The 72,089-nt window shown below is 46.3% G+C and overlaps 2 protein-coding genes across 2 annotated transcripts; both read left to right on the forward strand.

Moving 5' to 3' along the window:
- The first annotated feature begins 2,536 nt into the window (after window positions 1–2,536).
- On the forward strand, window positions 2,537–4,702 carry LOC144121747 (uncharacterized). Its single transcript, XM_077655119.1, has 3 exons — window positions 2,537–2,677; window positions 3,767–3,892; window positions 4,504–4,702. Exons 1-3 carry the CDS (start codon window positions 2,537–2,539, stop codon window positions 4,561–4,563), a joined length of 327 nt encoding a protein of 108 aa, XP_077511245.1. The 3' UTR covers window positions 4,564–4,702.
- A 15,865-nt stretch (window positions 4,703–20,567) lies between these two features.
- LOC144121745 (sulfotransferase 1B1-like) lies at window positions 20,568–43,066 on the forward strand. The gene is made up of 2 exons (XM_077655117.1): window positions 20,568–20,815; window positions 40,440–43,066. Exon 2 carries the CDS (start codon window positions 40,453–40,455, stop codon window positions 41,410–41,412), a length of 960 nt encoding a protein of 319 aa, XP_077511243.1. The 5' UTR covers window positions 20,568–20,815; window positions 40,440–40,452; the 3' UTR covers window positions 41,413–43,066.
- The last annotated feature ends 29,023 nt before the right edge of the window (window positions 43,067–72,089 follow it).

The following is a 72,089-nucleotide window of genomic DNA, read 5'->3' on the forward strand; positions in this document are numbered from 1 at the left end:
GACGCCCGAAGCGGCGCCTAAATCCGATCAGGCCAGCAGTCCCTACCCGAGGACAACGCTCGCATTCTTCTTAACATTGTAAACTCTGGGGAAACCCACTGTTTCCTAGGCGCCGCGTCAGCTACCGTCCGGTCAGCAAGAGTGCTAAAGGTTTTAATCGCTACGTATTGACTTTAACAGCGAGCGCGTTGCAGCGGAGTTGTATTTGCGTGCGCTCAGAAAGCCGCCACGATCTGTTTAGTGCTGAAATGCATGCTTAAAAAGGCAAGCCGGTGTGTACAATTTAGGCAACGCGTTGCACTAGACTGTTTTTGGTCAAGTTTTCATGCACCCGCGCAAGAAAGGAAACTGCAAAACGCGGAATATAGGAGTAAATCTCGTTAAGGAGAACGCACCGAGTGCGCATTCCTTATTTTGAACTTAAAGGTGCAAAACAGAGCAAAAAAAATCCTTTTCTTGCATTAATAAAAAACAACATTAAGCAAAACGAACACTCCCCCCACCCTCACACAACATAATTGGAATAGAGCGTACCCTCACAACATTCAGTGATGCACTCATATTTCGCTTCGTAAGCCTGCATGCACGCATGCACTTTTGCGGTGTGCGTGGCATATATATTACTTCATAAAAATGACAAACGTTGTCAGCATTTTTGCTTGCTTTTGCCTTCCTTGAAAGGCTTTATTTTTCGACTTGTTCTATTGAATGCGTAACACATACCATAACCACACAGATGCAGCTATACTATATATGCGATGCAAGTGCGCACAACATTCTGTAAGGTGGAGCAGAATTGTTTTCTTGAGCACTCACAGGCCGCCTCACCTCCCTTGCTGTCCACACAAGCAACATGAGTCAGGCAGCGTCTTGAAGTTTCTTCGTTGTAGAATAAGAGTTATGCACCTACCATAAAATCAAGGAGCTCCTTTTGATGCCTGATCAAGTACAGAACAGCAAGCTTCCGTCTAAGAGAGAAAGATATATGCCATAAAAGGTGGAGAGGTCGGACACAGAAAACTTCTTTCACCTGTTATTCCACAAAGAGGCAGGTGTATCGGGAATGACGCACGTGCCATGCCTGGTGCGGCGATTCATCGTGCTCGCCTAGATTAGATATGCGCCCTGGTTGCCACACCCCTTGCGGCTATCAAAGCACTGTACGTTCAGCAATAAAGAGCATTTGGTCGCTGGCCCCCTCGACAGATACATGGTGTCAGAAGTGGGACAGCTCACGTCGATGGAAACACGATGGAGCAACTGCTGAAGCTTCCTGAACCACTACTGTTGTCTGGGAATATCGCCAAGAACTGGGAATTGTTCCAGCAGAAATTGGAGCTTTTTCTGGAAGCAACGGAATTCTCAAAAGAGCCCCGAACCACGGCCGCCAAAACAGCACTGCTGCTCAGCACTGCCGGAGACGACGCATTGGAGGTATTCAACAACTTCCTTTTTCTCGGGGGCGAGAACAAGCAAGATTATGCTACCGTTGTTAAGAAATTCAAGGAGTACTGCCAAGAACAACAGAATGAAGTCTATGAGCGGTACATATTCCGATCCAGAGTGCAAGGCGAAGGGGAGTCATTCGAGCATTTCTTGCGGGACCTCAGAAAACAAGCAAGAAGCTGCAATTTTTTGGGAATAGCTGATTCCTTAATCCGCGACCAAATAGTGTTTGGCACCAGTAGCCCACGACTGCGTGAAAAGCTCCTCAAAGAAAAAGACTTGACACTTGCCAAGGCTGAGCAGATTTGCAAAGCGGAGGACGCAGCATCGCTGCAAAACAATGCCTGGGCGCAGCCCGATAAGCACGTGGCGCTAGTCATGAAGCGGTCTGGGCAGGTTCGCAAAGCGGAGCATGCGGTGCAAAAAGAACCGTCGGCACAGCCCGATAAGCAAATGATGCAAGACAAGCAGCAATCTCGGAAATGCGCCAGATGCAATCGTTTACACGCCATACCCGGCAGATGCCCTGCGTTCGGCAAAACTTGTTTCATATGCCGATGTGTTAACCATTCCGCAGCTTGCTGCAAGAAGGGCCCACAAATCCGAGAAGTTGGTGAGGAGCAAGGCAGCTTCGACATTCTCGATGTGACTGTCTCGAGCATCGACGCGAGAGCGGACTGGGTAGTACATGTGAAAGTAGCTGACCAGATGGTTAACTTCAAAGTGGACACGGGATCGCAGGCCAACTTGCTGCCCTACTCTATCTACCGACGATGCAAGACGGCAGCAGGTTTGAAACCGAGCTCTTCGGTGCTTCGATCATACAGCGGTGGTGTCATTCGACATTTCGGTATGGCAAGGCTACCAGTGACCGTGAACGGCAGGTCGAAGGACGTTGATCAACTTCTATGTCGTCAAAAAGGGCAACCAAGCTATACTGGGACTACTAGCATGCGAGTCGCTTGGTCTGGTGTCACGTGCAGTGGATGCTGTAAAAGAAGGAAGCACCACAGCGGGCGGCAGTGAGGACGTTATAACCGAATTCCGCCAGCTTTTTCAGGGAACAGCCTGCGTGAGTCGCCAGTATAAAATGGTCCTACGCAAGGATGCGACGCCAGTTGTCCAGCCAACTCGGCGGGTGCCCTTGGCGCTGAGGGAACCTCTGAGGGAAGAGCTGGAGCGCATACAGCGAAGTGGCATAATTGAGAGGGTCCAAAAACCGACAGACTGGGTGAGCCCTTTGGTTATCGTGCGGAAGAAAGACGGAAAAATACGGGTTTGCATGAACCCTAGAAGTATCAACGAGTGGATACAGCGAGAGCACTATCAGATGCCAAGACGCGAGGACATAGAAGCTGAGCTCGCCGCCGCTAAGTACTTCACGCTCCTCGATGCAAGGGCGGGTTTTCATCAGGTACCTTTGGATGACTCCACAGCAACTATATGCACGTTCGGTGCTCCGTTCGGGCGTTACCGGTTTTTGAGGCTCCCGTTCGGAATCTCATCAGCCCCGGAAGATTTCCAGAAAATCCTGAGCGAAATATTTGACGGCTGTCAAGGTGTGAGAGTGTACATTGATGATATTCTAATATGGGGCTCGTCTAAGGAAGAACACGATGCGCGCCTGCGGAAAGTGCTGCAAGTGGCAGAAAAAGCAGGCTTAACTTTCAACACTGAAAAGTGCAAGGTTGGAGTGACTGAAATTAAATTCTTGGGTGACGTCATTAGCCACGAGGGAATAAAGCCTAACCCAGCGTTGACGCAGTCGTTTAGGGAGACTCCATGCCCAACGGATAAAGCCGCTGTCCACAGAATGCTAGGAGTAGCAAATTATTTCAGCAAGTACTTGCCTAATCTCGCAGAACTTACTACGCTTCTTCGCAGCCTCATCAAAAAGAACTCTGTCTTCGAGTTGACCGAAAACCATGGTAGTGAGTGGAGGATGATCTGCGACATGCTTAGCAGTGCGTCTCTCCTAGCTATTTTCAACCCAGCCAGAGAAACTAAAATCGTGGCAGATGCATCAAAGAATGCTTTGGGGGCTGCACTTTTACAGCGCCACGGTGAAAACTGGCGGCCAGTCGCTTATGCCTCGCGTGTAATGGCCAACTCGGAGCAGAGGTACTCGCAGACTGAAAAGGAAGCATTGGGGATAACGTTCGGCTGTGAAAAATTTCATCACTTCGTGTACGGACGTAAAACTGTTATCGAGACTGACCACCGTCCACTGCTTGGTGTTGCAGCGAAAGGAATCAGTGATATGCCACCCAGGCTTAAACGTTTTTTCTTGAGGCTAATGGCTTATGATTTTGAACTGCAGTATGTACCAGGAAAGAAATTCTTTCTCGCAGACATGCTATCAAGGGCTCCAGGGACAGCGACTAAGGACTACTCCGACGACACGGAAGATGTGGAGGTCCACGCAGTTGCAGTCATGTCAACCTTGGTAAGCGCTAGAACACTGGCCCGTCTGGCCAAAGCAACGGCGAATGATCAGGACTTGCAGTCAGTGATGCGCTACATTAATGGCCACGGTGACATTGTGGGAATAATGAAGCCATTCGCGTCCGAGCTCTCATTGATTAAAGGAATTGTATTTAAAGGCAGCAAAGTTGTAGTCCCGAAGTCAATGCGAAAGGAAGTTCTCGAACGTATTCATGAGGGACACATGGGCTTGAACAAGTGCCACGCAAGAGCCAGGGGCCTAGTGTTCTGGCCGGTGCTGAACTCTGCTATCAAAAACCTGTTGCAGAGTTGTGCAGTTTTCCGCAAATATACGTACAAACAGCAAAGTGAGCCTTTTATGATCAGACCTACACCGGCCCATGCATGGTACCGCGTGGGCGTTGACATTTTTCAGTACGGAGGCAGCTCGTACCTGTCGGTTTTTGATGCCCATTCGAACTTCCCGGAAGTGGAGAAGCTGACTCGTACAACATCCAGTGCCATAATTGAGAAGTTGAGCGCCATCGTTTCAAAATACGGCATTCCAATGGACGTCCACACGGACAATGGGCCGCAGTTTTCGTCTTATGAATTTGCTCTCTTTGCATCCAGGTACGACTTCAGCCACGTCACGTCGAGCCCCGAGTTCCCGCGATCGAATGGACTCGCTGAGAAGGGGGTTCAGATTGTGAAAAGAATCCTAAAGAAAACGGAAGAAACAAAAGAAGACTTCTGGCTCGGGTTGCTCAACTACAGATCCACTCCGCTCGAAGATGGCCGCTCCCCTGGTGAACTCTTGCAGGGCAGGAGGCTTCGCACTCTACTTCCAGACTGCAGGCAGCAGCCATGCATACCGGTATTCAAGCGAGCCCCGGCAGACACTCGAGGGAGAACGTTACCACCTCTCAATACGGGCGATGTCGTGAGAGTACAGGAAAAGACATGGAATCGCCGAGCTCAAGTTACCGAAGCAGTTGCACCGAGGTCTTATCGAGTAGTTACCGAGGACAACAGAGTGCTACGTCGCAACCGACAGCATCTGCTTCCAACTGGTGAGCTGTTCCAGCAAGAAGCCCTCGAATGTGACGACCGGGAGAGCGAACGAGCGTGTGAAGCACTGCAACCCACGGCACCTGCTGCAACTGGAGACTCGCCTGTGAGCTCCGAGAACATTCCGCAGGCGCCGCCACCCGTGACTACGACTGGACCGACTGTGAGCTCAACGGCTCCGCAGGCTCTTACATTGCGCCGATCTACCAGAGATAGAAGACCACCGCAGCGCCTGCGGTACGACCGCAATTTCAACCAAGTACTTGGCATCTATTCTCCCCAGGAGGGAAGATGTATCGGGAATGACGCACGTGCTATGCCTGGTGCGGCGATTCATCGTGCTCGCCTAGATTAGATATGCGCCTTGGTTGCCACACCCCTTGCGGCTATAAAAGCACTGTACGTTCAGCAATAAAGAGCATTTGGTCGCTGGCCACCTCGACTGATACAGCAGGGGAGGAACATAGAGGTATGGAGTGAAGGTCGGTGGTGACGCCATAATACAATGAGAAACATGCACTGTGCAAGAGTTATTTCCTTGATTTTATGGCGTTTATGATCCCAAAGCGACTCTGGCTATGAGATGCTGTAGCAGAGAGCTCTCGATAATTTCGACCCCCTCGAGTTCTTTGCCGGGAACTGGCATTGCACAGTACACGGGCCTCTACCGGTGCGGCCTGGATTGAACCTGCTTCTTTCGGGTCAGCAGTCAACCACAATAACCACTGAGCCACCACGGCAGCTTTATTTGTTTGGTGCAAGAAACTGTTAATTTAATGTTCATGTCTGCACACTCATTACCTAGTACACGTTACACAAGCCTGAACATGTGTTTTGGGTCGAAGCATTCCGGCTGGTCTTGCACGCATTGTTTAAAGAGACAACTAATTGGCACCATGAGCCGAAGAGCTGAAGGAGAACAAAAACATGACAGTAAACTTACGAGCACTGCACACAAGAGAGAAATTAATTTATTTCCATACTCTGAAGGCCTGGAGGCATACAAAGAAGAGAGGGGAAACATAAAATTTGTCCCTGCTTTTTCGAATTTAGTACAGCCAGATATTGCAGTAATGGAGGCAAAAACATGGCAGGAAAAGCACAAGCATAAGATTAGACAGAAAGTAGGCAAGACATTCAAGGTTGATGTGGCCCACAAGACAACATATGGGAGGCACCAATACAGACAGCGGTAGCGTTTTTTTAGAGTACTATTAAGATAAAAGTCTCCAGGATGCAAAAAATGCAATCTAGCCAGCGACGGTAGCCACTGCCTTTCAGTGCTTTCGGTAGGTTTTTTAAAGTGTGCAAGACGTAGGATATATTCATGATAATTAATAAACCACAAGAGATTGTTCAACACAAAATAAATTATCCTCACAGCACCATACAATACACAGCTAAAAGAAGAAATCAGCAGAAAAAAAGCAAAGTTACAGTGCTTGTACACCCCTATGTGATGAGTTCGCGCCACAGGGTTTACTTTTTAGCTGTGTAAAGGAGCATTCAAGGCACCCATCACGATGTAAACTTCTGCAAGGTGAGGAAAGCCCATTTATTAGCCTTGCAAGGCCCCTTTAAATTTCTAGGACACTGAGCTGCACTTCGGGGATTGAAAGCAGACCATGTGGCCTGAAGACTTTTGAATACAACTCTACAATTTATTATAACTGAGGACAGCTAGCACAGCATTAAAACCAAAAAAGAAATGCCAAATACGAAGCAGAACAAGCGTTCCAATTTTTGATCTAGGTATTGTTTACAAACATACGTACTGGAGTAGTTGCTATGCTGTTGTATTCTGCCAGAAAATTGTGTGCTGCAACCAAAAAAAGCATACTATTTAGAGGGCGATGGATGCTAAATTGGATTTAAATGAATAAATCAGTGAAAACAAAATCAAACCCTGATAAAAATGAGTTCGCAATGTACGCAGTTTTGTACAAAGTGCCCTAAAAGGTTGAATGCAATTTTCTCGTGCATTTAGTCATATGCATTTTTTTTGCCGCACATCAGCACAGCCACACATGCACAGACAATTTTACACAGAGGTGGGATTATACATTGGTGACACTGACACAGTTAATCGCAAGGGAAGGCTTGTGTACTGCGCAAAGTAGACAATAAACTGGTGATCAGGATAGATGTAAGTGAAATTAGTGCATTTTATTGACTAAACAAATCAGCTGTTATACAAAGGCAGAGAAAACTGCAATATGTCAGTGGAAATTGAGTGCACTGGAAGATATGTTGCTCAAAATTTGCGCCCTTTGAAATATTAGCTTGTTTTAAAAAAAAAATAATTGCTTTGCTCCCATTTTCTTTTGAAGCTGAAGCAAAACTTGGGAGCAAGTCAGCTGTAGAACAAACTTTCTTTCTGCAAAGCATCGTAATAAACAAATTTGTCTTTGATACACCAGACAATTTCATGACTGCTGCAGGACATGTGATGGCAATGACAGTAGTCAGCCAATTGCTGCTGCCACATATCAAAAGTGGTGAAAGTTCGCACACATCAAGGTCACAGAGGCAGATTTCTTCGGGAACAAGACAAGTTGCAACGTTTAAAAGAATTGTGATGCGGTATATATGCGCATTGATTCTGCCCATTTCACAAAGTGGAAAATTCAGTAGATTCCTGTGTTAAACCAAAAAATAGCAATGCATAACAAAGCACCATAGCGTGAAATGATTGTCCGGAATTTTTGTCGAATTCGCCTAACAGGACTAGCACTAGCCAAGAAGCAAAGTGCTAGCAACAAAGTTGGTAAAAACGGGGAGTTACACAGCAAAACTGGTCGAACCAGCAGAGAGTGGCCTTGTTTTTCATTCATACAAGCTTAGCAGATGGCAAACATGAGAGAGTTTCCTCAGTTCAGAGGAAAACTATTCTATTGCTGTATCACTACACATAGTATTTAAAAGCAATAGTAGAAAACAGGCACAGAGGCAAAGAAATGTCAGGAGACAAAATTTGCTCTGTGAGCACACACAAATGACACATTAGGGTCCTCCTATAGGGCCAACAGTTTCCTCCAAAATCAGACTGCTTCCTGAGCAAGATGTGATAAATGACTCCATACACATCCCTCTGGTTTCTGGATGTCAAGAAATTTCACTGAAGCAGTAATCACGTCATCGAGCACAAACTTTTAACAGAAATCAAAGAGAAGTACTGGTTCAAAGCTCTGGAGGCAGGAGAAAAACATTTTGGCGACTTCCTCTGTTTCCTTGCAGTAAAGAACCAACATGAACAAGAGAGAACACAGCAATGCAGTACGTCAAAAACTGGCAACTCTTCAGTAGCGTTAAAGCATGTGTTTAAGCACACATCCGGCCAATTTGCAGATGGTAGAAGAAAAGTTCCTTGGACGGTTCCTTTCACGTGAAGAACTGCAGCACAAGAGAAGAGCCTAGTCTACACATCAAACGCACCTGTCATTACACACTCTAGTGGCAAACTGAAAGCAAAATTTGGTCCTCTTTAAAGACCAGCACAAAAATCATAGACTTGAACAGCTTTCTTTCTGTGTGCAATGAAACTTGAAGGATAAAAAATGTTCACGTAAACTGATCATTGCATGACCACATTTGAAAATTATGGCAGGGAGCCCTGCAGCTAAGTGCTGATGCACGCAATGTGTCGCACAGTGCAAGTTGCGATCCCCTTTGAAAAGAATCCTGTTGCATATGTACAGCACTTGACACCTCTGAAGACATCCAATGCAGCCCTTCCAAAGAATGATTCTTTGCTTGAGAAGCACTCAAGCTCAGAGTTGAACGATGTTGAAACTTGCAGCAGCATTCCCCAGCACATGACTTCGTAGGATAGGAGTGATGCATCAAAGCGGCACAATATACACACTGTCACCTGGAAGGCAATTAACATTGTCTTTAGTGTGTAAGCTTGATTGAAATGCAAGTGTCATACACACAAGAGAAAATACTTTCAAATACGTGACATCACAGGGCTCTAATTATCAAACTTAAGTTTTGCGTATGACTGTAAAACTACTAACCAAATAAACTGCTTTTTAACAGTTATATTTTATTGGTCATCTCTGTCAAAATAATGGAGGAAGCAAAAGAGAACTGTGAAAACAGCTTGACTACGGCCAGACTGATTGCTACAAATAATTATTACATATTTATTTTTCTTGTGTTGCAGTGAAGGGAGCTGCTACAAGGCACATTGTAGGGGAAGGCCAAATGTTAACTTTATCTCAGAATATTTAACTGCATGAAAATCTCCCTACACGAATGCTTTTGCAACTGCATTTACCAAAATTCAGATGCCAAGCCATTGTGTTTGTGTGCAACGAAAGATAAGCATAGTCATGCTGACGCCCTACGAGTCACCCACATCCGCATATTGTAGTAATCTGAAAACTCGTTTTGTGTTTTGCTTTACAGACAAGCATATTTTTGAAATGCTGTTTTTATTTGCACAAGGCTTCCTCGCTTAATAGGCTACAAATAAACGAACCATGAGATTCATAGCTGTTCGCAAGTGATCAAAAAAGGGTAGGACATGAGGGACTTGTTATGACACACCCGAAGAAAGCCACCAGCCATCAATATGAATAATCTTGCATTCAGCCATCTGAAGAAAGGCAACAGCAATATTTCTTTGCTGTTTCTCTTACCTCATCGATGCTCGAGACGATGTACCCGGCACATGTACGCTGCCTTGCTGACACCGCTGTCTTCAGAAATTGCCCTTTTGCACACAGACACTGATGCACACAAATTATGCACACAGATGATGCACTGATGAGCACAGCACCGCCGACAAGCCGAACGCAATCTGGAAACATGTTGCTCAGCCGGCAGACAACCTTTTGTGCCACCCTCTCATCACTAAAGTAATTGCATAATTGAATATCAGGTCAGCGACAGCGTGTAAATAGAGGCTAACACTGAACTAATTGGTGTCCAGACGTTCACAGCTACCGATCTCACCTCGAAACACACAGGAGCAGAGTGACGGCCGGAGAACCTACAATCCCATGTTCAAGGCAGACCAAGGTGCTCGTGCTCACGCGCTGCCTCTTGCCGCAAAGCTACTTGCACAGCAGCCACACCATATATCACTGGCCAGGCCGTCACACTCACGAACCGTGCAGTCCTTCGAAAACACTGAGGCGCACTCACAAATGCCTCGCTTCTCGCAGCCCATGCTAACGAACGACAGCTACGAACGCCGCCATATCCGCGCTGAAGCAGCCGCGACCGCGCGGACCGATTGTTTCTTAGCATGAGAGAAGCGTTTGAAACGGGAGAGCAGCTAGAGTCCTCTCGCGAGTGTAAAATTACGATATGATAAATAATGTTCTGAAAGGTTGCTTATTGAAGAGGTACCGTTATGACGCCGTCTCATAGCTTCTAGATTAAAAACAAAGATGGTTTTGAACAGTTTATTACTTCAAATAAGGGCCTACCAAACTACGATGAGCTAAAAAGCGTATAAATCAGTGTGGTCATAATTCGACCTTCTTGTGGCCGTCTGAAATTACGGCGGCCAAATGCGATATTTTTAAGCGATGGCAGCATTTCTTTTCTGTCACTATACGTCATTTTGGCTTCACTGAACTATGCTTGAGCATCAGTTGATTCACGTGACGTTCCCCCAGCGAATCACATTCTTGGAAGCAACCCTTCACAGTACGAAGTTTTTTTCACAATTGCTAAAACGAGTCAAGTGCTTTCTTCCCTGCCAGCTGTAGCTTCGTTTTCCCTCCACCGACACTTAAATTTACCAACCCAGCACCAAGTGTAAATGTGCTAAAGATCAGTCTTCAAGGACACGTCATTTTGATGTCACAGCAGAAAAAGATCTCGAAGCTTTACGGTTTCGCGCCACAAATTTGAAACTTGTGACTTGCATGTGATCGCCTTATGAGCCAATCACAGAGACAATATGGCGCCGAACGGTAGCCATGCGTGTCGAGAATAGGCCTCCAGGTGCAAATACGACCGGCGCAGAACTACCACCCGCTTTATATTTCTTTGGGCTCAAGTGATAGCTTGATGACAGTGTACAGTACATGCGCAGTACTTGTGACACGTACGATATCACCAGACTGTTGTTCTGTTGCAATTCCGAGCCTTGAGCGATAAACCACTGCCACACTTTCGTTGCTCTTACCATATTAATGAGTTGATGCCTCAGTGATTCGTTCAACCAGCAAACACCTTAAATGCACACCATCCGATAGGGCCGGAAGCTTATGAATGCGGGTTACGATACGTTCTACGGCACCCATTTTGGGACATATTTTCCTATTTTGCAAGTTAGGGCATTTTTTGCGGGGACGTTTTTTCCGAGGCCGTATCTTTCTGGGACGTTTTTCTGCAGACGCTCTTTCTGGAACCCGTGCAGGAATCTGCATAAGCCATCAGCGCCTAAAAGTGATGTCAAGAATTCAACTTTCCGCAGACTTCTACCAGCAGTAGGCAATTACCACAATTGCAGAGTAAGCTTAAACAGTTAGAGCTTACACTCACGGAGTTATTAAACATTTTGCCATGTAAAACATCTCTCGTCGCAAAAACCAGTACTTAATATTTTCTTAGTTGGGCAAGACATGGAAACGTACCGATAGTAAATACGAGGAAATTGAAAAAGAAAGCTCACCGTTTTTCACGGACAAACGGTTAGTGACTACGGCACCGATTGCGGCAGTGAAGATCATCTGCGAGTTTCACATAAACACAATGCGCACATTCTCAACGGTCGGGTAGGTACATGGCTGGTAGTCAGTTCTTAGGGCACATGCTTTCCTTTCATGCAGTGCAATTGTAAATGTACAGCGCGAATCAAGCTAACAATGTCCTCAGTGCTCAGGAAAATTTTGTCTTCACGAGTGACAGATATTTGAGGTCCGGGAATATCGTATATGCCTAAATACCTGACTCGAACTTGAGAACCAGTGACCAACATTGTACGTGATTTGCCATTTAGTTATACAATGCATGCTTTGCCCAACGTTTTTTTTGCGAACAGCTGTGCGAGGTGCCTAAAATTCGGAATAGTTTCAAAACCTGGAGACATTCTAAAAGAGGGACTGAGGAAAAATTTATGTTGGCCAGCATCATAGATCTTTGTGCATAACTTTGTACCTAGCGGCAAAGAAAAAAAATGTTGTTTTAAACCTTGAATTGCGAATTTTCGGCTTGAGTTCCTAAAAGCTGTCTTCGTGATAGCAGGTTCAAACCATTTTTGAGCACACTTCTTTCTTTGTATTACTAGTAACACTTCCGCATAACTAGCGAATGACGGAGCAATTTCGAGGTTCAGAACGGCTTAGTGCAGAAGAACGCGCCAGCAGGCCTTGTGGGCCGACGTCGGCAGCTGAGAATTCTCAACTATCACTGAACTATTGATCACTGAAAAATCGTAGGGAAATTCCACAAAACCAACCAGGTTTAGTAACAAAATTACGAACGGAGTTCACTGAAAAATTTGGAAGATAAAGAAGATTGTATTGCTTGGGCGTTTACAACTTCACGTGTTCCAAGTATAATTTCTTGTGTGAATTGCATTGTGTGAATTTGTCATACATACCATGGCTTTCATGACCGATATGAAACAGTCCAAGCCAATGCCTAAGATCGGCCTTAAGCCTGGATTGCGCGATGCTCCTTCCAACGTTAACCCAATTCAGCGAACCACCACTGCCCAGGGTACGGACTGAATGCTGCCTGGCGTCACCCACGTATTGTCCGCTATTTTCCTTGGTGCTTAGCTCTGAAGAACTGTGCTCAGCCAGCCTGAGAGCCTCGGTGGGTCATCTGAAACAGACACGACAATATTTAAATTGCTGTATTGCAATTACAGTTATTTAGATACTTTCGCGGTGGTTTGGAATGCATTGCGTACGTATTTTCCAGGTAGGTTTTTAGCAATGTACTAAATAATTTCGCGACAGTATTTTCAGCGCAGGTTTGAAGACAGAAATAAGAGAAATTGACTTTTTTTTTGGTTTTTGGTGTAAAACGTCGGATGACAGACATGGGACATAAGGACGGCACCAATAGGGGTCTCCTGATTACTTTATAAATGCTGGTGATCTTTAACATTCAATATAATCGCGTAGCACACGGGCGTTTTCGCGTTTCTCCGGCATCGAAATGCTGCCAAATGCCAAAACCACTGAACCGCCCTAGCGAGTGTATGCTATTAACAGGAGCTATGTATAGTGGGTGCCAGACCGACTAAGAAGCAAGTAAATTATATAGGCAGTGGACAGGAAAGAGATAACATGGGGTTTTGTCACTTGTCTCCAATAAGTGTTCAGCAGGAAAAGGCGCAACACTGTAAATCCGCTTGTGTGGACGCCGAGAAGTAAGAGAGGCTGCAGGCGTCAAAACAAGCAAACAAGCAGAGAGAGGCCCTAGAACAAGCAGCATGTCCCAGACGACTCTTGTAGAGCTATCATTATGTTACAGAATGGAATGCTACATGTAGGAATCTACACTTTATTACTCTGCAAGAGTGCCAGGTACGCGCCGCAATAAATGCTGGACGGCAAAGAAAAACCAGACGGGCATGCAGGTGCATAGTTCAGCTCCGTGCTGCAAACAATACCCGCAGATGTTTTTCTGTTTTTAGCCACCATTGAAAAAGCAGAAAGTGAAAGATTGAAAAAACCAAGTATGATAAGGAAGCCGGCAAATCTGACGGGCTCTCCAATGCACCTGTGTAATACTGAATGAAATTTTAACAAAGTAAGGGCGAATGAAAGCTGAAGCCTGTGGCATACTGGCGCCCTATAACTGTTGCGGTGAAGAGCGTGTTCCGCCCGGGAAGGTTACTACTGAGCGAGCGGGAATTTGGCTCAGGATTGCCTGAACAAGGCCAAATTTTCGAGCGCCTCTAAAGGCAGTTGATGCCCCTGGTCTCGCAACATGAGTATACAGAAATTCTCTGTGAAGCAGTAGGTTGTGTTGATATGAGGAGGATGATGGCGTCGCAATAATAATATATGTCTTCAGGGAGCACAGTGGTGTTCCGCGTGATGTGCGATTACATCATAATCATTGTTACGAGTTGCCAGCTCGGAGCGCGTTTCATCGAAGCCAAAAATATACTGTGCTGTACATAAAAAAATTAGAAATCAAAGTTTTTGCCCGCGGAGTGAAATTTACGAGTTCACTTTTAGATGTGAGCATTCAATCTTCTGCGAAGTAACCACAAGTCTAACTCCTCTCAAGGCTAACAGAAAGAAGCGCACAGTGTGGCGAATTTCGAAGAAGCCGATTTGCCAGATTTCAGCGGCGCTAAGTATTTGTTGGAGCTATGTTTCTATTTCTGTGCACATCAGTCACATATAGCTGCTAATACTTTTTGTTTCCCTTTTATTCCTGCTGGAAGGAGATAACGACCCGGAGATTGCGGACAGCCGTCTTTTGCATTTGAGGAAAGCCAGGCAAACCATAGAGCATCGTCTCAAAAAGCAAAAAAGGAACTGCAACCTCAGAAGGAGGATTGCAAGACATAATAAGGAAATCGCTGATTATACATTCAAATTATGCGCACAAAATTGGGACAACAAATGTGATGAAATGTACAGGATCATGAACCTATCCAAGACGTGGAACTTCCTCCGGAACCCGCTGAACCCTGAAAACTCGAAGACGCAATCCAGCATCAGATTGGGCAAAGCGAGGCACGCGTCGAAGGGAGGGATGATGATTTCATGAAGAAATTAATTGAGACGTACGTGAAGGAAACTTCGCGAACTCCATTTCCTGACTATGGTGAAGCGCCTAACGAGGCGCTGGACGCCCCCATCGCAGAAGCGGAAGTAAGGGCAGAAATTGTATGACTTAAAACGAGGTCAGCTCCAGGCCCTGACGTGGTAACGAACAAAATGCGCAGGAACCTAGACTAAGACTTCATAAGGTATCTAACGGAGTACATCTAGGAATGCTGAGAAAAAGGCGAGCTCTCATAACAGCGGAAGAGGGCAAGCATTATTTTAATACCGAAACCAGGGAAGCCTCCTCAATTGGCAAATTTCTGACCAATTTCCTTAACTTCATGCGTTGGCAAATTGATGGAGCACGTCGTTCAGACCAGACTGATGAGCTTCATGGAGCAGAGCGATCTGTGGACACAAAAGGAGGTTGGGTTCAGATCTCACTTGTGTACGCAGGACGTCATGCTCAACATCAAACATGACATAATAGACTCAAGGTTTAAAGGTGCGAAATCCATTTTGGGGCTTGAACTCACTAAGGCTTTCGACAACGTTAAGCATGAGGCGGTCCTGTAAAAGCTGCACAAGGTTAATGTAGGTATCAGGACACATCGGTACATCAGGGGCTTCTTGACGGGGAAGAACTGCCAGCACGAAGTTCCAAACGCTGGAATCCCCCGTAATTGAGCTTGAGAGTAAGGGTACGCCCCAGGGATCAGGGCTGGCTCCCCTACTCTTCAACGTGGCTATGAGAGAGCTCCCCAAGCAATTGGCAAATCTGGAAGAACTAAACTTTTGTATATATGCGGATGATATCACTCTCTGGGTCAACCGAGGAAGTTATTCGGACGTCCAAAACCTGCTCCAGGCCGCCACCGACATCATAGTCGAGTACGCGGCCAAGAGACGCCTAGCCTGCTCGCCGCAGAAATGAGAATTAATTATATGTAATCCGAAGCACTTAAGGTGCAAGCCACCGTTTAAGATCAGAATTCTCTAGTCACACGCAAATAATGGCGAGACTATCAGAAGGCTGGAGAATCACGCCATGCAGACCCTGATCATAATTATGCGGTTGGCCAGCAGGGGCCGAGGATTAAAGGGAAAAAAATTGATTAAAATTGTACAGGCTTACAGCTTTAGTTACAGTTGAGCTATGCACCGTCGTATCTAGATTTGAAAGCGGTGAAAAAAACAAAAGGCTGAGTCTCCAAAGAGAAAATGCCTAAAAAGGGCACTGGGTCTGCCCATGTGCACATCCACAGAGAGACTGATGACTCTACGGGTACAGAAAACATGGGCAGAATTGGCGGACGCGGAGCGAACCTCTCAAATTAAGACACTTTGCACCAGGAAGACAGGAAGAACCATTCTGTCCGAAGTTGTAATAAAACCGGATAGGGGTCCCGCGCAAAAGGTGGAGGTGGATAGGGAATATGGTTAAAGAATGCACCGCGAAAAGACAACGACAAACGAAGAAGTGGAAGAAGTGTCTTTTCGCACTGCATTCTTTAACCATGATCACTGACCAACAAGCCATAACCGCCACTTTAGTACATTAGTAGATAGGGAAGTCAGGCAAATCTGATGATTCCCCTTTGCCAAAAACATGCACCCAGAATATATTAGGCACAGAAGGCAAAAACGAGCCGAGGCATTAGAAATTTTAGATTCGGCACAATTTTGGAACATGAGGTGGCCTATGTAGACGCAGCGGGAGGTGCTGGCGGTTTTACAGTGGCAACGGTCGTCAGCGGCCGGGGAAATCGTGTGAAAGCTGCCACTTTGTGCGGGCGGAGCATAGAAGTTGGCGAGGAAATTGCGATCGCCTTAGCTTGTGTTGGACCGGAAGCGAAGTTGGTCATCAGTGACAGCAAAACTGCCATACAAAATTTTAGCAAGGGAAGGATCTCGCCCTTGCTAAAATCCTAGGCCAGAAAATTTGGATAGGAAATTTCAAATAATTTAGACATCGGCACACGAAGCCGTCTCCGGCAACGAGGCGGCCCCCGAGCTGGTTTGAGATCTCTACCGCCGAGCCGCTACAGGGCCTCTCGATGACCGAGGGAGCGGAGAGCGCATGCTAAAATATGGGAAGATCACGCAGCCTTATAGATTGGAGCGTAGACTGGTACTCCCAAGACCCGAAATTAGACAACAGGCAAGCAGCCGCGTGAAGGCGACTGCAAACTTATACGTATCCGTACCAGTTATCGCGAAACACATGTTCCCCGAGGCCAGGAGCGATAAATGTAATCCTTGTGGCGCGAAAAGGACCCTCGACCACATAACATGGGAATGCCCGCACTCTCATGGGGGCACGCACGATAGAGACAGTAGAGATATCTGAGAGACCCTGCAGCGCAGTACGGACCCTGAGCTCCAGCTCCTGCTCGTCCAACTGGCTGAAGAGGCTGCTGGAACCCAAGACCTCCCAACCTGCATCTGAGGCGGCGGCACCCGCCCCCTTACCTGCGTGTCGAGGGGTGGTTAGATCACTGTATTCTTTGGACATTAAATTTTATTCCACCGATCTATTCATTTCGGTTTTATTCCTGCTTAAGTTCGATCGTCAAAGTTGAAAGCATTTCCCGAAGTTGGCGAAAGAATGCTGTCCTGAAAATATCGTTCATTATTAACACACAGCGCACTGAAACAAAAGAAACCTCCCTGTGTCGTCACCTCCCGTGCCATGTGTCTGCTGCTGTGTATAGCTTCCTTATAGAAAATAACACGGGAAAATTTTTTATGTCTTCTGTTTTATGCCACAGAAGCATTTCACGTTCCGCTGGTCGATTTACTAAATCCATTATTCAAGCGGCTACATATGCAGGGTGTTTCCCATATGACTATACAATTTCTAAAAATATTTTTTTTTAGTAAGAAGCCCTCTTTTTCAACTTTGCAATGTTAGCAGAGCAGTACATCAGAATCCAGCTATGACGTGCTAACTAGCAGGATGGTTAACTGATTTTCAATAATACATATAGTAGTGTGCTGTTTTACACCATTAACGATGCTCAAGTAGCCGATTTTTGAAAAATGTGTAAAGTCTTACGTAAATCACCAGGTATACAAAACCCTACGTTTACGGGAAAAACCAGATTTTATCCATTTTTCGCGCTGCGCCTCCAATCTATTCCTTAAAGAAAGGTTTACCGAGATTGTTCTCCTAAAATGCAACGTCTAGCAAACACACAAGAGTAAGGGAATGAGTTGCGCTGTTAAGATATAGAATAAATGAAAGGACATAGGGAACGTAGTACGTTTTCGTGAAGAAAACTGGATGCGCCGCACGAAAATTCGCGAACATCCTCTGCGTCTTGCAGAGGAGTGGCCGTTAAAATGGTGATCTCAAAGCATTTTTAACGCTTGTGGTTCATGACGTCGCTTAACTTGTGTATATCTATGGAAAGTAACCTTTAGAAGCTAAGGGCCAGAACACGGGAACTGGCCACGCATTTATTACGCATCATGTACCAAGCGCTATGCATGTTTTTAGGGTTCTTGCCTCTTTCAAAACAGCCTCATTTGATGTTAAATGTTTTCGCAGTGTACATGGCAGGCAGGTCTGCCATGCATGCGAAGTGTGCTGCATCGTGATTGTCAGTGTACGCGACGAAGTAATTCTTATAATTGAGAGAATAAATCTAGTTTTGTAACGTTTTCTGCGCAGCCTATCAATTACACGTTGGTTTGTGAAATAGCATAAAATAAGGCATGTTTGTGTTCCGCAAGAAAATGAGCGGTCAGAGTGAATTGTCTTTTGAGGCAAAAGAAAGACACCAAAAAACCTGATTTGTGAAAATTTTTGCCCAAGAACGCGATTTTACACGGATGTGGAATAAAAAATTATGGCTCGATTGCCATCGCCGGAAATCCCTAAAGAGGGAACCCGAAAAACCAAATTTACGCCCGACATATACACGACATAACGGCCGACACTCAAGCATCGACTTCAAAGAGCGCAGATTGCATTCACTCCAAGAAGCAGGCTTTCTTTTGTGCGATGCACTGCCGATTTGGCGGGTGCATCTCTCTCCTTTTTTTTTAAACGACAGCGATTTTGACCACAGAAAGAATGACCTGACCACAGAAAGAATGAAGGTGAGGATCCTAAAAAAGAAGCGTGCTCTTTGGGTCAAGCATCGAGCTATTGCTTTGCATGGTTCTTAAGTAGCAGCACTTCACCAAAGCAGATATATTTCTGCGTTTGTGCTTTTTACTTCGTTTTGTGCTATATCAAACGCACGCCGTACATCATGCAAAAGATTGCGACAACAGAGCCCGAGTTTCGCCCACAGTCTTACTCCTAACGAGCAGCGATTGGACAAACGTGTTCAAATCTCCGAAAGGCATCAGAAAGCTGCCCGTGTCGAAAGTGGATCTAGCCGGTTATCGGACTACGGCACTCTGAACAGGAATTGTCATATATGGGAGTAAAAAGGAAGAGATCTGTCTTCCTTTTATAAAAGAGAGTGCACTAGAAGACATCTCACTGCCTTTTAACTATTGAACAATTTTGTGAAGGTTATTGGCATAGTCTACCTGTCATGTACGACCTCAAGACAGCGTTTTTAATTTCTTAAGAGCGTTTGTACATGTTCTCTGCAGAGGATACATTTCTCAGGTTTCCCAAACATTCCTCATGTAACTAGGCCCTGTGGCGGCTACTCTTGCTGTTGGTTTCCTGTCGCGCCGAACTCCTTGTCAAGCAGCCTGAAATTTATTCCGTTTCTTTTTTCGCTCATGTCTCAACCTGATGAGCAAAGCCGTTTTTTGAGACAGTCATAGAACCTGTCATTAAGAGTCAGGAAGTCGCGTTTTATTTCTGTCTCCGAGAAACAAGTTTCTTTATCAAAATTGGACCAAAAAAGTAGCCATAGTGTCATTATTTGTGATGTCAGCAAATGCAGACTCTTTTGTTTTTATGTAGAGGAGTAACTTGTCCTGTAAGTACCAGTTGGGGAAGTGGAAGACGGTTCATTTCTCGCCGTTCAAATCTCCGAAAAGCATAAGAAAGCTGCCCGCGTCGAAAGTGGATCTAGCCGGTTATCGAACTACTGCACTCTGAACAGGAATTGCCATATATGGGAGCAAAAAGGAAGGGAGCTGCCTTGTTCCTTTTATAAAAGAGAGTGCACTAGAAGACATCTCACTGCCTTTTTACTGCTTTCTGTTTGGAGTGATGGCCCACTGGTTCCGTGTTATTATACGCTTACTTCAGTTTCAAAATGAAAAAAAAAAAACTGATTTAAAATTGTGATTCATAATTCCGCACTACGTGTTCTTTTATAGAATACACAATTTATCGATATACGCCGAAAAAGATTTATTTCATTTTCTTCCAGAAATTTCACTATGAACTTGAAACGTTTCGTCCTCAGGGGTCCAATGTTCTCAGTAATTGGGCACCTGTAGTTTTAGGCACGAAGTCGCAAGCGCCTTTTCTCCAGCACTATATTAAAATTTGACGGCACGACAACAAAACGGTTAAGAAAAAAAATGTGAGTTTTTATATTGTGTTATCCGCTATGTTCCCCAAATCACGCTAAAAGAGTTAATAAATAAAATGTCTTTATTAGAAGAAAAGTTCCAATCGACTATTCATGCGAACACAGCAGTGTTCATTTCCGTGCCCTATTGAAAGGTGCGCCCTACAGACGTGCTTCATTGCAAGTTGTTTTTTCGAGATTGACTAAGCGAAAGTGAGCAAACTCGACTCTCAACACTGTTAACAGAAAGGGTTGCCACAACAGCACTAAACGCTTTCAAAAGCCAGGAACGTCAAGGGCGTACATTGAATGAGCAGGCCCCGCTGAGCGAGAGAGAAAAGCGAGAGACTGAGCGAGAGAAAAAAAGCTCAGCGGAGAGAGAGCTCTACAGATTGCTTCGCACTGGGCGCCGACTGAAGAACGTGCCTCACTCGTGCGCTGATTGCTGGTTAGGAAACCTTGCCCAAGTCGAGCGCCGTATGCCAAGAGAAGCAAAATAATGTAGAGGTTGTTGCTTTCGTCCACGTCACGTAGAGTGTGCTTGAACGCTACGACGGACTATAAACGCGCCTGTCTCCCTGGCGCATACCTTTTTTGAAGCGTTGCGCTGCTCCCAGCTCCACGTGTCAAGACAAGTAACGAAAGGGCCCGGGAACCGCTGTCTTTAAGTTAACGGTGAGTTAAGCTTGACGATACAACTAACGGTTTTACACAGTACTTCAGACTCCCCTTAGTATTTACACCATCTGGCTAATTTACAGATTGTGCCAGCGCGCTTAGTGCAGTATTAGATCTGAGGGATTAGCTAGGTTGGTCATTGGGCTTCGTCAGATTAAGCTAAATAGTTTTTCACTTTTTAACTGTACACAACCAACAAACGGCAAACTTAACTTCAAAATCATTGTAATCTCTATGAGTGGGAATTCCTCTGGCTCTCCGGTGAGATAACCTCAATTTCATTGACATGAAAAGATATTTTTAAACCACTCGGAGTTGAATTGCTCGTTATTAGATCTGACAAGAAACATTTGATTACCATCCTTATTCATATTGTACGTATTGAATCTGAGACCAAATCTTTTAAGGTGGTTTAACGTCCCAAAGCGACTCACTATGACGGATGCTGCAGTGAAGGGCTCGGGAAATTTCAACCTCCATGAGTTCATTAACGTGCACTGATATTGAACAGTAGGCGGATCTCTAGAATTTCGCCTCAGTGATAATGCGACCGCCCATAACCGCTGGCCCACCACGGCGGCTGAACTGAAGTATAATTCTTTTTATTTCCGTTGAATCCATGAATGACTCCAAAATTATATTTAAAAATATTTTTTAATGCTTTGGTTCAAAAGAAGAGCAAGGTTCCGGGCTAGTTGGTAATGCATTTAAACGAAGAAACAGCCCGATAAAACACAGACATGCGAACAAACGGCACACACGAGCGAGTTCAAGCTGTCTATGGAGTTGTGGTTACCACTGATGTTTTGCAAAGAAGGCCACACGGAATGGGCAGAACATCACAGAAACCATTAAATGATTTAGGTGGTCATATTGCCGCGAATATTTGCAGTGTTTGTTCGTTTTTCAAATCTGCCGCCAGAACACTTTATCGCTTTGTTTGCGACGCAAGACGCGACTAGATTTATCTCGAATGATCGATGCCAGGCAGAGCTGATTCTACCTTGTTCCGGAATGTTCAAGTAAGTTTGCACGCTTTATCTCGAAAGTTCGCTATCAGCTTTAAATTGACCACGGCCGACAGCGGCGGGCATGCTGTTCGACGACCGCCGAGCACGCTTGTCGCTTCGCCGCCGCTGAGTGATTCAGTCCATTTTGGGTGCAATTCAGCGCAATAAAGAGTTTTCTCTTAGAAGACTTTGGCCGTATTCATCGCTGCTTCGACTGCCGTCACCACTACGTGACATCTGGTGTAGGTGCGGGGTAGGCTTCCATGTTCCGGACGCCCCCTTCAAGTCGTGAAGCCAGCCCTCAGCGCTTCGCACCCGAGAACGAGCCAGCAGCTCAGCGAGCCAGCCGACGTCTCCAGAAAGAGGACCTCAGTTCGGGACCCTGCCGGACCGCACCAGATAGCGAAAAGACGCTGCTACGAGCACCGCAACCTCTCCGAAGATGTCGACACCGATCATACTGCAGCAGCCGTGGGTGCCGCTAACTTTCAATGGATCCCTGGGCGAGGACCCTGAAGAATGGTTGGACCAATTTGAGCGCGTGGCGTCATTCAACAAGTGGGATGATGCGGCAAAAATTGGGCACGTTGTTTTCTCATTGGATGGCTCCGCACGCACGTGGTACGAACACTACGTGTCGTCTCTTACGACATGGGAGCTATTCAAGAGAGAACTATTGAAGGTATTCACCAGTGTCGTGAGGAAAGAAAGAACCGAACGACTCCTCGAGTCCAGGATACAGCTTCCGAATGAGCCTGTCTGCGGTTACGTCGAGGAGATGAAGCGCCTATTTCGCCGCGGCGACCCCGAGATGACCACGGAAAAGAATGTTCAGTTTTTAATGCGCGGAATAAAAGAGCAACTCTTTGGCAGCCTCGTCCGCCAGCCGGCAAAAACAGTCGAGGAATTCATGCAAGAAGCCTGCACGATTGAGAAGCCCTTCGACGTCCGAGCTCGGCAGTACAATCGCCCTACCTCTGCCTGCGCAATCCGTTCGGACACGACGGCCAGCACCAGCGACAGCTTGCGGAAAGTTATCCACGAAATCGTCCGAGAGAAGCTACGCCGATTACTGCCATTCACCTCACAACCTCAAGCAGGACTCTAATGGATGTGGTACGGGAAGAAGTGCAACAGATGGCACCCCGACGGCCACATAACCACATGCCATGACCTACGCCGCTGCAGTAAGGACTCCTCAGCCCCAACGACAACCCCTACGTCCTCCCCGAGATGAGCTATTTGTTCCACAACACCGCCTCCCAGCCCCCCCCCCCCCCCCCCCGCGGCCAGCCTATGACCGACGCTCAAGCCCCAGGAAATGCGACGCCTAGAGGAATTCCGACAACCGACCGTTGTGCTTCCATTGCGGTGAAGCCGGCCACATTCTTCATCACTGCCCGTACCGACGTATCGCTCATCGAGGATTTGCCGTTAACGCCCGATGACCACGCTTCAGCGAACGTCCTCAGGAACTCGACGAGTAGCTGCGTTGAGAGGAGTACACGCCGAACCGCTTTTCGCGCTCACCATTACCGTCAACCTCGCGCTTTGCGTCGCCACGCCGCAGCTACGCAGCCGCTGTACGAGGAAGGTCTCCCAGCCCAAGTAGGGGAAGCTAAAGGCAGCAACCTCTGGAGGTGAGGTTGCTTAAGAGCGAAACGCCGAAGATCCTCCACCGACCACGCCCGATGAAGACGCTGCACCCGAGACGCCACATTAAGAACCTACTCTCGCTGCGCCGATGCCGTAGAAAATGATAACCCCGACCACGACGCAAACTGCCTTCAAAAGGACGACACCACCCAGAAAAGTTTCGACCACACGTTCCACCCGCGACTCGCATACGCGACGAAGTCATGACCCGACGCCGAGAGCGACATGCAATGCTAGAGCCAGGACCTCCGACTTAGAAGTGAGTATCGACGGCCGGAAAGTTACAGCTCTAGTCGACACAGGAGCCGATTACTCGGTGATGAATGGAACATTCGCTGCGCAGCTGAGAAAAGTCACAACGGCTTGGGACGGCCCACAAATTCGCACCGCAGGGGGCCACCTCATTACGCCATCAGGACGATGCGCAGCGCGAGTGACTGTCATAGGACATACCTATCCTGCGACATTTGTTGTGCTACCGCAATGCTCCCGCGATGTGATCTTGGGTATGGGTTTCCTTAATGAGCATCAGGCGATCATCGACCTGCGTTCCAAGCTGATCACGTTTTCGACGGACGAAGCCATCGCTTCGATGAAAACTCGGGAAAATCACGCTGCCCTGAGTGTCCTGGAGGAAGAAGTGAGCGTCCCACCCAGTTCAAGCGTTATCGTGGCCGTAGACGCCACGGGAGCCATTAACGCTGAAGCCATATTTGAGGGGAACATGCAGTTGCTTGTAGACCGAGGGATCAGCATCGTAAGAGGCATCGCACCTTTCCGCAGCGGCAAGGCCAAAGTACTGCTGACTAACTTCAGCGAAGAATACGGGCACATTAATAGAGGAACGACGATTGCTTTCTTCGACGAAATATCCGACGTACGGGACTCCTTCGCCCTCTCTGACCCCTCCACAAAAGATTCGCCTGACCAAGAGAACTCGCCCACCTTCGACATCAACCCAGCCCTGCACCAGAACAGACAAGACCAGATCCACAATCTGCTTCAAAGCTACAGTGAGTGTTTTTCGACATCGCCGAAGGTGCGACAAACGCCAATTGCCAAGCATCGCATTATAACGGACCAACACGTCCGACCTCTCCGTCAAAGTCCTTACCGTGTGTCACCGCGGGACGACAAACCATTCGGGACCAAATCGAAGAAATGCTTCGCGACGACGTCATGCAGACCTAAACCAGCCCATGGGCGGCACCGGTTGTTCTAGTGAGAAAGAAAGACGGCGCTCTTCGATTCTGCGTGGATTACCGCCGCTTGAACCACATAAAAAAGGACGTCTACCCCCTCCCCCGCATCAACAACACACTGGACCGCGTCTGCAAAGCCAAATATTTCTCATCGATGGACCTCAAGAACGGCTACTGGCAAATTGAGGTCGATGAAATAGATCGCGAGAAGACAGCATTCATCACTCCGGATGGGCTGTTTGAGTTCAAGGTGATGCCATTTTGTCTCTATTCCGCAGCAGCGACGTTTCAGCGAGTAATGGATACAGTGCTGGCAGGCCTGGAGTTGCAAATTTGTCCGGTATATTTAGATGACGTCATTGTCTTCGCCTCGAACTTAGAAGAGCACCTCAAAAGACTTCGAACAGTACTGGACGCCATCAAGTCGCCTGGCCTAACCTTGAAAGCAGAGAAATGCCTTTTTTGCCTACGAAGAGCTACTGTTTCTAGGCCAGATTGTTAGCAAGGAGGGAGTACGCCCAGACCCGAAGAAAACAGCTGCTATTGAACAGTTTCCACCGCCGGCCGATAAGAAAGCAGTGCGCACATTACCGACGATTTGTGAAAAACTTTTCGCGCGTCGCCGAGCCCTTGACCCAACTGACCTAAGCAGGCATGCCGTTTAAATGGGAAGCGTCGCAAGCAGAAGCTTTCAAGGAACTTCAGCGTCGTTAAGAGTCCCCAACGATCCTCGCGCATTTTGATGAAAACGCCGATACTGAAGTTCATACCGACGCAAGCAGCGTGGGCCTAATCGCCGCCCTAGTTCAAAAAGCGACAGGCTAGAAAAAGTCATCGCATACGCTAGCCGTTCCCATTCCAAGACCGAGGCTAACTATTCGACAACTGAAAAGGAGTGCCTTGCCATCATCTGGGATACGTCGAAATTCCGCCCCTGCCTGTACGGACGACCGTTCAAGGTGGTCAGCGATCACCACGCGCTGTGCTGGCTTGCCAATTTGAAGGACCCCTCTGGCCGACTCGCTCGATGGAGTCTGCGTCTCCAGGAGTTTGACGTCACAGTCGTTTACAAGTCCGGACGCAAACACTCTGACGTCGATTACCTCTCACGCGCACCTGTAGATACACCGCCGCCGGACGACGATGAGGACGGATTCCTGGGACCCATCAGCCCCAACTCTTTTGTTCAGCAGCAACGCTCGGTCCCCGACATAAAACGCCTTATCGAGTACCTCGAAGGCAAGGTTTCTTCACCCCCCGCTGCATTCAAGCGAGGACTGTCTTCCTTCAGCGTGCAGAATGAAGTCCTTGTGAAGAAGAACTTTGCAGCGAGCAAAACAGCCTACCTTCTTGTTGTACCTGCTTGTCTCCGAGAAGTTCTACATTCTTCAAACGACCCGCCGACAGCTGGACATCTCGGGTTTACGCGCACCCTACACCGCATTCAAGACAAGTATTACTGGCCCCGACTGTCTGCGATGTCGCACACTATGTGAAAACCTGCCGAGATTGTCAGCGACGAAAGGCCCCTACCACATGACCAGGAGGACTTCTGGACCCCATTGAAGCTCCCTCAAGGCCCTTTCAGCAGATCGGCATGGACTGGCTTGGCTTTTTTCCAACGTCAACATCTGGAAATAAGTGGATCATCATAGCGACCGACTACCTGACCCGCTACGCCGAGGCGAAAGCCCTACCGAACAGAACAGCAGAAGAAGGCGCCAAATTTTTCGTCGAGTGTATTCTTCTTCGACACGGCGCCCCCGATGTGCTCATCACGGACAGAGGAACAGCATTCACGGCGGATCAAACGCAAGCCATCCTGCGTTACAGCCAAACCAGCCACCGGAGGACAACTGCATACCATCCGCAGACCAACGGACTGACCGTGCACCTGAACAAAACCATCTCCGATATGGTCGCTATGTATGTCAATGCTGAACACAAATCCCGGGATGTCATCCTGCCTTACGTCGTCTTCGCCTACAATACCGCAGTGCAGGAGACCACCCAGATGAGGCCTTTTATTCTCTTCCACGGCAGAGAGGCCACGACCACGCTAGACGCCATGCTGCGCAACGTTACAGAAGAAGAGAACATCGACGTTGCCGCCTACCTTCAACGCACAGAAGAAGCTCGAAGGCTTGCCCGATTACGGATCAAAGATCAGCAGCGGTCCGACGCCAAACGCTACCACCTAAGAAGACGCAACGGGGAATACAAGCCAGGAGACCAAGTCTGGGTGTGGACGCCCATTCGCCACCGTGGATTGAGTGAAAAGCTTTTGCGCCGCTATTTCGGCCCGTACAAGGTTCTTCGTCGGCTAGGTGAACTGGATTATGAAGTCATCCCTCACTCAATTACTGCATCCCAGCGACGCCGCGTACGACCAGAAGTTGTCTATGTAGTCCGTCTAAAGCCGTATTATGCGCGCTAAAGGCCGCTGCATTTCCAAGTTCTATTTTCGCAAGATCCGGTTTCTTCCCTTACTAGTCGCATTATTCGTTTTAATGCATCGGGTTGATGCTTCTTTGAGAGGGGAGTAATGCCGCGATTATTTGCAGTGTCTGTTCGTTTTTCAAATCTGCCGCGGCAACCCTTTATCGCTTTGTTTGCGACGCCATTCGCGACTAGAATTATCTCGATTGATCGCAGCCAGGCAGAGCTGATTCTACGTTGTTCCGGAATGTTCTAGTAACTTTGCGCTCTATATCTCGAAAGTTCGCTATCAGCTTTAAATTGAGCACGGCCGACAGCGGCGGGCATTCTGTTCGACGACCGCCGAGCACGCTTGTCGCTTCGCCACCGCCGAGTGATTCAGTCCATTTTGGGTGGAAGTCAGCCCAATAAACAGTTTTCTTTTAGAAGACCTTTCGTCTTCATCGCTGCTTGGAATGCAGTCACCACTACGTGACAATATTATAGTTACTGCAAGATTTGTAGAGAGGATCCTTGTGAGTACTCGAGTAAAATTTAAAAGCTCACTGAGCGAATATATATGTAAACATATTGGTTATTTTCATTTGTGAATGTAATCTGAAAACGTAATTTAAAGATATATAGTTTTCAATTGTTAGTGGCTGTAGTTCGCAACCGATTAGGCCGACACTTCACCGTGCGTTCGTAGCCGCTAGTGCCTCGACGACGTCAAGAAACGGTCAATCCCTGTCAGCCTTTTGATTGCGGTCATACTGCCGAGGTGTTGTGGGTGGGATGGGGCTAGATGAGGCGCGAAGGGGTAGAGTTCGGACCGGAATTCTTTAATTTTTTTTCTGGGGCTTTCATACATATTGGTTGAGCGGGGCGAGAGACCGCATATTTCTTAACATACCAATATTTTCGTGGTTTGAGCTGGCTTAAATGTTTTCTATGGGGTGGTGACGAGTGATGGAGCACCGATCGCTCGTGTGGTTTTCCTAACCCAAGAAAATATCATAATGTGGTCCCTTTAGCGACCGGAAAACAGAAGCTGTGAACTATAGCCGTACAATGCTCCTAAGAATAACAAACATTTTTTCACACTCGAGCTGTTATATGATATCTCATGTGTGCGGCATTCGTGTCGCAGTTAATTAGCCTTCGAACAGCTGTATTACTTGTTCTCCGCGCTTAAATATGACATTAGTTTTGCAATTATCATGGAAACAGCTATTTAGGCTTCAAGGCAGGCAGAGATATTTTTTTCTTGTTTTAGCGAGGACACATTTTGGTATGCTGGCCATAGACGCAAATATTTCAAGGGATACTAAATAAAAATCTTGAAATGTCCATAAAGCACAAGATTTCCACCCGTAGGATATGATTGCCCTAGGATAAAGTAACCACTGCGGTTATTTTTGAGCGGCTGACTGTATTTTCGATGTTCTGAGACCAGCTGCCGGGCAGCGCTCAGCGCGTGCCTGCCCACGAGCTGGCTGGCACGCCGTCAAGCCAACGCTAAGCAGCGTCGTAGGCAAGCTGGCTTTGCAGTGCGTACGGAGTTCAGAAATCCCCACGCGCTTGTTCCTCTGTAAGGCGCCAGATGGCGCTGCCGGTACTATTTCTCCAAAACATTGATTTTTACGTCCGCCATCGTTGACGGCGACGGATATTTCTATTTAATATAACAGAACCGGGCAAATAGTCAACCAAAGAATGCAACCACGAGATGCAGGCAGAGTATCTTGAAGCGTGCCGCACGAAATGGACTCTACGACAAAAGTAAAAACGCGTCAAACGTGTTGAGTTCCATGTGGCCCGTGCTGGTGATTATAGGCTGCTACGGGCCCGGTTGAGCAATGCGGGTCAGGTTCACGTCACTTGCCGTGCCACGGGAGCTTTCGCAATTTCCGCTATGTGCGGTGGTTTAAGGAGCAATCAATAAAATAATTAACTCGTGCTCATATATGTTTCAGAACAGTGCTGTTTTGGTCATTCCCAATGCCACAGATATAATATGGGCCAGAAATCTGCGCGGTAATTATTTGTTCACTATACGTCCAGGGAGGACCACACCTCAAAAACAAAATCTGCCTGAAGGGGGTTCATTCAGAGGAGAACTGGACAGTGCAGGCATTGTAGTATAAGTAAGGTTCTCGATTCTGCTAGCAGGTTCCCGCATCATTGTTCTCAGTGTGCGAGTACAGCACCGAAACGCATGTGTGTAATGTTTATTATGGATCGCGCAGGGCCAAAAACAAAAGAACACGTTTAAAATTTTTGCCTTTCAGATTTTTCCTTCTCCGATGGCAATACACTTCGAGGGTATATTTCGCCTTTTCAAACAACATTTCTTTGTCACGTTGCCTTCTAGGTTGCGTACTCATTTTTAAATGTGTCTCTTCTGTCAGTTCTTCTGCGTCACCAGCGTTTACAACGTTTACCTTCTACCTATCTCGATCGGTATTCGTTCGACCGTAAACAGACCTTCTTTGCTTATTTGTAGATTTTCGTCCAAGGAATAAGAGAACAGTCTCCCCGCTTAAAAGAAAACATGCTCCCATTTCTTGACGTCAATCCTTTTTTGACAAAGGAACCATCCAGATTGTTTTGTTTCCCTCCATCGTGAAAATGCACCTGTACTTGTTGGGCTCCAAACCGCGACATTGGCCCGCACTACGCAACCTCAGAAGCTCTGAAGTACCCCGCCTAGTCCACGATGAGACGTTTAGAGTTCACAGAGGGGGGGGGGGGGGGGGGGGGGGAGATATACGGAAAGTAAGCATTTTGCTCGATTAGTCGATGTTTTATCGTATACTAAGTAAATGGCGAAAAATAAAAGCAATAAAACATACAAAGTGAGTTCTCGGGAGCATTGAAACTTTTGTGTTCAGGTAGTTGCTTATCTTAAGAGCATCAAATCGCTTTTCAAATGCACCCTTACGGGCAGCATTAATGTAATCGGTGTTGTTCCATATCGCCCAGATTTGGTCCCCTTAAACCTTCAACGTCCTGCGCCTCCATTGCGGTGATAATGAGCCCGCTATTGGTTAGAGGCCACCTGCTTGCACGAGCTGTCCTGAGTGTCGTGCGCTCACGGAGGCGAGCTGCGAGGCCATCTTAGATTTTGTGCATCACTTAATATTCATCGCCAGTGAACTTCCTCGAATCTCCCGGGCAGGATTAATAGCCGAGTCAAACAAAACTATGGGGACACTTAATTAAGTAACGTGTGTGGAATGAGCTGCACTAAAACTGCGAAATTCATGACAGACCGCAACGGCAAATTTTTTTCCGCTTTGAGGGTTCTGTTTGCAGCGATGCAGGTGGATATAAGGGCGAGGAAGGCATGAGACTTGTGGCCGGTGGCACGTCTAAAGACTTCATGACATCTTAATTCTGTCGCCAATCATAAATATTTTTTGAGGACCAAATCCCGCCGGTTCCACATCTAATTTTATCACAGACAAAATTTTCCCACTTTTATGGAAAAAGCTGCTGCTACATTGTTGTCCAATGCTTTCCGTAAATCTAAAATTAAGGTTCTGTAAAAATGATTGTCTCCGTAAAAGGAATACGCAGAGGTGCTGTCCGAATAATCCAAGCTACGTAAATTGCAATACGCAAAGATTCCATAAAAATAATCATCACTCTGTAAGATAACTAGGCAACATTCATTTCTTTCAGCTGCTGATGTGACGTATTTTCTTGTTTTTTTTATTCCCAGGCTTCTGCAGAGGATGATGACGCGCTATGACGCAGACTCGCACTGCGCAATGCACGCAGAGAATTAAATTTATCCCCCAAATACTATAATGAACGTACGTTATTCATATGTATTCATATGTGGTTGCCAACACTTATATACTCTACTTATGCGCCTCTCATGCTGGGGTCAGGGGGGCTTGCCCATTGATCCCAGTTATTTCATTTCAATTTGACTGCAGCGATAGAGCAAACGTTGAATTCTATCTCGTAGGTTAAGCTACTTATAGTTCTTATTATTGAAACCATATTATTTCTGAAATGTTTGCCCATGACGAATATGGTTACACTGATATAAGAGCAGTTGGGCTCACCTGTTAGCAAAGACTGATATAATACCCTTGTCATACACTTGTCAGATAGACACGCTCAACCGCAGTTACAATAATCGTAGTATTCGGTAACCGTGGCTAGTGCAGTTCACTAGGCGGAACCGACCATGGTTATCACTATAGCGGCAACATCGGCGCCGGCGATGCCATGGAAAATGAGACCAGTTGCCGACCGTGTTTGCGCCGAGCGCACGCTGTGACCCAGATAGATATCTGAAGCTTTCACTCGAGGTTGATCTTGGGGACCTCGGTTTGCGGCGTTAACCGATAATATGGTGGTGTCTGGGGCTTAAGGGTGCCCGTTGGCGTCCGAGTGCGAAAAGCGCATGCGCTGGTCCGCTTAAATACCGCACATTGTTCGCATGGAATCAAGTTTCGAGAGCAGCGTCTTAAAATAGTAAGATAGGGGGAGCCGGGCCGCACTGACGGCATAGGCTATGCGACTCTGAGCAGAGACTTGCTGGTACCGCAGTTATCCCTCCTACCAGCCACTCGGAACAGTTCAGCGGTTTTCAAGAAGGATCCATTTTTGACATTCCTTTATCCTAGGGTTTATAACGCACGAGACCAACAATTCATAACGCGCTTTTATGACACTGGTGCCAAGGATCCGGCGAAGAAAAGAAGTTGGCTTGGCGCGAGCGGCTGGAGGAGCGGCGGTGGAGACAGCGCGCTTATGCCGCACCGTCGGAAGGATACTCTAGATAGCGACAGTGCGTTATAATAGCTGACATCTGCGAATGCAGGATCACTTTGCCGAAAACCGTGTTACTTGGTTTCTTGCACGCAAGGAGCCATTGGTTGCCGTAACTAAGAACAGTGGCGAGCTATTTGTAAACGCGAACCGTAATTCGCCATAACCGCTGTTGAGTTAGGGATATGAGTTTACATATAACTCCTGTAAAGTGTCCACAGGGAGGATAGAGCGAATACACTACTTGTACCAGCTTCGCCATACTACTGAATGCAAGACACGGAGAACATACGGACAAAACACGGAATACCTGAGATTTCTGAGCTTCAGGCTACACGTCGTAAGGTAATTATGAATGATTCTGCGAAAAATATCGAAGTTTTTTTAGTGAATGATGCCAGACTTTTTTAGTGGTGAGGCTTTTAATGCAACCATATCTCTTTACCGAATGTATCACTGAGTAAATGAAATATAAATAAATTTAACTTCGCATGTATTGCGCTCTGAGACTCGCCGGCGACATACTTTTAATTAAATCGGGTTGGTTGTACATCGGGTACTCTGCAGGCATATATGTGAATCGCCGCCCGCTATACGCTAGACGTAAACATAGGCGTATAGACTGTATATTCTAGTCTGTATCTTTCCGGTACTCACCTAGGGGGCAGAAACGTAGAGGCTAACGAAAAGGGTTCAGCTTAAGTTAAGGACATCACAGCGAGCCATGGAAACGAAAATTATATGTGCAACGCTAAGAGTACGGAAGCGGGCAGAGTGGGTAAGGCAGCAAGCGCGGGTTAATTAGATCATAGTCGAAACCAAGAGGACGAAATGGGCTTGGGCAGGACATGTGATGCGAAGGCGAGATAACCGCTGGTCCTTAAGGGTAATGGAGTGGGTTCAGAGAGAAGGCGAGCGTAGCAGAGGGCGGAAGGAGACTAGGTGGGCTGATGAGATTAAGAAGATTGCGGGGACACGGTGGCCGGAGCTGGCGAAGGAGAGGGTTAATTGGAGAGACATGGCAAAAGGCTTTGCCATGCAGTAGGCGTAACACAGGCGCAATCGGTAATTGAAAACATATTGGCAACCAGTCCGCGGAAAAGGAATCTTTCATGCAGTGCTGCATGCCTTATGCCAATAAAAAAATTAAACTTTGTCCGCCGTTCATTAAAACGGCATCCAGTTCTTTTGGGCAGCAGTCTTTTAGTGATATCACAAGTGCCTCCTTTCTTTTATCTACAAACGCCGGTCCTTGTTTGCTCGCTCTGCTTTTTTTCATTACTGCTTATCCATTAGAAAGCGCTCAACTTCGACCTGAGCGCCAGCGTTATTATGACAACCAAGGATAGGAGACTAGTCGGGGAAGTTGACAGGCAGGTTGTCACATGCCTGGTATAGTTTACTATTGCTCTCTTTGTTCCACGGCACATACCTCGGCAGAGCGCCTGTCAGTGTTCAAGTCAAGCCGGTAATCAGTTTTTTTTCGTTATTCTGACCGACTGTACATCACGATGGGGGTATGACGCGTTCTGTTCACTATATTTTCCACCGCACTAACATAAGGAAAAACTGTGGTCCAAACTTTTGTTGCAAAACGTGAATCTGACATCAGGGAGTTCCCGGGTTCAAACCCGACCGCGGCGGCTGCGTTTTTATGGAGGAAAAACGGTAAGGCACCCGTGTGCTGTGCGATGTCAGTGCACGTTAAAGATCCCTAGGTGGTCGAAATTATTCCGGAGCCCTCCACTACGGCACCTCTTCTTCCTTTCTTCTTTCACTCCCTCCTTTATCCCTTACCTTACGGCGCGGTTCAGGTGTCCAACGATATATGAGACAGATACTGCGCCATTTCCTTTCCCCAAAAACCAATTATTAATTATTAACGATGTAAGTTACACTAGTTGAGCACCGTCCACAGCAGCTGTGTTTCGAAGAGTCACAAATTGCCCTTTTCCAATTACACTCCGTGTCATACATGTGCAGCGGCGTCAAAGCTGGTGCTCTGTTCCTTCTTTTATTCTTAATTTACCCCCTCCCTTACGGAGCCCATTCCTATAACGTAGAGTGATCTCGCGATTTGTAACCCTACGGTAACCTAGCAGACCAGAGGTATGGGTCGGTCACGGCTTGGTTCACGAAACCTCGCGCGAAGTTGTGGACGGCCTCATAACCATGGTGCGCCCTCTGCGTGGAAGCCCATATAAACGATATTTGGCGGCAATTGAGAGTAAAGAGGCGGAAGAGGGAGTTGGCGATGGGGTAGACTCTGCAGATCGTGAAATTACGGAAGGCGCCTTTAGATCCGCTAAGGATGTGGGAGGCTGAGGTTGAGGTGATGGCTAACACAATGGCGGCTTTCTCGGATTCAGATGGGCTCCGCATGTGAATAATGACGGCCGTGAGGGGGAGACCGGCGTGATCGACCGTCGCTATTCGCAAGTCTCATGGCCTATAGGAGGCGCCACTGATAATCCAATACGGCTGCCCGCGAGCTGATCCTGCGGCCGCGCAAGCCTTGTGCTGTGCCACGCTTCCTGAGCACGCATTAAAACGTTCGTATGCGCTGCTAAGGCCAAAAAGCTCTCTTTGGAGGCTTTTTTTTGCAAAGTGGTTCAGAGATATGCACAATATTGTCAGTCATTGAACAAGCCTGCTGTGCGCAGGCACTGCGGGTGTGATTTAAACCACCTGAAACAGGTGTGGCTGGTAAGGAAGGCAAAACAATCGGCTGCTGACAGCGCGGAGCGCCAGCTGCGTCATGAACCACGGTGACTGTAATCGCCGGAAGAAAGGCGGCGGGTCACGCGCGCTGAGAGCAAACACGGATACAGAGAAAAATTGTGGTTCTTATCCTGTTCATAGTACCCGCGGACGCCACAGTTTCAAGATGACGTGCTCGTTCGCCTACTACTGGGGACAAAAGTTTGCGTGGCGCGAGTTCTAGGAAAAGCCTTTATTGTAGCTCTACCTCGCTATATAACCTGTCGCCCGGTATTGTATGAAGGCTGTAAAGGCCTAAATGTTCCTTCTTCTCTTCACAATATCAGGCGACTGGGCAGCGAGGTGGAGCTACAATAATCGTTTTTTCTTGAACTCGCGTCCAGGAAACCTTTGTCCTCAGTACTACGTATGCATGCACTATCAGCAAGAAACGAAATTCAAACATAGGAGCACAGATGCCAAAGCAAAAACACACATATTAGCTCGTGAAGAGGAAATGCAAGCGAGGATGATTAAAACGTCTTAAGGCCTATCTTTGCGCCTTCGAAGGGAAATTAACCTGAAGTAGAATTGAGGTTCCCCCTCCTCATTTTGTGTTTGCGTTTCAAATGTTTCATTCGCGTTTTATTTGTTGCTGATAGTACACAGAGTTCGCAGTCAGCGGCTCCGTATTTCGACCGATTTCAGCTAATACTGCGTGGCATCTGGCTGGCTGGACAAGAAAAATTTAAGAAAAAAAAAACGTCGCAGAGGCGAAAAAATACAGCCAGAATGCAAACTATAAATGATGGTCCGCAGTGTGCATTTCCACCCCGCTGATTTGCTTTCGAGCATTCCAAGTAGGCAACTGTTTTTATGGGCTCATGTTTTGAACATGACGCGACGGATATATTTTTCAAGATCGATTGCGTGAAAAGCGAGGAAGAATCGGCTTTAAAGAGAACCCGAGATACAACTTCCTCGGTGCCACAAATGCAACCAGGTGCTGGTGTCGCTTGCGGATGAGGCTCCGCGGGGATGTAAAGGTCCACATACTCCGAATTTAGTACGCATTCTGCGACTAATGTTTGGAAGCGTTGAACGCTCCGAATCATTCAAGAAACTTGTTTTTGCTTTATTTCTCAAGGAGTACCGATACGGCAAACTGGTCGCTCCCGAAAAATGTTGCCCTCGAGGGCGGTTCACAATTTATATCAGTCAAGTTCACTGCTCATCAGTCATACGATATCAGAAATAATTGGGGCAGAAATGCGTACTCAAAACTCTCACAGCTTTTGTCACTGATTTTAAAATGGGAACCTTGATTATGCTGCACATTTAAAGCAGCGCTCAAAAATTCCGAAGGCTGAAAGAACACGTTCAACAGAACCGCTAAAGCCTCCCCCCCCTTCCCCTAAGTCCTGTGTTTTGTATTTCTCTTTATCATGCCTTTCCTTTTGTCACATCCAACGGAGTGCTTCGACTGCGAATAATATTATTTGCTTCGTGCAAACGGACCCTACAATCAATCAATCAATCAATCAATCAATCAATCAATCAATCAATCAATCAATCAATCAATCAATCAATCAATCAATCAATCAATCAATGTTATAATAATATGCAATGTTATGTTATCGCTAAATACAAAATAATAGCCAGTGCGTTGTCTGCTTGCGCGCCACGATTGCAGTGCTCTCAAACGTTCCGCCCGACAAACAATCAGCTCTTTAAGCCGGGTGCGATGCTGCTTAAAAGGTGACAGGGCTGCGTGATTACGCGAGCACATGCAATAAAGACTGTGTCTGCTGGTCGCTATCAAGTGCTGCAAAGGAACCATAACACTGGCTTAAATCGCTGCCCTGTCATCTTTCAAGCGGCAACACACCGGGCTAAGCGATCTGTTCGTTCCTGCGCGGAATGTTTAAGAGCACTGCAATTGCGGCGTGAAAGTGGGCATGTTACTGATACTTTTCTATTGCGCGGGCAGGAGCAGTGGCCGAAAAAAATCTTATGCATAGTAGATGGAAAGTTAGAAACTGTTCAATCGAATGTTTTGCAGACCGTTTTATAACGTTTATATTGGCTTTTTTCGCTTATCTTCGTTGCTTGCGAATTTGGTTAATGAATCTATAATAATTATGCTAAGTACAAATAGTATGACCTGCTGCATACAACAGCCAGCAGCATGCATTTGGTAGCGTCAACTAGGAGTGCCTCGACTCTTTTCAAAACCTGGCTAAAGTTAGTAGCTGCTGCTGCTGCTGCTCACAGGCCTGCCTACTGGCTCAAGCCGAACCACGCTCGCTGCCGCGTGCTGGGACCCCGTATATATGTGCCAGTATTGCGGCCATCGAAGTAGGACTACTCGGGACCACTATTTGCATAGAATTTGGTAGCCGCCAGTCAGACGCAGAATATTCGAAATAGTGTCAAATGACACGGCATGCTCATGGGGATAGAATTACTAATTGAGATGAAGACCAAAATATGTGTGGGATCCGCAACGCCAACCTTCCCACCCCCAAGCCATGCATTCCGAGTACCTTCAGAAAGCTATACGGCCGAACTGTTCGTCGCGGGGAGTTCCGCATGGTGTCAAACGATTTGTGGTGTTGTGATGCACACGTTTATAAAATTTATTACCTAGTATAAAAATATTTACCGGATATAGTGAATGTGGCTGTAAATCGCAATAGAAGCGCGAAACCCATGAGATAGACGGCGCTGCTTAAGTCTTAGAAAGGACATTTCGGGAAACGAAACATCCGAGGAATTTTGGATTTGGTCTGCTCCACGTTTTCTGAGCACACCGATGTAAACACTTGAACCTCCCCTAGCTAACGCTCTTATGTCGGACTCTAAGGCATGATGATGATGGTGATGATCCTCAGGCTGAATGGCACATGCCCACGGCGGGGATTGGCCAGCGTGAATTGCTAGTAGTGCTGGCCTCGTTTTAGGTCGTCTTACATCTTAATACCACAGCCGGTCTTCTTTTTCTGTTCTGGTTTGTAGTATTTTAATATATCGTTTTGTTCATTTTTCGCGGCAAGGCACCTGCCACCTGGCTTTAAAATTTAATGAAATCAGGCTTCATGTTCGCCTCCTCCTGCCCTTGTTTGAATGTATACTCAGTGCGTATCATGCCTCTTTTTCTTTTCGCCATTGCTTTCATTTTAAAATTACACTTCAACGCAATAGAGTTACGGATATTGTGTCGCAGAAAATCCGCCGTTGGGGTCATCGCCGTCGTGAACCATGAGCGAAAAATCCACGAAATATCCCCAGATAAGCCACCTGGGAGGTAGGTCAGCCACCTAGGTCACGTGGCGTTGCTGCTTCACGTGGCTTAGGTGCCAACCTGCTACTGGATTGTGAGCAAAGTACCTACCGTGGCAGGTGGCAGTTAAATTTTTATTGGTGGGTCGGGAAGAGCATCCTGGGTCGTACAAGGCCCACCGGTGCCAGCACCTAACATCCCAGGGCAATGACTCATCTCTTGACCGCTGCACCGCGGCGCCAAGATTGGTGTGAGGACTCTGGAGGATCTATGAATTTGAAGGAGAAAATGACGAATTCAGCATATGTGCGAATTAACCCATTACGTTATCGCGTCATACTCTTAACGCGGAGAGTAACTGTCCCCTCCAATTTCGTTTTCCTCTTTCTTTTTGTACCTTTAGGTGATTTATTTTGATTGGTTTAAGACTGTTACAGGCGTGATGGGACAGGCATCACTTGATTTTTGCATTATTTTATTTTGTGAATATTGCAAATACGCACATGATGGTAATGGTTTATGGTTTATGATTTACGGTGTAATATCCGAAAGCGACTAAGCGTACGAGGGACGAATTGGTGGAGGGCTTCGGGATATTCTTGGCTACCTGAGGTTTTTAACCTGCTCAGAAATTCTACAGTAGACGACCCTCTTGCATTTCGCCTCCATCGAAATGTGACCCGTGCTGCCCGAATCGAACTCGCGTCGTAGGGAGGCAGGAGAGCACCATAACCGCTGAGCCACCCCGCCGGTGGACTGCAAGATAAGAAAAATCTGGGACCTTTGTCATCGACTTCTTGACAGTGTAACAGGTTCAATTAGGAGCGAAAACTGACCGCTTAGAATCATAAAATGGACCCCCTTAAGAAACGCAAGCAAACTCCTCATCCTAGCGCCCTTGAGGTGTCAAGTAAATGACACATCTCGTAGTGAATAAACTCGGTAACTTTATCTGGCAGCAGCCTGAGACAATTTGTCCTCACCTATTTATCATCTACGCTCCGCTATGCGGGGAGAAGCGCTCCATGTTGTGGGCGGACAATCGGAGACAATGCTAATTGGAGCTTAATTGAGCCCCCCCCCCCCCTTTTTCAGTGCCATTGGATGCTATGGGTACCAGGATATATACAAAATTTGGTAGGCTTTTAACTCACTCTTTGAGTCGTCGGCACGCCTGGCGGCGATATTACTCATTTTAAGCTTTGGTCTAAGTTAAGCTGATATATATGTTTGCGCCGGTGATGGAAGTTGATAAAGACGACGATGTGCAATGATCATCGCGAGAGTGGGTTGCAGTTTAAACAGGATTCGGCGATAGCATATTGGCTAGCAAATTGGCTTCGGTGATAGCATAGTGCTCTCGTGTAGTGATTAGCGAAGGTGAATTCTTCGCGCCAACGCGGGTTCGATATTCAGGCGTTGAACTATTGATTTCATTTCTCCAGGATCACCAAGATCGCCCTCAAGGTCACCCTCCCATTGGCTCAGCTGACGCGACGCTCAGTCGAACTTGCCCGAGCTTCCTCCCAGTGGCCTTAGCTTGCACGACGCTCCTCCAAATATAAGCTGCACAATCTAAGCTCAGCTGGCGTTAAGTTACAAACTGTCGTGTTCTTACCCCGTTTTTCCCTGAGTGCGAGAAATCGACAGTAGCAGCGACAAGAATGACACTTTTGGGCATACGGAGCACAGAGTTTCACAACTACTCACCGCTGAACGGCGTGGTTACAATTAAGATGGTTATATTCAGTTTCGTTAGGCGAGCCTGATCGATGGGACACGAACGCCGATTACAGCACAAGGCATATGTCTGTCGCTTGCGCCAACTAACGTAGATCGTGCCCAGCCTTTGAGCTCGCCTAAGCGGGTTACTGTCTCCAACGTGTGACGGCATATGCGGTACAGGTAGGAGCAGACTCTATGCATTTTGTCAATCCGGTGTTGACGTTTCTAAAAAACATAGAATAGAACCTTGACGTAAAAGCTTTATTTATGCAAGGGGTCCATTTCTATACTTCTTCCAGTGCCCTGCAAAGTTCAGTTCAATACTCTTCAGCTGTCAGCAGGGCACTAAATGTGTGTAAGCCAACTTGAACCTATACAACCGTTATAGGATATGAAAGCTGTAAAGTCTTACTTGACCATGGAAAGAGGCAAGAGTTCTGGTGCACAGTCATAGTTGGTCATTTACACGATATTATCAGCATACATAAGCCCTTTTAATACAGCCAGGAGTGATGATCAGCATTTGTTTTGACCCTCAGGTGCCGATTGAAACTGTTCTCCAAAACACACATTTGCCGTCATAGTTTAGGTGCAAGGAGATTAAGCTCTTTCTAGCTCATTATTTGAAATACAAGAGTGTTTTGCACGTCGTCGGTATGTCATTTTTTCCTGCTTTGCTGCTTTGTTGTGCTCTGAATCCGGAGTGCTAGAGCAGGTTACAGACGTCACCGTCATCAGCATTCACACACCATCGCGGAGGTGGCTGCTTTTATTCGTACTGACAAAGTCCAAATGTTCGACGATAACTTATTCTTGTGTTGTTCATATATTTTCAGACTCGGCCGGAAAATGCAGCGCAAGACGCCCAGGTACAAGATTATAGACGGAGTACCAAGGTGCTTGAGCATAGATCCCAACATCCTCAGAGAAAACTTGAAGTTCAGAGCTGGAGAGGGTGACGTCGTGCAGTCTGCATTTCCCAAGAGTGGAACACACTGGGTGCAGTTCATCATTCAGCTTATTCTGAGAGAGGGAGAAACCATCACGACGCACGAAGAACTTGGCAAAGAATGGCGCTTCTTAGAGTACGCTGATATTAAGGGGTGGAAATCCACTTTGCCACTGAGAAGCTTTTCGACACACTTGCCTTTAAATAAAGGCATATTGACTAAAAAAGGCAAGTACGTCTACGTTGCCCGCAATCCCTGGGATGTGTGCGTCTCCTTCTACAAGATGGCTAGCAACCTCAGCTTCTATGAGTTCCAAGACGGTACATTCGAAGAGTTTGTGGATGTATTCGTGAACGGAAATTTTGGTTACGGTGATTACTTTGAACACGTGGCCTCTGCATACGCACTGCGAGACCAACCTAATGTGTTCTTTATCACTTACGAGGAACTAAAAGAGCACACTAGCAACGTAATATTAAAGCTGGCGCACTTCTTGGGAGAACGATTTGGCAACGCCTTAGAAGAGGATAAAAAGCTACTCGAAGATCTGCTGTATCGCTCGAGCCCCGAATACATGCGAAGCGTGGTGGTCATTAACTTTTCTGATAATAATCTTCTCCAATGGCAACACTCGCTTTTGCTGGAGCAGCCAACCTGCAAGAAAGGTTACGAGGGGAATAGAAACCGATACGGCCTTGTAAGAACCGCCAAGGTAGGAGGCTGGAAAGATTTCTTCACACCGGAACTTCTGCGACGAATGGAGTCCAGGATTCGCGAATCCGAGAAATCGTCATCTTTCATGAACCTGTGGAAGGACATCAGAGCTGACACCATGCGAATGGCTTTCAGCGGGTGCTAAAAAAAACGAATCTCTATCACACACCTGTTCAAATTTCTTGGCGGAAAATGATGGGGATTGTCGATTAAATCAATGCTGTAACTCTACGGAGCACTGTTTTGGGGAATTTTGCGGAATAGTGCACCAGTGCTTTCCAGCACATGGAAGACGAATTTGCTTGCCCTGCAAGCTATACAAGGTCAGGCACTTCGCACATGCCTGGGTCTCCGTCGCAGCGCATCAACAGTTGCTACCATTGCAATCGCCCAGGATTACCCACTCTTGACGTATATAACCCTTGAAACCCTGCGGATCCACATACGGCATCTAACAAGGATTCCACAGCACCACCTTGTGTCAGTGGCGAGTCAAAGACCACACGCAGCGTTTTCAAAGGTTATAGCAGCCCACCAGTAGCCAAAGCATCGCAGTGCACCCAGGCATCACGGCCTTCCTCTTCGCGGTGGTGTCTGCGGGAGCCATGCGTGCGCCTTACAATTCCAAGCATAACGAAAAAATTGAACTTATCGACACCGGCCAATAAACAGTTGACAGTCTGCCTACTCCACGCCGCATATAGTGAACGCACTCGATTGTACACAGATCGTTCGGTTTCAGCTACAAGTTCAACCTACGCCGTGGTCATTCCTGCGAGACAGAACCGTATTATTCAGCAAACTTCGCATGGGACCACATCCACCGGGTCAGAATTGGCCGCTCTTCGTGTGGCTGTGCAGTAGATCGGTGCAAAAACACCTCACAAATGGGTTGTGTTCTGTAACTCAAAAGCAGCCTTACAGTGTCTTAATTCTGCTTTACGCCATTGCGATCACGATCAACTCGTAGCTGAATTAAGACATCTCCAACACCAGGCGCAGGAAGAGGGTCATGACATCGTCTTCCAGTGGATACCGGGACACTCTGGCATTGTTAGAAACGACGCAGCTGACGCTGCAGCTCGAGCGGCTCACGGCAGTGCCAACATTGTCCAGATACCGTTGACAAGAGCCGACGCAGCAAGACATCTGCGAATGCTTGGCCGAAGAGAGCTTTTAGCGTGATGGTCCTCTACTATCAACTCCACATGCCATCTGCACCGCCTAGACCCCTTACTCCGACTCTGTCCTCTGTCCGGCCTTTCCCGCTGAGATGCTACGCTGTTGTGTCGCCTGTGATTGGGAGTGGCGTTCACAAATGCCTACTCCCACTTAATCGCAAAGGCAGACTCTCCTGCGTGTGAGATCTGGAGGTGCAACGAAACTATAGAACACCTTCTTTGTAACTGCCCTCGGTTCCAGCGTGAGCGTGCACTCCTGGCTGCAAAACTCCGCCGTTTAGATCATCGGCTCCTTACTGAAGCAAAGCTTATGGGTCCTTGGAGTAAGACTTCATCGCATAGGACAGCTTTTAAGGCACTTCTAAAGTTCTTGAAGGACTCAGAACTGAGTGCATGCTTGTGAACAATCAGTGTGTGCCCTGTGTACGCTGCAAGTAACGGCCAACGGACTCGTGGAAAAGTGATCATATCCCTTTGTTCTCTCCCTTTTCTATCTCTCCCTCCGTTCCCCTTCAAATGTGTAAGGTAGCATATCGGGCGCTGCCTAGTTAACCTCCATGCCTTTCCGTCTTTTTCTCTCTCTCTCTAAAAAAAGCACATGAGCAAGGTCCGAAGGAAATACAAACGGTAACAAACTGGAAAGGGTCGAGAAATTGGCTTCAGGGTTTATCTTCAACAAATATGGTCAAATTCACTCCCCTTCAAACATATGTCAGCTTGCAAACCTTCCCAGTTTAGGAATGAGAACCAAACACGACAGATTGAAATTTCTGTTCTTATCATACACAATGATATAAGAATCAACAAGGCCGACTATTTTGATATTCTTACTAATGAAACCTCTAGACACCGCCATAGCATGCGTATTCCGCATCCAGTAAACCATAATGATGCATTTCAGTATAGTTCCTTTCATAGAACTATAAAAGAATGGAACATGCTTTCCCTTATTCTCTCAATGGTTTCTTGAATAATTTAGACTGTGTTATATATTCCGGAGGTCCAGTGGAGTAACCAATTTGCTCTTTTTCCTTGTTTGTCTGTGTTTAGCATTCTCCTTCAAATATCTATACGAGCGCTTCAATTTCGCAATTGTTTTTACTCTTCTGAGTCTGCATGTGCCATAATGTGTTGTATGGGTTACATAGAATGCTGCTGTTCTGTGTAGTCAGTGTTTACTCATACGTGTAGCCGTATGCCTTTTTTTTTTCATCCAGTGTGAGCAGTTCACATGCATTGCTCGTTACCCTTATTTGTTTTGTTGTAAATGCTTTTTTCTTTTATTTGTGGTTTCCACTACTGTAATGGCCCTTCAACAGGGCAGACAGTATTAAAAAGAAAATAAAAAAAATGGCAATGGTTTACCTCTGGTTAAACCTCGAGTGAAGCGACAGCTTCAGCTGGCCGAGTGGAACTTGGTCAAGTAACCAAATACGTTACGAATCACGTGCACAGCCACGGCGCCGCGCCGCCAGCAGCTGCTCTGCACCACGTGACTAAACACGTGACAGCGCGGCGGTGCAGCGACGCTGAAGGCTCGAAATGCTACCGTAATGTAGCTTTCGCTACAAAAGACGGAGAAGTTTCCTCTTCATGTCCCGGACAGTGAGCTGCTTGAGATAAACCTGGATGGGTTTTTTCTTGTTTGGATCTGCACAAAACACTGGCCCCCCTCGTGGGTATGTGCCATCGTATGTGAGGCAAAAACAACAACAACGACAGAGGATTTGCTGCGCTAGGTGTTGCCCTTGACTAGCTAAAAGCACACATGCGGCATGGTGCGGAGAGTTCTCTGTAACACCTGAGCGTGGAAGCAGTATGAAAGAGCACGTCTAATTTTCGCAGCCAACCAACCACATTCCCGCAGAAGTTGCTGGCAATGTAAGTTATGATCAGTTGCGCGTAGCGCAAGCTAACATATAGATCAGATGCTATTTAACATTCAGGTAAACAACTGTATTTACTTTCTGTTTTTTTTCATATTTACCGCTCTCCCTGTGTAATGCTACTAGCCCTGAGGGGCAATGTAAATAAATAAATAAATAAAGTACTCTTGGAGGTCGAGTGACACTATCTTTTTTAGCTTTATGGAATGTCCTTGAAAAATTGCCACACTGATGTTTTTTTTTGGTACCATGAGGAATAAAATAAAAAGTTGCTTTTTATTCTAAATTAACCGTTCGCTTTGATAGTAACGCTACATTATTATCTCATATGCGGTTTTCCAGAAGAAGCAAACAAATTACATTATAACCTGTCAATCAGCTCTTGTTTGAAGGCGCCGCGGAGCGAATTCATTTCAGCTTCTCGAGGTTTCAAAGTACATAGTTGCTCGCACAGAATAGAAATCAACAGCAGCGTGGCTCTCAAATCACGTGAAAGAATGATTTTCAAAGAGGACTTCACTGCTTTATTTCCTGTTTTAAAATGAGATCATTTGTGTAGACGGCCTGTATGTTTCGCGCAGGTGAACCGTAGAAAAAAGCATTCAAGAAGTGAGTGTGAAGTATTGAGAAGCGCATACATCATATTCCCACAAGACACACAAGCCATGAATACGTTCTTGCGGCGCATATCTGGAACCAGTAAAAAGTTTCGACAGGCATAGCCGTCACTTATGCATGCATAAAAATTCCAGCTAGCGGACAACTAGGGGAAAGGCCCCTGAAAAGTTTTCAATGGTCATATCAACTGCAACAGTTCTGTAGAGATTGTCTTTTCGAGTGCTAGAGTCATAGAAATAAAGCTCTGCGTGAATCTATAGTTTACTAACGAGTTTTAAAAATTGCTGCTCGCAGCCGATTAGGGCAACATCACATCGCGCGTTTTCAGCCACCCCCTAGCCATTGACGTCAGTGGGGCTTTCTGGTCGTTCCTTTTCATTGGCCATGCCCCAATGACGTCACGTGCCATTTTCGCAACTATTTATCCAAACCTGATCTATAATGTTCCTTGCAATGCTATTTTATTTACTCATTATTGTTTTCTAAAGGACACATATACGGAGGTAAGAATGCAGCACGTTACTTGAAAACAATGCAACACACTTCCAGTGGAAGGAAAAATCCGTCTGCGCACCTTTTCCCGCCAACTACTGCCACCCACTTTACTTCCTGCAGCTAGCGCTTCTTTGTTTCTGGTTCGAAATAGACCATAATTGCTGTATGGTCGGTTGTAAAACCAAGGATAGGCGAGGTATCACAACCAGGCAACGTGCCCCAAGAGAAGGACACAACCGGGCAGGTTGGCTGCAACGCATCGGGCTGTCAACATCGGACAATCGCCGCAATCAATGGGTTTGCTGCCGCCACTTTTCTCCTGATGCGTACGCCTATAATCCCAGCTTTGTACTGCAATCTGGCGTCGACATGAAGCAGCTGCGCCTCAAATCCGGCGCGATGCCGACGCCATTTCTCCCCCGAATGGCAAGTTTCTTAGCTATGGCGATTTGCGCACACACGTGCAAGTATTGTTTGCTCACGACCACCATGCTCATGTGTCACATATAGAGCTCAGGAACTGTACCCAAGCAAGTTTTTTCAAGTCCAGGAATTTTGCACGCAGTCAAGTGTGAATGAGCCGCACCCATGTTTTGCGACCGCATATCTCGCGCACATTTTCAACGTGGAACTTCGTTTCGGATGTATTGGCAGCAGTTAATGACTCAGTTTCGCGGCTGATTCTACAAGAGCACAACAAATTAGCTTAAAACAAATGAAGCTAGCTCGCGCCTTGGCGTACGGTCTCATAAAAGAACTCAGAGCGCGGATTTTCCTCTTAGCTCCGAAGTTACCATATCGCTGGCCTGTTCTGAAAGTGCATGGTGCCGAAAAGAAAGAAAAATAGAAAGACGCAATACGCACGTGGCAGCACGAACGCACAATCACACACATAACGCGAACGCAACGAGTCGCAATAATTGGGCAGTTTGTTGACACAGTGCACGTATAATACGGACCTAAAAAAAATTGTCGCTTCAGAATCTACACTGCGTGCGTTCAGTACGGTATACTTTTGAAGTATGACCACTACAACATGCTCAGTTCTTTGCCATTTTTTAACATCTCTATACATGTCAATTTTCAAGTGCGCTGTGTCATCAAGCCTTGCTGTGATTGTTACGATCGTGCTATTTTTGTTTGTTCACTGTGCACATTTAGATCGCGAAAATACAGAAAATGAGAAGTGCGATTTTTTTTGTGGGTGTGTATTGATCACACAAAATTTTCCTTTAATGCCAGGGTGAGTCATCTTCACCTGGACAGGTTAGCACTGTGACCAGTTTGCACGCATTCATGGCTTATGTACATCCTCAGGAGTAAGCTGTACAAAACACCACTGCACTATGTGCAGCATAAGATGACTGTATTGCTGGGAGCCTAGGGTATGGGACTCAGTAAAACAACTATTTGTCTTCATGTTGTGCTTTCACGCAGCTGTGTCTGTTTTGAGACTTCACTTGAATGTGCTAGAAGTGATCTGTATGCAGTAGCTCTTCCTACAAACGAGAGTATATTTTTGAAGTTAAAACAACAGTTCTTTAAAGTAGTTTGTTTCGGCCTGCGAATGATGCAAGGAATATAGAGTGCAGTTTCACATCAAGAGAAGACAACCTCAGAAAATATGCCAAAAGTAGTAGCTGCATTAACATGCAGACAAAAACTTCAGTGTAAGTTGCTACAATGGCAAATGGAATAGAGCAGTGTGTTGTCAATAATTGTTGATGTCTATTGTTTGTTCTGCTAATTTGCCTTTGAATTCCGACTGCGGTGTTTTATTGCGAACGTCTTAACCCTTAGAGGTTACTAGGGGCACGAGAAAGAAGTTGACAGTAGTGTTGTGTGTGCATATTTTTTAGCCAGATTGGAATGTTCTGACTTTTCAAGTTCAAGTTCAAGTTCAAGTTCAAGTTTATTTTCCTTTCTTACAAAGGAGGAGCCGGGACTAAAAGCTGTGGTAAGAGCTTGACTGGAGGTCCCGACTCCTTGAGACAGTGGCAGTACAGAAGGAAGGCGAGGGTCACATCATTTACATCAATTAGTAATGTCATGGGTATCCGATGCAAATCCACATTTACGCGAAGCGCGAACACACATGCAAAACAAAAGTCGCAATACACACATGTACTCAAAGCAAATGTTCTACATCACTAAAATATACTAAAATATATCATGTCTGCTTCTTTCACAGATTGAAATTGTCTCGGCAGTAGTCACGGATATTGTGTTTTGAATTTCTGGTAATATCAAAATTGTCATGGATTAGTTTGTTTAGCAAGAGGGGAAGGTTGTAACTTAAGGACTGGTTCATAGAGTAAGTTCTTGGTGTTGGAGTGATCCAAGTTTCTTTGTATCTAGTGTTACGGCAGCTGTTATTTTCTCTCAGTTGTCCAAGTACAATAAAGGGATTGTCACGTTGTTGTGAAGAGTATTTATAGCATAATAGAAGCCTGTAAGAGTATAACGCGAAGATTGGAAGGATATCATACTTTATAAAGATATTTCTTGTGGGGAAAAGGAATGGCACATTTGCTATGGACCGGACGGCTTTTTTCTGCAGCAAATGCAATCTATGAAGATTTGTTACCCCTGTTGTTCCCCAAACCAAGCTGCAGTATTGGATATGACTTAGTACTAACGCGTTGTAGAGCAACATCTTTACCCTTACTGGAAAAATATGTCTAAAGCGACCAAGTATACCTAGAGCTGAGGAAACTTTCGAACAAATGTGTTCTATGTGCGCATTCCAAGTTAGGTTGTGAGAAAAGATAACGCCCAGTGTTTTTACAGAAGTCACAAGCTCTATTGGTTGGCAGTTTAAGGCTATTTTGAGAGGCCTAGATATTTTCTTTCCCTTGGGGAGGTATAACAGAATTTGTGTTTTTGACGGATTTATGCGCAAGGAGTTTGCATCTGCCCATGAGTGCAGTTTATTAAGGGCTTCGCTTGTTTTGCTTTCAACCTCGGCCTCGGAAATACCTGTGACAAAAAAAGTTGTGTCATCTGCAAATGACACAACCTGAACATTACTAGCGCTGTAGACGATGTCATTTATATAAACTAAAAATAGCAAAGGCCCAAGAATGCTTCCTTGGGGCACTCCGCATGTTATATGGAGGGTAGGAGAGGATGCTGTGTTTATATCTACATATTGGGTTCTGTGAGATAAGTAAGATTGTAATAGGGTTAGCGCTAGGCCCCGCACACCATACCTTTCCAATTTAAAAAGAAGAATATCATGATTTATGAGGTCAAAGGCCTTAGTAAAATCGATGTAAATACCCATGGTGAGCTTGTTTTCACTGAATGCCTTAATTATAATTTCTTTTTGAGTTAGAAGTGCTGTCTCTGTAGATCTTTTCTTCCTGAATCCATGTTGAAAATCTAGAAATAAGTGATTTTCGTCAAAATAAGAAGTCACTCTGTGATGTATTATTTTCTCGATGCCTTTGGAAAACACAGGCAGTATAGAAATCGGTCGGTAGTTTGTAAATAGGTTCTTATCACCTTTTTTAAAAATGGGTATCACTCGAGCAATTTGCATTCCTGTAGGGAAAACCCCAGTAGAGAGAATCAAATTATAAATATAGGTAATAATCGGGCACAGTATGTCAAGTACATATTTTACGGGCAATATCTGGAAGCCATTTACGTCCAGCGTTTTACTATTCTTCAAGTTATTGATGGAAGAGAAAACCTCAGCTGTTTCAGTCGGGGCCAAGAACAGCGAACCTGTCCTATCGTTTCCTCGCACGTACTGAGCGTAGTTTCTACTGCAACTCCCATCGAGTTCATTATCTTTCGTTTGCTGAATAAAAAAGTGATTGAAAGCATCTGCCAATGGAACACCGGAGAGCTCTTTTTCCCCATGCTTAAAGGTGCCAAGTGTAAGCGTAGGAGTACCGGGACGCACCAAAGAGTTCAACTTGCGCCAGGCTGCATCTGGACGCAGTGTAGTTTCAGCATCGAACATATCTATTAGGTATGAATCCTTAGCTTTCCTCAGCGTAGACGTAAGTTTATTCCGGTAGCTCTTAAATTCTGCAAGTATATTTAAATCTTTAGTTTTTACAAATTTGGCATACAACGCATTTTTATGCTGGACCATTCTCAGGTGTTCTCTCGTTAACCAAGGTTTTCGCGCTCTCTTTGGCTTTTTTACTTGTGTTACTGGAAAATGCTGGTGGTATATTTTCTTAAGGATACTTATAAAGATAAGGTACGCTGTGTTGCTCTCATGGCATTCATATACTGCATCCCATGTTTGTTTTTCAACATCCTGGCGGAATGATTCAAGACGCGAAGATGTAATAACTTGACGATATGTGGGCTTTGGTTCATTCCACTTGATGGGAAATTGCTTGTCTACGAATAAAAAGGTTCCCAGATGATCACTTATACCTGTACAAAGAGTGCCAGCAAATGTAGTGTCTGTGTTAACGTTGGTAATAAATACGTCTAGTAATGTAGAACATTGTTCTGTGATACGCGTTGGGTTGGTGATTACATTAGATAGGCCATAAGTAGAAAGGGTAAGGCTCAAGTCTTTCTGGTAAGGAGTAGGTACAATCATGTTCACATTCATGTCTCCACCTAAGAAGATCTGTGCTTTTTGCTCCGTCACATATTCTAAAAGTTCTTCAAGGAAGGCCAAAAAACGGCTAAAGGTACCAGATGGCGGTCTGTAGACCACGCAAAACATATTGTCAAGGTGTCGTAAGGTAAGCACTTCAAAATCAGGAGTGACAGCACAAAATTTCTCTTCGGTATCACACAGCAGATTATCTTTTACCAGGATAGAAACACCACCGCCTCTTTTGTCGTGACGATTTCGATAGAAGCATTGATAACCAGATGGGCAGAATATAGCCGTTTCGCGTTCATACCATGTTTCAGTGAGCATGAGCACAGTGAAAGACATTTCAAATACTTCTAGCAAAGCATGCATTTCATTATGTTTGTTTCTTAAAGATCGGACGTTCTGATGAAAAAATGATAGGGCAGGTTTTTTCTCTTTGGCCAATTTAGGAATTTGCTGTGGTAGAAAATCCATGTTTAGAGCATACAAGCTGTACAGATAAGCTGGAACATTTTAAGCAATCCTAGAGAGCTGATCCTTGCTAGTGATAGGAATAACTGTTGATGTTTCAGTTTGGCGAACGTAGATTTTTCCATTCTTGACCCAGGCGTATTTCCATCCTCGTTCCTTTTTCGCGGCATTTACAGCACCGAAGAGTCGTTTCATTGCCGGACACAGGTGCTCATTGACAAAAATTTTATCATCTTGTTCTATCGCGAGGTCACGAGCCGTTAGCCTGTGCTTTCTTGCTTTTTCTAAGAAATAGTTACGCGGAGCTCTGTGAGTAAACTGCACAATTATGTTAGGGGAGGTAGAATTTCCGGCGGTCTGGACCCGATGGCAGAATTCAATGTCAGTGTCCTTCAGAGGCGTCCCGATTACTTCACCCAACTGTTTTGTCAGTTCGTGCAAGTTTTCACCGTCTACCCGTGGCACTCCTTTAATTTCGACGTTCAGGCACCGCGAGTGTTGCTCGTTCTGCATAAGTCGGGATTCCTGCTCTTTTACTTGCGCATAGAGAGCTTCGCGTTCTTCCTTCAACGTGCTTATACTTTCTTTCAGAGCATCGTTCTCTGCTTCAACTTTTTTCACGGAAGCTTTCATTTCCTCATAGCACTGGTTTATGAAACTCATGCTGGCCTTAATATCTCTGACATCCTTCCTGAGTTCTCGCTCGAAACTTTCTTTTAGCTCGCGAAACTCTTGTTTCATCTCACGCTTAAGGTCCTCAAACAATTTCTGAAGTTCTTTGGCCATTTTTCAAAGTACTGAACTCGCGTATCAACAGTTTTGGCAGCAGCAGTGGCGGTAAGACAGTTACACTGACGTTAAAATGAGGGGAAAAAGTGCACCAACCTGGAAAAAGTGCTCAAAACTTGTAAGACGTGTCTGTCGCTCACCACTGCCACTGCCAAACTGTCGAGAGCGGGGGGCGTGGCCGGTTACTGCTGACGGAGGGAATAGCACACGGTTGCTGGAAGGCGTTGACGGTGGCCGCTGTGTTCTGGATGTCGAAGAAAAGACGACGATTTAAACCAACTTGTTCAGCTCCGGTAGGGCCAGGGCCGAAGCGAGGCGACAGCCTCATCAAAACAGGAACGGACCTGGAAAAAGTGCGCAAAACTTGTAAGACGTGTCTGTCGCTCACCACTGCCACTGCCAAACTGTCGAGAGCGGGGGGCGTGGCCGGTTACTGCTGACGGAGGGAATAGCACACGGTTGCTGGAAGGCGTTGACGGTGGCCGCTGTGTTCTGGAAAAAAGTGCGCAAAACTTGTAAGACGTGTCTGTCGCTCACCACTGCCACTGCCAAACTGTCGAGGAATTCATTCTCTAGTGTACCTGCCACCAGAAACATTAAAAATAAATATGTGACGTTCAATATTTTCATGACCATCCTTATTTTCGAAGCCGCACAAGCATGCCTCGCAGCTGCTGGCAGGAATAGTGTGGCAACGCACACATGGGAACACCAGTCAGTTGGTAAGTGATCAGTGAGAAAGCTGAAGTGTTGCAAAAATATATTTAGCAGTTACAATACAACTCACAATAAAAGAAAGGTTAGGAACTAATTATTGCCACAAGTGGATTTGCCCGCTGCTAAATATAAGTAATTTTGTCAGCTACACAGATGAGCTTTGGGGTGCAATTTCTGGTTTCTGCAAAGGTGGAGACAGAGAAGGTTACCACGAAAGAAGCAGGAATACAGGCCATTCAAGAAGCTAAGGTGCATGTAGTTGAAAGAGCACACCCAGCTGCAGCGATATCTGATCCGCTACCACCGCTGCCAGCAAATTTCAAACTCCTCGTTGCTCAACACCCATTCTAATAGAAGTGGATGAGTCCCACTGCACAGAAGACGACCGGGACCAGCTATCTGCAGAAAAAGACTTTAGCTGTGTGCTATTGTCCTACGACAACTACTACCGGTATTCATAGCACTGCTCTAAATGCAACGCCTTCTTTGAAGAGAACCTTAAATGAATTTGAAGGCCATATTCCAATACAAAAAATAGTAGAGGTGGAGTTTGCGAGTGTATGTCAAGTTTGATTGCTCTGGGATGAACCTGTAATTTACAAATGATTTACAAATGAGCCATATTACCTCTTTGCTGTTTTGTTTCGCACACATATTTGACAAAGCTGTCAATCCCTTAAGAATATTCAGCTTTGTTTTCAAAGAAAAAGTTGCACACCCCTAGTGTGTAGTTACTTTGCAAGGGTATTTTTTCTCTCCTGTTGTCAAAAGGAGGAAAAATTGCATGTCAACTCTGTACTTTCACAGCAGCTTTGTTTAGGATACCTTTTTATTGCCACACTATGATGCAAACATTTACTGCTGCCACTTACTGGCACAAAAGTAACAATTGCACGCTATCAGTCGCCGACATAAGTGCTCTTTTTTCCAGTGACCATCAAGGAGTGAGTAAGTCTCTGATGTAGGCGAGCCTCCAGGAGGAACTAAAGTTCCTTGTGTTTGAGGGCTGCCTGCGGCAGCTACTTGAGACCTGCACGGTGTGCGTCCGAACAAGAAGTGCTCAGTTCAGCGTGGTGGGGAGCCTTCTCACTCTGAAGGGAAAATGCTCACTGCAGCACTTCTTTATCTAGAAAAGCCAACAACTGGTCGCAGACAAAGCAGCAGGCAACTTACTCCTGGCTGCAGGAATCTTGTTTCTGGCTGCGGGGTCGCCTCAGTGATTCGGCTCCTGCAATCCATCGGAGTACAAGGCATGACGCAGATGACCTATTACAACTATCAACGTGCATGCTTGCTCCCTGTTACAAATGAGGTTTGTACATAATGATGTGTCACTTACTATAAGTGAAGTTACGTGTCATTAACGTCTACACCTTGATGCATCCTTTCATAATGAGAACTGGAAAAATGCAGAATAGTGCCAGTGGTGTGGCAAATATGTTGCCATGGGCTTTGCAGTTAGGTATAACTACATCCTTTAGTATTGAAGTAATCGGCATTTTTGTACTGTAAACATTGTCCAGAAAGTGCGCCGAGAGATAATTCAAAGGTAATGAAGTACCTGAAGAAGCACTGAGAGCTGAAACTATACCTCATGGTAATATGATTTAAGGCAAATACAGTAATTTGAAGTGTGTAGCATATAAAGTGTACATAATATTGTCAACTTTTTCTGTAAAAGCAGGAAGAACTTGCCATTAGCCTTGTCGGCATAGAAATAGACCTCACAGGACATGTGCGCTGCGACTCTCCAGTTTACAGCGCCCACACTGCACACTGCACAAGTTCAAGCTAGCCAGGTAAGCATACAATGTGTGGAATAATTATTTTGTTACCATTTTTATAACACTTTACCTACTGTTTACCTCTTAACCTGAACAGTTTCTAGAAGTACCGAATAGTGCCTCGATTGAAAAAGAAGCCTTTATGAAGTGCCTGGCTGCAGTGGAAGAGACGGGACTCAGGATTTGTTCGCTGTCAACATGTAGCATTCAAAGTTCTTGTACTCGGTTGGGAGCATGTTACACACCACACAAGACAATGCAACTATGAAAAAGGTGCTTTGCCACACTGTTTCCAACACTCATAATTATCACACGGAGTGCTCTCTGTCTTTATTTTAGTAGCATACATATTAGTATCAGCTTCCTGATTGGATTTTTCATGAAGTGTTAGTCACAAAGCACTAAAATAGCACATCCAGATTACTGGCCATATTGATGACATGAATGAAAGATGTGGAAAGGATGCACTGTGAGAAGCACAGGATGACGCTCGTTTGCTTTACACACTATGTAGTCATTAACAATTACACGACTGGCGGCTTCATTGCTGGAGGGTTGCATATGGAGAATGTTGCCCGGAAAACAAGAAACATGATTCATTAAAGTGGAGGGTCGGGCGGTACATGTTGGCTGAAATAAATATAGCGGAAAGAGAACGTACGCAGCAAGGAACATATTTTTTGACTGCTGCTTACGGCGTCTGCATATCTTCCGCTGTTTATTCAAATGGCGCAACTTTCAACTGTAATGAAAAGAATGTTAGCACTGAGCTTGCAATGTCACCATTGCAAACTTCTAAGCCACTCACCTTTGCTCTTCTAACGCTTTCAAAGAACCAAAGCACAGGAATTCATTTTTTTCTCAGACCGGCACTCTGCAGGACAAGCAGGCCAGATACCAAGCACTTGTTCGATGTCTGGTATATTGCTAAAAGTAAGGAACCATATTGTCTCCTCTGCTTGACAGGCTTACAGGTATCTCTTTCCTCATGCAATTTTTAGGTCTCAAGAAGAAACTAATTGTTGCTGGCCGCAAGCATCCGGTTCTAGAAACATGAATCCAATGCATTACCAGCCATCTCTATTGGGTAGCTGGGGCGGCCAATGGTGGCCAAGACCTTGTGATCAGCAAGTGGAGGACCTTGCTTAATCACATATGCAACAAGCATAAGGGTCATGACGGCCCTTACAAGGAGTGTCTGCATGAGCCACTTGGGGATAGACAATGGCTTAAACCAAGTGTGTGGCAGTTGAAACGGTGTAGGCAATGCTCGTACACCATTTTTAATGGTGACAATATAACATATTAGAATAAGATGGCTAATAACCAAATATCAAGAATCTAATTCTAGCAACATCAGCATTGTTGCAGTTCAAAAAAAATCGTGGACAACCCACTGCTGCTGCGTGACATGCGCCAAATCTCTCCAATGCTTTTGAAGAAGAGGGGGTGCAAGAAAGGTACATAAGCAACAAAGAGCAGCCAGTAAAAACATGCCGCAATGCCTCTTTCATTCTTCAGGACACGTATTGCACTGCTACATTTCAACGAAAATGCTTCAAGAGAGTAAGCTTTCGCCCAGTCTGGCGAGGAAGGCTGGAAAATGACGACGTGAAAGGCGAGGAGAGGTTACTTCACTGTTATCCAAGTGAAGGTGCAGCCAAGCTACGGTACGTAAACCGAACTATGAAAAATGATCACTAGACAGTGCAAATATGCTGATGCACAGTGAAGTAGTTCCAACTACTATGCCCTAATGCATCCACAGGCACTATTCAAAACACAAATGTACTACCAGCAACAAATGAAATGTAAAGAGGACAGCTAATCATGAAGAGCAAAATGCGATCTTAGGTCGGGGCAACACAATAGAAGTTAGAGTAAATTGACTCCCTTCAAAAGAGCCAAGATGACTCTTTGGAAGTGTTAATCAACTTCACCTTTATTTCCTCTCCAAGAGCCCATGTTTGCATTTTTGTGCTGGTTACGTACTCTTGTTCGCGTTTCATTTGTTGCCGACAGTACTTCTCAGGTGATAAATATTGCAGTATAAGAGCGAATTTTATTTAAGACCATTACTTGCTAAATAATATTATCGCATAGAGTAGATAGCTCACAGACTTGTAAGTCAAGATAGCACTGATTCCTTATTTTTGTGCAGGCTTTGTTGACACACTACTGATGGACACACTTGAGCGCTCACAGAGCTACTACAAAGAAAGCTTTCTGCAAAAACCACAAGACACGCCTCATCACATTTTGGCTGCGTATGAGAGGCCGGAGTAAGCTGATCTGATAGCCTCTAAAAAAGTCTCTATACAAAGCCATCACAAGAGCCTTGAACAATGGAAGTTGCCGCCGTCTGACAACAATAAAGTTGCCTGCAGGTTTCCTGGATTGTGTGCGTATTGCAGATGCTTTGTCGGGATTTTCTCATGCATCGCCAAAGCTCTGGCCCAGCTCACAAAGGCTGATATACTATTCAAATGGGATATGGTGCAAATGGGAGCCTTTATAGAACATAAACGTTCTTTACCGTCCCTCCAGTCCTTGGACGTTGTCACAAGAATGCCGAGACAGAAATGCATACCGACGCAAGCAGCGTGGGCTTAGGCACTGTGCTCGTCTATAAAAGGATGGGCTGGAGAACGTCGCAGCTTACACGAGCCATTCCCTGTCGAAATTCGAAGCAAACTATTCAACTGAGAAATGTGCCTCGTCATCATCAGGTCTACATAGAAATTCCACCCATACCTCGATGGATGATTATTCGAGGTTGACAGCGATAACGACGCAATGCGCTGACTTGCCAATTTGAGGGGTCCCTCTGGCTGCCTCTCTTGACTGAGACTGCATGTAAGAGTTTAATGTCACCGTAGTCTACATATCAGTAGAGTGGAGGGTGGGGCCAGTTGGTACATGTTGGCTAAAATAACAATAACCGAAAGAGCACGGACACAGTCAGGAACATATTTTTTGACTGCTCCTTACTGCGTCTGCTTTTTTGCGCTGTTTATTCAAATGTGCAACATTCTACTGCAATGACATGAACGTTAGCTCTGAGGTTGCAATATAAGCACTCCGATGCTGACTGCCTGTCACAAGCCCGTCGAAATGCTTCCCAAAGACAATGCCTTCGCAGGATCATTAAGCACAAGTGATTTTTCATGACAGCAGCGCTCACACCCGGAGCTTCAGTGCCTACTCGAGTACCTCTTGAAGTCCTCTCGATCCCCGAGAGCATTCAAATGTGGATAAGCCTCCTGTCGTCTTCATAATGGCGTCCTCGTGAAGACAAACTTGGCGCCCAACAAGACCGGCTATCTTCTTGTCGTCCCCGCGACTTTTCGTGAGGAAATTCTACAGGCATTGCAAGACGAACCAACAGCTAGATACCTTTGATTCATTCGTAGCCTCTACCAAAATCACGATAAATATTATTGGCCCCGTTTGTTCACTGATGTTGCACAGAAAGTAAAAGGTTGCCATGACTACCAACGCCAAAAAATGCCACCAACAAGGCCTGCAGGACTTCTACATGCTATTCAATCACCGAGACCTTTCCTGCAGATCGGCAAGGACTTACCTGCCTCTTCTTGATGTTGGCATCTGGTAGCAAGTGGGTAACGGTAGAAATCAACTACTTAATCCATTGCGCCGAACTTAAAACCCTGCCCCGTGGTAAGGCCACAGAAGATGCCAAATTCTTTGTTGAGAACATCCTGCTTGCTAACGGTGCACCTAAAGTTCTCATTAGGAACAGAGGAACTCTGTTACATTTGAGCTTAAGAATCCTGCAAACCAGCAGAATGAGTTACTAGTTACGAGTTACTGTGCACCACATACAAACTACACATACGTGCGAGGTGTCCAAGCTCGCAAAGCTTCTCTCAAAACATTCAAATAAACCACTAAATGATGGCGCCATAACCTATCTCTATTAGAAGAAATTGCACACAACTACAACATCTTTACCCCTTTGCTGCACTCTCTCTCTCAATAATGAAAATTGACAAAAAAGTCTCCTGTCAGCACGATCAAGACATTTGACAGTCTCAACGGATGGTCAATCAGGCATTTCACAAGCAGCCGTGCAAGTGTAGGATTTGCCTTTCATAACTGAAGAGGTGTCTATAGCATCAAAAATGCATCACTTGGTTCCTCGAAAGTCGAAACAAGTATCTCCAAGAAATGAAGGGGATTTGCCGAATCAGGTCTGCGATTGATGTCATCACGCTCGTACTCATCACTTGAACAGTACATTCAAGCTGGGCGCACCTCTACATCAGTTCTCCTACACATCAAGGCCGCTTTTAAATCAGTTTCTCATCATGTCATCCTCGCAGGCGTGGCCAGACTTGGCCTCAGAAAGAAGCTATACAAGTTGACTGGAAACCAAAAAGAGCAGCACACTTTTTCATGCAGTGGAAAAGGGCGTAGCTCAGGGAGCTGTACTCAGCCATCTTATGTGCAACATTATAATGATACACATAACACAGTACCTGCTGCAGGCAGTACGCCTCACGATTTATGCAGAAGATATGTGCATCTGGAGCGCATGAAGTTCGCACAGTATTACTGTCACATATAATAAGTCTTCTAAAATATTATTATGAAGGAAAGAGGTGTAAAAACGACGTGGATTAACCGAAGAATAAAGAAGAAGCATTCGGTGAGGTGGAGAGAGATGATTGTTGGAGAAGAGAAGAAGGAGAAGACGACGACAAGTCTTCCGTGGACTAACGCCAAGGCCATAAAAGGGCGAGGAAGAGCGATGCACGGGGGGAAGAACAGAGAAGCGGAGGCTCTGGTGGATCAGGGACGCTTCGGCTGGAAGAGAGCGACGCCGGCTACTGCACCGGCGAGCTCGCATTCTACGGCTTCGCATCGTGGACTTTCTGCCGTGCCTAATCCCGTTCCGGCGAGTCAACGGAGGACACTACCACCTGCTACGGTCAGGGGAGTCTCCAGCGCGAACAACACCGGCAGCACCTCCACGGGCGCATGGACCGGGAGCTTATACGACGCAGCCAGCGATGCCAGCCCAAATACGTCGAACGCCGCCTCGATGCCGGCTACTGGATCCATACAACGCCGCAGCCGCACCGAACCAACCGTAAGAACGAGCGCCAACCACTAACAGTAGAACGCTAGTAGTAGACGCTGGTACCAGTGTTCCCGAATCGTGTGTATTTATAGTCTTTGTGTTTTGTGTTTGTTGTGTTAGTTTTGTGTTCTAGTGTGTGTGCCACGTAGGGTGTATTAAGTGTGCGTTTGTGCGGGTACACCTGTCGCCTAGTCTATTCTTTCGGTCCGAGTGTTGTTCGTGGAGACCCGTGACAAAGATAAGTGGCGAGACTGCCAGGATTATTTTTTGTTTTTTTTTGCTTTGTCTTGGATTTTTTCGATCTCTTGACGGCAGAAAGTATGCATTTGGCAAGAACGTTAGAACTGGCGCTAGAGCTTGGGTTAAGCAAGGAAGAGGCAATGCGTCTCTGCAACCAGCAGCAAGAGGAGGCCGATAGGCAGAGAGAGGAAAGGACGCAAACACGCGCAGACGCTTGCGAGGCAGAAAAGCGAGAAGCTAGAAGAGCTCAACCCGCCGCGGTGGCTCAGTGGTTAGGGCGCTCGACTACTGATCCGGAGTTCCCGGGTTCGAACCCGACCGCGGCGGCTGCGTTTTTATGGAGGAAAAACGCTAAGGCGCCCGTGTGCTGTGCGATGTCAGTGCACGTTAAAGAACCCCAGGTGGTCGAAATTATTCCGGAGCCCTCCACTACGGCACCTATTTCTCTCTTTCTTCTTTCACTCCCTTCTTTATCCCTTCCCTTACGGCGCGGTTCAGGTGTCCAACGATATATGAGACAGATACTGCGCCATTTCCTTTCCACCAAAAACCAATTATTATTATTATTAGAAGAGCTCGCGAGGCAGAAGAACAGGAAAAAAGGATAGAACGGGTGAAGGAGTTTCTTTTGTGGAAACAGGCGCATGTCGCGGGAGGATATGAGGAGTTCACGGACAGTGATCAGCTTTCCTTAGCGGGTAGAGAATCTCCTAGACCGGCAAGAGTTTGTCTAAGGAAGCTGATGGCTCCTTTCGATGACAAAAGGAATGATCTGGACGCATATCTGTGACCATTTGAGCAGATAGCTTTGGGGCAAGGCTTGGAGCGCAGGGAATGGGCCACGGCAATGAGCATGTGTTTAGTTGGAGAGGCGCTAAAGTGAATGGAAGGATTCCTGCTGCTGATTCCATGGACTACGAGGAAGTCAAAAAGGCGCTCCTCCAAAGTTTCAGGCTTACGGCAGAGGGATTTCTTGAGAGATTTCGCACCGGGAAACATGAGGTTTCGAAAACCGGTAAGCTGTTTTCCTGCAGCCTGACCAACTATATTGATAGGTGGCTTGATATATCAAACACAGAAAAGAGTTTTGAAGGAGTACGTGACAAGCAGGCCACATAGCAATTTTTAGCATTCTGCAGCTCAAAGTTAGCGCTATTCCTGAAAGAAAAAGAGTTGTGTTGATTGGAAGAGTTCGCCTACACTGCAGACGAATTCCTCGAGGCTCAAGGGCTAAGAAATTTGAGGAAGGCAAAGGAGTATACCCAAAAGATCCTAGACAGATGCAGCAAAACGAAGACCATATCGCGGTGCATCTGAGGTGCCAATAAGGTGTTTTCTCTGCGGCAAGGAGGGACATTATGCAGTTGACTGTCGGACTAGTAGCACTGCCCAAAAAACACAGGTTGTGTGTCAAGGTAGTAAGAGGGGGGTCATATTCTGGATGAGTTTCGATACAGAACGCAGGAGCGAGCTGCGTGCGTTGTGGACTCTAGGGTAGAACTTGTCAAGCCACCTGAAGTTCCACAGCTGAAAGGAGAGCAAACCGCTGGAAAATGAGGCACTGAGTGGAATACCCAAGTCAAAAGCAGCAATTCCGGTGGTGGTTGGGCAAATAGGTGACAGTCCTATATTGGTGCTTAGAGACAGCGGAGCCAACAGAGTTTTTGTTCGGAGAAACCTGGTGAAGGACGAGAATCTTACAAGGGAAGCGTCGCCCGTCACTCTTGTAGATAGCGTAGTAAGGTACCTTCCTGAACCCAGGATTCTAGTGTGCACGCCATATTATACTGGGGAGGTGGTGGCAAAATGCGTTGACCAACCCATCTACCATATTATCATCATAGGAAACATTACGGGTGCAAGAAGCGTCGAAGACCCCGGTCCCGAGTGCAGGATGTTCGACGTTGAGAACATCCAAAGGAGGAAAGGCCCGCGACAGCTCAGACAGGTGCAGTCAGTTTCTCATCGGCAGTGGAGACAAGAGCTCAAGCGACAGCCCGAGTAACGCAGCGTCTTCTCTACTCCTGTTACAATGTGCCTGAGCGTAACACCAGGAGAAATTGCAATTAGGCAAAAAGAAGACCCGAGCTTGAAGGCCTGCGTCGAAAGAGTCGGTGAAACGTGATAAGAAAGAAGAGTCGTACGTCATTCGAATATCAGTTGGTAAATAATCTGCTCAGGGAATGCATATTTAGCGCAGGAAAGTGGGTCCAACAGCTGGTGTTACCGATAGATACGCGAGAGACAGTGTTACGCTTAGGACATGACGCCATTATGGCCGGAAACCAGGGTGTCCAAATAACGGTGTCTAGGATCACCGAGGAGCTCTTCTGGCCAGGTGTCCAGAGTGACGTAAGCCCTTTGTTCGCTCATGTGACGTGTACCAGCGCACAGTTCCGAAGGGAAGAGTGTGTCCCGTACCTCTGAGCAAGATGCCAGCCACGAACCTACCGTTTCAGCAAGTGGCTATTGGCATTGTGGGGCCAACCTCTCCAGTATCCGCCAAAGGCCATAGATATGTGCTTACTCTGGTTGACGTGACCACTCGTTATCCTGACGCTATTCCCCTGAGAACTATTGACAGTATCCAAGTGGCGGAGGGTCTTGTGGGAATGTTTTCGCGTTATGGGTTCCCGAGGGAAGTTTTGAGTGTCCGGGGCTCGAACTTGACATCGCACCTAATGAAGGAGGTTAACCGCCTTTTGTCAGTAAGGCAGTTACTGACGACTCTTTACCACCCTATGTGTAATAAGCTTGTAGAGCGGTTCAATGGCACCCTCAAAAATATGATCAAGAAAATGTGCCAGGAGAGACCTACTCGTTGGGATAGATATCTCCTAGCTCTTTCGTTCGCTTACCGCGAACTACCGCAAACAAGTCTTGGTTTCTCGTTCTTCGAGATGTTGTATGGGAGAACCGTTGGAAGTCCACTTGCAATACCCAAGGAGCTGTGAGCTAATAAAGAGATTGCATAATATCTCAAGACAGCATACACGTACGTTCTTGAGTTTTGGGACAGGTTGAAGGAAACATGCAGGCTTGCACATCAAGGCCTGGAAAAGGCGCGTGAATGCCACAAGGGATATTATGAAAAGAAAGCCATTCACAAGATTCTGAATCCGGGTGACAGTGTTCTTGTACTGCTATCCACGGATCATAATCAGTTAGTGATGCAATGGAAGGGCCCGTACTTTGTGACGCGGAAGAAAAAGGACATGGATAATGAGTTATTGATAGATAACACTAAGAACGTTTTTCAATTTTCCATGTAAATATGTTGAAGGAATGGAAAGAAAGGGGTCCCGTACGGTACGCCTGGGAAAGTAGCATGCTCGGTAGTGGCCGATGAGACAGGTGATGTTGCCGAGGGGCCCACGTGCAGTGGGAAGAAAAAGGCAGGAGGGGATGAGGTACTAATGAAGCCCAATGTAAACGAAGACAGACCATCACAGCTCTACTCCAAATAAAAGGGGAGTTATTATATGTTAGGGGAGGTGATATGTTACAAATAAGACCTGTATATAGATAGAGCCAACTAACGGCTCTAGGTATCTCTGGGATGCATCATGTTGGTGTTGTGCTAATGTATCTATGGGATTTATCTTGTTGTTGTTACTGTTGTTGTTCTTATGTAATTATACAAGGGCGTGTGTTGTGGACATCAACATGTTTATTAAGGACTCTGTACGGACAACGGCTGTGGTGTGTTTGTGTTCTGAAAACGCAGCTTGGTGTGCTCTTCGTGTGTGCTGGACATCTGCGGTGTGTTGTGTGCTGGGTCCAGAATCACCACCGAAGATAGTCGGTTGGCTGTATGGCTTGAAGATGAGTATGACGTGACCAGTTTTTCATGGAAAAACTCTTGAGAGAGGGGACCCTTGGCACATATAATAAGGAGTCTAAAATAAATTTATGAAGAAAAGAGGAGTGAATAAAACGACGTGGATTAACCGAGTAATAAAGAAGGAGAAGCATTCGGTTAGGTGGAGCAAAGTGATTGGGGGAGAAGCATTTCGTGAGGTTGAGAGAGATGATTGGTGGAGAAGAGAAGAAGACGATCACAAGGCTTACGTGGACTAACGCCAAGGCTATAAAAGGGCGAGGGAGGGCGAGGCACAGGGGTAAGAACAGAGATGCGGAGGCTCCTGCGGGTCAGGGACGCTTCGGCTGGAAGAGAGCGACGCCGGTTACGGCTTCGGCGAGCTCGAGTTCTACGGCTTCGCATCGTGGACATCCTACCGTGCCTGAGCCCCTTCCGGGGAGTTAACGGAGGACGCTACCACCTGCTACGGCCAGGGGTGTCTCCAGCGCTGCTGCCACCCATCCGGGTGGTGCCCCCAACGCGAACAACACCGGCATCACCTCCACGGGCGCTTGGACCGGGAGCTTATACAACTCAGCCAGCGATGCCAGCCCAAATACGTCGAACGCCGCCTCGATGCCGGCTACTGGATCCATACAACGCCGCAGCCGCACCAAACCATCCGTGAGCACGAACGCCGACCACTAACAGTAGAACGCTAGTAGTAAACGCTAGCAGCAGTGTTCCCGGGTCGTGTGTATTTATAGTCTGTTTTTTGTTAGTTGCGTTAGTTTTGTGTTTTAGTGTGTGTGTCACGTAGGGTGTAATAAATGTGCGTTTGTTTGGGTACAGCTGTCGCCTTGTCCATTCTTTCGGTCCGAGGTTATTCGGGGAGATCCGTGACAATTACCAAGCAACCGTTCAGATAGAGAGGGAGAAAGAGAGAGAAGTGGTAGAGGAAATGCAGAGAGGTTAACCAGTAAAATGATCCGGTTGACTACCCTGCTCTAAGGGAGAGGGATGAGGGGGCGTAAAAGAATAAGAAGTAGAGAAAAGCTGTCTGTAGCAAGCACGGCAGGCAATGACACAAGCACTGTAAGTCACAAGGCCGCCGCAGCTGTAGCGTGCACACCTTGATGGCTGCCGACTGCTGCGACCTGAGTAGAACAGATCGAGGGCCCTCCATCGCGCAGATGGTTCAGTGTCTAGAATGGCTGCTTGCCGTTGCGGCTTATAATGTTGATGACAACGTAAGCATCAGGCTTCTGGGAAGGATAAGGCTGCAGGATGCGTTATGCCAGTTATTGGACAGCTGCAAGCACTGGATTCAACAATTCCAGCACCTGCAGTGCATTCTGTGCAGCTGGCATGTGCAAGCTGGAAAGCAGCACACGCATGGCATTCACGATTGGCTTCAACATTGCAATCACTTGCTCGTCTGCGACATGGTCCGGTTTCTGGCCTACTACCCGACCAGCAGTAGGCTCAACAAACTCGGTGCGCGGTGACTGTTCTATCAATGAGGGTGTGCAGTGCTTCGGGTGCAATGACCACGTCACTTGCTGGTCCCGGTCGTGGACCGGAGTTGTGATGTGTGCTTGATTAGCAATGGGCTTGGGACTCCGAGTGCGGAATACCTGCTTGGTCACTGCGGCTGTGTGTAGCTCAGGTAGGGATAGCCAAGGCGCGTCAGCGACAACCATCTGTGCCTTGCCAGCTCTGTTGCTTCCAATCCTTAAAGTATTACGCGGAGGGGGAGGACAAGTTCCGGAAATTCTTGGACGAGCCTTTACAATGTTCGCTACACTTTTAGAAGGTCTGTGACAAGGGCGACGAAGTTTTCGCATCTTAGCGGCAGCTTCTCTGTGCCTGGAATTGTCTTTTTTCATTTGCTTGAGTATCGGCCTTTCCTTTTTCAGGCGAGGAGAATCTTTTGAGGCAGAGTCATGAGGGCCGCGGCAATTGGCACACGTAAGAATTGTTACCCGGCAAGAATCGCCGCTGTGTGGCTAAATAAACCGTGGGCAGACGATGGGGAAATTGCACTTACTACTCACGTGTCCTATTATCATGCATTGCCGGCAATGGAGAGGCTTCGGGACGAAAGGCCGAACTCAGATATTGTCTTCAGATAGCGTTACTGAACGTGTCCATGTACCTGGCTCCCCAAGGTCTTCTTCGCCTTTCGCCAGAAAACAATGTCGCCATGGCTTTCACAAAGAAAACATTGACCACATATATGCGCACCCTAGGCGGACAGCCACTAGATTATATGTGTGGTCTAAGCGATTCCAAGGAACTATGCAAATCCATCTCTGACATGTTCTCCGTGAGATTCCTATACCATGTCCACCTAACTAGCAGTAACTCTGGCTTTGGCTTAGATGTGCTGTTTCTGCGCTTCCCTATTATTATTCCGCCACAGAAGTTAATAGCTCTGACCTTTCCTTCCTGGACACCCTCGTCTCTAAATATAAAGCAATTTGTTTCAGGAGTGAATGCGAAGAGCCGCATGCCACAGGAACACTTGATAGCTACTTTCGCCTGCATAGCCAAGAAAATGTACTCAGCACACCGACGTCCTCACCGATGGTTCGACTACTCGAGACTTTCTACCTGATGCCTTTACGTGCTCTCAACAAGTAAAGTGCTTTCTTGTCATCTGCAGAGGAAGACATCTTATATGACAGCACAGCTCTATGTCATTACAGAAGCTTCTTCCTATATATACCCTGTGCTCAACCCCCAGCTAGTGGGTACATTTACCAACTGAAAAGCACCTCTACAAATCATTTCCAGCATGGTTAAAAAAAACAGTAATTGGCCCATTCCTCTACATCGGGTATCTACATCACTTGGCTATTGCACCAGGCCACTCCAAACATTTCTGTGGATACCAGCTTACCGTGGCATTCTCGGGAATGAAAAAGCAGACGAAGCGGTCTGCAAACGCCTCTAACACCGGGGAGACATCCGCAAAAGAATCATTCGTATTGTAACGGCGAAGATGTGTGAGCGAGGTAGCGACAGTACTATCGCTGAGCGCGCGCGTCTGGCTGGCTTTATGACAACCGCCTACGCAAGAACAGAACAGAATTTCTCCTGCAACAGCTGGTGTGTGGCGCCAGTGTTTTCGAATCATATAAACGGTAGCCTTCACGAAGATGTGGTGCAGCTCGCAGATTAGATTATTTCTCGGGCTTTCATTCCTTTGAAATGAGTTCTCCGTGTGCGTATAGTATATGCGATGCTGGTCAGCTGTCGCTAAGTTCTCTGTAAATGTTCCAGTTCTCACGCTACCATCAAGCTTATACTGTGTTACATTTATTGACCGCATTTCGCGCTTTAGGACACTGAAAATACAGTTTTGAACAAAGCGAAAGATGTCAGAAACTTTATCACAAACAAGACACTAATTTTACTTGAAAGTTTTTGGCTGGCACAACATTGTTTTTGTCACCCAAAGGCTGCTATTCTGTTCAAATTTTATTCGAGGTGATTTCAGCAGACTGGTTTTGACTGCGCTCGCGTACTTGTCCATGGCGCTCTCTAAATCTGTTATTTTAAAATTACTATGATCCCAGAAGCAACACGTAGTTTGTTTCCGCGACATAAAGTAGCTTGGGGCGATCAAAATTATCGTGCCCATAGGTTGTCACTTATCCCAGCTCGCAATCCTGCGTATCTGGGTCTACGGATTTTATGCGCTTAAATTCTCTCTCACAGTTGTGCCCGTATGGGAGACGCTTGCTAGAGATGCAGGATTTGTGTGTGCAAATTAACCTCAGTGAGGATTATCTAAGGCCTTTTATCAGATACCATACTTGCAATGCTCTTATGTTAAAACGTTAATATCTGCATTATAAGCCCACTCTTGTAACCCCGAGATATTCATTGGAATTTGATGGTAAACTTCCGGGCAACAAGTTGCGCTAATTTTGTGTTCATTACACAGCAAGCGAGAGACGCAAAAAGAGTACCTGGATGTTATTGTTCACCCAACCCTTTTGACAGATGAGAGCAAGTCTTCCAAGCGTCGCAAGCGCAGCCGCAACTGCGGAGGAAACGAGGAGGCCGTACCCTAGGAATTGCAGACTTGTGGTATGGGTTTCAATTCACTGCGTCTGGCGCTGAAGAAGGTTGGCGCTACGAATGTAATGCAAGATGAGCAGCTTCGTCCTCTCAAAACTGACCAGCCCCTGGACTGCACCTGGCGCTTCGCCGACATCTTCGATTTGTCGCCAGCCACCCCTATTCCGGACCTTTCCATCCTAGAGAGTTGAAAGCCGGACAAGACATTCCTGAATTTTCTGCTTCGAGACAACATGTGACTGCAGCTAGCTTTTTTTAAAGAAGCAGGTGTACTTTGACAGACGTCAAAATAGACAAGCTATCATCAGTTTTACTTGGTACTCAACATTTGTTCTCATTTTTGACATGTTTGTAACTACATTTCAAAAACCAGATAGAATGTATACTACGTTGCAATCAGTGCGAAAGCGCGGATTTTTGCTGTGTAGAAGACATCGATGAGCTTGCAGTGCCGCTGGACGAAGTGTTCACGCTTGGCCAGCTGCGAACATACAACGGACGATTCTGCTAGGGGTTGGTGGGAATTGGATAAGTGCTTAACCACTACTACAGCATACAAAATCATCCTTCAGTTCAATATAAACCTAATGCTGCTTCACCAGTGGTGTCAGCCGATAATTTATTTTCAGCATGTTAATATTAAAACGACAGCGTTAAGGACCTCGTCTCGCAAAAACGCCGGCGTTGGTGTTGTTCAACGATGAAGTCCCTGATTGGTCGATGGAGTCATGACGTGACCACCACATGACCTCGCGCGGGAGTTGCACACCCACAACGCTTGGAACCCACAACAGCGTGGAATCAAAGTGATTAGAGCATCACATCTAATGCGAATTGAAGGTGGCCGCATGTCTAATTTAGTTAACGTTATAATGCAACTGAAATCGCTCTAAAAATTGAAACATTTAAGCGGGCTTTGAAGCCCTGACACCTCGGTTGAAAGTAGGGCATGATACCGATTAGGGCACGCTTAGCACATGCTTTCTCTATTCCATATAAGTACATCTCCCACAGGCTTCTAGGCTTATTTAACCAGGACGCATTTCGCGAGCCCGTGATGCATAATCACATCTGCATCCGGCTTTCTCTGTGCCCGCGCATCAAATTTTCGGGAGATACACACAAGCAATGAGTAAAGGCAGTCAGGCAGGAAGCCGATCCACGCTGCGCAGCGTGCTGAGAGGCCCACAACACGGGGCCCCAGGAGTGCGAAAGAGGCCATAAGCCCGACACTCGGCGCCGCCAAAAGAATTCCTTCCTCCCATATAAAAAGCGAAACTTGCAAGGAAATCAGCAGAATCCCCCCAGGGAAGACCAAGTGATCTCAACGTCTCAACAGGACTGACAATCCACCCAACCTACGAGCCATGTGGTTAGCTCGGATCAAGAAACCTCATCGCGCTCCCGGTTGAAATCACGGTCCCTCTTGAAATCTAGGGAAGACCTACACCATCCAGAGGACTGATCCTCCGTTCCGTGAGCGTCTAACGGGAAGAACCAAAGAAACCAGAGAAAAAAACGCCATCCAACATCAATGATCAGGTGAGCTAGACAACTTTAAGCGTCTCTCACCCCTCAAAGACCTGCTGGAAATGTTAGCAACTAGAAAAGAACCACACACAACTTAGACAACAAGTCAATGACCTAAATCAGCGCCTAGAAGCTCAACAACAACAACAAGCGCAGTCCACACAACAAACACCAGTGAGTCAAACTAAGGAAGTAAGACCCAATGTGCAAGTAGTGGCATCCCTGAGAGAACCCCCTCGTCTTGCAAGCTTAGAAGCTGCAATTCAAATGCTCATCGCCGAGCAAGAGCAGCTCGTCATCCAGATGCAAGCTCAGACGCAGAACAGTACACATATAGGTTAGGCTGTAGCTAAGCTCTAACAGAGAGTCCGCGTCCTGGAACCCGGCCCATGCAAGAGAGTGGATGACAATCAACCGAACAGCCAAGGTATACAGGCGCATCAACTATAAACGACGTCAGTGGTGCAGAAAGCAGCCTCGAAGGCAGCAACTACTAATACCTCTCGAGACATCCGAAATCAATTGTTAATCATCATCATCATCATCATCCTTACTACACTCACTGCAGGATAAAGGCCTCTCCCATGTCTTTCCAATTAACATTGTCCTTTGTCAGCTGTATCCACCCTTTTCCTACAAACTTCTTAATCTCATCCGCCCAACTAGCATTCTGGCGCCTACTGCTACGCTTACTTTCTCTTGGCATCCGCTCCGTTACCCTTAAAGGGACTATGCAAAGAATTCAAAGTCGCTTGTAAATGTTTTCTATGTTTAGAAATGATGCTGATGAGCATTCACACCAAATAGTAATCTTCTAAACTGAGCCGGCATTTTATTATAAATTAAAAAAAACATCTTTTTTTTAATTCGCGGGCCGATTGGTGTGCTCGTAGTGACCGATTTTGGAACTAAAATCGTGGAAGAAAGATGTCACACTACCAATGACATCGCCAGGCCACAACACGCTGTCATTCGCTGGAGCCACGGCAGCCACGACGTCACTGTCACACTTCCGGTTGCCGTGAAAATCGTCTGCTCGTGCCGCCGCGCGACCCTCTCGGGCAAGCGCGGGCCAGGGCGTTGCCTTCGCGCATACGGTTTCAATTTTCCTCTGCCGCCTCCTTCCCTTCTGTCGGGAGTTCCGAAGCTACTCGCACGGCTCTACGTGGGCACGCATAGGGCTCGATGCCCATCGCGGCTGTAAGAGCGAGCAGTCGTGCCTCGAGGTCCGGGTTTATTACTGCTAACTACAACAGACGACAAGCAAAAAAACCCGACGCGCACCGCAATCCAGGAAGGCGAAGAGAGACCGGAGAGATGCCACCACGCCGCCGACGCTTCTGCTGGCGTGCTAGGAGCGACCACCGGAAGTTGCAAAGTGAACGTCATCGATGACGTATTCAAAGGCGGGCCCCAGTCTCGGACCTGTTTTCTTTATTTTTGTCTGGTGCCCCACGTGTACGAGTTGAGAGGGGAGAGGAGGAGCGTAATTTTTAATCGTCTATATCTTCGTTGTTATTGAGGCTAGCGTAAACATTCTTGCAATGAGGTGACGAATGATGAAATGCCAATCTCTCATCTGCTTTACATAATCTCAAATAATTTATTGCATAGTCCATTTAAGGAGTAGCGGTTGTCTTGCATTCGCATTACATGCCCTGGCCAAGCCCATTTCTTCGTCTTGATTTCGACTAGGATCTCATTAACCCGCCTTTGTTCCCTCACCCACTCTGCCCAAATCCGGTCTCTTAACGTTACACCTATCAATTTTCTTTCCATTGCTCGCTGCATTGTCGTTAACTTATGCTTTGCGTCAACCTCCATGTTTTGCCCCGTAAGTGAGTACCCAGGTAAGACACAGCTGTTGGGCACTTTTCTCGTGGGGGATATTGGTAAACTGCCAATCATGATCTCAGAGAACCTGCCATATGTTCTATACCACATTCTTATTCTTCTAGTTAATTCCCTCTCACGATCCGGATGAGCTGTCACTATCTGCCCTAAGTAGACGTATTCCTTTGCCACCTCCAGGCCCTCGCTGTCAATTTTGAGCTCCTGTTTTCTTGCTAGACTGTTGAACATTACTTTGTTTTTATGCATGTTAATTTATAGGCCCTGCATTCTGCTCTGCCAGTCTAACTCATTTATCATGATTTGCAGTGCACCTCCTTAGTGACACACCAAGGCAATGTCATAAGCGAATCGCAGATTATTTAGGTTTTCTCCATTTACTCTTAATCCCAACAGTTCCCAATTCAGGCCTCGGAATACCTCCTGTAAACAGGCGGTGAATAGCATTGGCGAGATAGTGTCTCCTTCCGTGAGGCATTCTTATTGGAATTTTATTTCTGACTTTATGGAGGACTATGGTAGCTATGCAATTGCTATATATAACTTCTACATCCTGATTACGTGATGCCTGTATGACTGCTGAGGATTCCATCGAGTCGAAAGCTTTCTTGTAATCAATGAAGGCTATATAGAGAGGTTAGTCATATTCTGCGCATTTCTCTATCACCTCATTGATAGTATGAATATGATCTGTTATGGAATATTCTTTACGAAAGCCTGCCTGATCATTTGGTTGATTAAAGTCTAAGTTTGTCCTGAATCTATTATCGATTGCCTTAGTAAATACCTTATACGCAACAGATAGTACGCTGATCGGCCTGTAATTTTTCAAGTCCTTGGCGTCCCCCTTCTTATAAATTAAGATAATGTTTTCATTCTTCCAAGCTTCTGGTACGGTCGTGATCATAACGTATTGCGTAAAAAGGTGGCTAGTTTTCCTAGCGCGATCTCCCCTCCATCCTTCAACAGGTCTGCTGTTACCTGATCCCACGCAGCTGCTTTTCCCCTTTCCATTGCCCCTAAGGCTTTATTTACTTCCTCTTTCGTTACTAGCGGGATGACGCATTGCTCTGCGCTACTGTCTCTCTCATTAACGCTATGATTACATTGGCTACTGTACAGATTTGTGTAGAACTCTTCGGCTTCTTTAACTATCTTATCCATATTGCTAAGGACATTGCCCTCCTTGTCTCTTAACGCATACATCTCTTTTTTACCTATGCGTAGCTTACTCTGCACCGCTTTTAGGCAACCTCCGTTCTTTAGAGCATGCTCAATTCTCTCCATATTAAACTTCCTTATGTGGGCTAACTTGCCCTGGTTTATTAACTTCGATAGCTCTGTCAGTTCAATTCTGTCGGGAAGGTTAGGCACCCTCATACTTTGACTTTCATTAATCAGATCTTTCGCCACCTGAGATAGCTTCCGGTATCCTGTCGAACTGTCCTACCGCCTAATTCTACTGCCCATTCGGTAATGTTGTCTCTCAGATTATCGTTCATTGTATGAACATCAATATTGCTTCTTCGGTTAAAACCGAATATCTGTTTTGCAGCGATATCCTGAATTCCTGTACTTTCCCTCTTAGCGCTAACTCGTTAAAGGACTTCCTCTTCACTACCTTCCTCCGTTACTTCTTCAAGTTTAAGCTAATTCGAGACCTTACCATTATGCGGTGCT

The sequence above is a fragment of the Amblyomma americanum genome, chromosome 2, assembly GCF_052857255.1.
Source record: "Amblyomma americanum isolate KBUSLIRL-KWMA chromosome 2, ASM5285725v1, whole genome shotgun sequence".
Lineage (NCBI taxonomy): Eukaryota > Metazoa > Arthropoda > Arachnida > Ixodida > Ixodidae > Amblyomma > Amblyomma americanum.

What these genes read in the sequence shown, in the direction of transcription:
- LOC144121747 (XM_077655119.1), top strand. Translation starts at nt 2,537, where the DNA reads ATGGTCCTACGCAAGGATGCGACGCCAGTTGTCCAGCCAACTCGGCGG. An exon ending in TCCAAAAACCGACAGACTGG is followed by an intron (nt 2,678 to 3,766) that starts GTGAGCCCTTTG and finishes TTTGAACTGCAG; the next exon opens with TATGTACCAGGAAAGAAATT. An exon ending in TTGCAGTCATGTCAACCTTG is followed by an intron (nt 3,893 to 4,503) that starts GTAAGCGCTAGA and finishes CTTTGCATCCAG; the next exon opens with GTACGACTTCAGCCACGTCA.
- LOC144121745 (XM_077655117.1), top strand. Translation starts at nt 40,453, where the DNA reads ATGCAGCGCAAGACGCCCAGGTACAAGATTATAGACGGAGTACCAAGG.